Source organism: Pleurodeles waltl, chromosome 10 (assembly GCF_031143425.1).
Source record: "Pleurodeles waltl isolate 20211129_DDA chromosome 10, aPleWal1.hap1.20221129, whole genome shotgun sequence".
Taxonomy (NCBI): domain Eukaryota; kingdom Metazoa; phylum Chordata; class Amphibia; order Caudata; family Salamandridae; genus Pleurodeles; species Pleurodeles waltl.
The window spans coordinates 774,686,018-774,758,106 of NC_090449.1; the positions used below are offsets into that span (position 1 = coordinate 774,686,018).

General features: G+C 44.0%; 1 protein-coding gene across 1 annotated transcript; it reads left to right on the plus strand.

Annotated features, from left to right (window-relative positions):
• Positions 1-22,277: 22,277 nt before the first annotated feature.
• On the plus strand, positions 22,278-54,519 carry LOC138261862 (sperm microtubule associated protein 1-like). Its single transcript, XM_069211385.1, has 4 exons — positions 22,278-22,335; positions 23,150-23,423; positions 48,903-49,002; positions 53,821-54,519. The coding sequence occupies exons 2-4, from the start codon at positions 23,175-23,177 to the stop codon at positions 53,970-53,972; spliced, it is 501 nt and encodes a 166-aa protein (XP_069067486.1). The 5' UTR covers positions 22,278-22,335; positions 23,150-23,174; the 3' UTR covers positions 53,973-54,519.
• The last annotated feature ends 17,570 nt before the right edge of the window (positions 54,520-72,089 follow it).

Here is a 72,089-nt window from a genome sequence, read left to right on the forward strand (position 1 = left end):
GAGCACAAGGTTGACACTTAAGCAACTTGATATCATAGATGGAACAGCTATTACAAAAAAGGATGATCATCCCAGAATTCACCGGGGCATTCTATGATAAAACCAGCTGGTAGCAGAAAATCAAGCTTCCAAGAGGTACTTACAAGGGGTTGGACATGAAACCTTGCAGACTTCGCAAAGCTCTCAAACATTAGGCCCACCATTAGCAGCAGAAGTAGTGCTAGCAAATTATAGCAAAAAAAATCAATAAGTAGATAAATACAGGCGGCGGACTATTTCCCACCCACAGAATTACTTATTGGTCCTCTAAATCCAATAGGACAGGCAATAGAGCCAGTAAGTCCAATTATACTTACAGTGGTTGGCCTGTTATCTTCCATGAGATGTTCAGTTAAAGAAGAGACTCATTACAAGCTCCTGAAGCAAATCATAGGGCATGGACTGAGGCTGGAGCTGTAGGACTTGAGTAAGTAATTAGTTTGGTGATGGACAAGACTCCTGTATCTGAATTGCTAGCAACAACCAAATTATGTACACCACAAAAACAAACGTCAGGGGTAATGAAAATTCTGGATGAAATAAGTGAACAGACTGTAGGAGGCTGGCCTGGCTTATAGTGGGTACCTGGTGGTACTTACACCTTGTGCCAGGTCCAGTTATCCCTTATTAGTAGATTAGTAGTGTTCTAGCAGCTTAGGCTGATAGAGGTAGGTATAGCAGAGCAGCTTAGGCTGAACTAGGAGACGTGCAAAGCTCCTACTATACCACTTAGATCATATAGGTACTATATCATAAGAAAGACAATACTCAGAGGTACTAAAAATAAAGGTACTTTATTTTAGTGACAATGTGCCAAAAATATCTCAGAGGATATAGGGCCAGATGTAGGAAGCAGTTTGCGCCATGCAAAATGCTCATCACGATGTTCATTCACATTTTGCGAGTCAGTACCGACTCGCAAAATGTGAATGCGGCTCGCAAATAGGTGTCCCCTTCCTATTTGCGACTCGCATCGCAATGCTAAATTGCTTTGTGACCGCGAATGCGGTGGCAAAGCAATTCGCAGTTAAAACCAGTGTCACAGTGTCACCAGTGTCCACTCCAATGGACCACTGCCCACTCTGAAAAAATGAAACCAAATGGTTTAGTAATTTTTTTTGTATTTCAACTCGTTTTCCTTTAAGGAAAACGGGCTGCAATACAAAAAAAAAACTGCTTTATTTAAAAAGCAGTCACAGACATGGAGGTCTGCTGTCTTCAGCAGGCCACCATCCCTGTGAGTGCAGGGACTCGCTATGGGGTTGCAAAATGCGACCCACCTCATTAATATTAATGAGGTGGGTCTTTGCAACCCCATAGCGATTCGCAGACAGTGTCTGAGACACCGTTCTGCATCCGAATCGCAAATTCAGAACTTGCTACATCGGGCCCATACTCCCTTAGGAGGTAAGTAAAATACACAAGATATTCTCACAAACCAAAATCAGGTAAGTAAAACAGTCAGAAAGTAGTGCAAACACTGTAGAATACAATAGGATGCAATAGGCCTAGGGGCAACACAAAACATATACTAAGAAAGTGGAATGCGAACCATGAATAGACCCCTAGGCTAGTGTACTGTGTAGAGGGTCACTGGGAGTGTAAGAAAACACTAAGGGTGTACAGGATACCCCATCCTAAGACCATGAAAAGTAGGAGAAAAATGCTACTACTTCCCCAGAAACACATTAAACTTGTGATAGAGGACTCTGAAAAGACCACAACTGACTGCAAAGCACTGAAGACGGATTCCTGGACCTGAGGACCTGCAAAGGAAGGGGACCAAGTCCAAGAGTCACGAAAGTGTCCAGGGAGGCAGGAGCCCACTAAACCCTAGATGAAGGTGCAAAATGGCTGCCTCCGGATGGAAGAAGCTGAAGATTCTGCAATAACGAAAGGTGCTAGGAACTTCTCCTTTGTACAGAAGATGTTCAGCGGAGTAATGGAGGATGCAGAGTTGTTTCCTTGGAGAAAGACCGCAAACAAGCCTTGCTAACTACAAAGGTCATGGTTGAAGAAAAACGGTGATGCTCGGGCCCAGGAAGGACCAGGATATCGCCACTTGAGAGAGGAGACAGAAGGGGCCCTCAGCAACACAGAGAGCCCATGCACAAGAAGGCAGCACCCGCAGAAATCCTTGAACATGGGTTCACAGGGACTGAACACGGTGGTCATCTCAACACTACAAAAGAGGGTCCCACGAAGCCAGAGGTCAATTCAGCGAGTTGAGCAATGCAGGACAGAGTGCTGGGGACCTGGGCTTGACTGTGCATGAAGGATTCCTTGCAAAAGTGCACAGAAGCCATAGCAGCTGCAGTTCATGCGGTACACAGGATTACTGTCTGGAGAGGGGAGGCAAGGACTTACCTCCTCCAAATTTGGACAGTTGGACCACCTGACAGTCTTGGTCACTTGGGTCCACCACCTGTGTTCCAGGGGCCAAGCTCATCAGGATGAGAGGGGTCCCGGAGTACTGGTGATGCTGAAGTTTGGTGCCTGCTTGAGCAGGGGGAAGATTCTGTCAACCCACAGGAGATTTCTTTGTGGCTTCCAGTGCAGGATGAAGGCAGGCAGCCCCCAAAGCATGCACCACCATGAAACAGTTGAGAAAGCTGGAAGGATTATGCGCTACAATGTCACTGGTAGTCTTCTTGCTACTTTATTGCAGTTTTGCAGGCGTCCTGGAGCAGTCAGCGGTTGATCCTTGGCAGAAGTCAAAGAGAGAGGTGCAGAGGAACTCTGGTGAATTCTTGCAAGTCGTTATCTGAGGAAAAGCCCACAGGAGAGACCCTAAGTAGCCCTCAGAGGGGGATTGGCCACCTAGTGAGGTAAGCACCTATCAGGAGGGGTCTCTGACGTCACCTGCTGGCACTGGACACTCAGGGGCCTCCAGAGTGCCCTCACACCTCTGGATTCAAGATGGCAGAGGTCTGGGACACACTGAAGGAGCTCTGGGCACCACCCCTGGGGTGGTGATGGACAGGGTAGTGGTCACTCCCCTTTCCTTTGTCCAGATTCGCGCGAAAGCAGGGACTGGGGGTTCCCTGAACCGGTGTAGACTGGCTTATGCAAGGAGGGCACCATCTGTGCCCTTCAAAGCATTTCCAGAGGCTGGGGGAGGCTACTCCTCCCCAGCCCTTAACACCTATTTCCAAAGGGAGAGGGTGTAACACCCTCTCTCAGAGGAAATCCTTTGTTTTGCCTTCCTGGGACTGGGCTGCCCAGACCCCAGGAGGGCAGAACCCTGTCTGTGGGGTGGCAGCAGCGGTAGCTGCAGAGAAAACCCCAGAGAGCTGATTTGGCAGTACCTGGGGTCCATAGTGGAGCCCCAGGGATGCATGGGATTGGCACCCCAATACCAGATTTGGCATGGGGGGACAATTCCATGATCTTAATCAGAGTTACCATTGTGAAGCTACATATAGGTATTGACTCACAAAGTCCGGGGAAATTGCCCTGAACTATGTGGGGGCACTTTTGCTAGTGCAAGGGTGCCCTCACACTTAGTAGCTTTGCACCTAACCTTCACTAAGTGAGGGTTAGACATATAGGTGACTTATAAGTTACTTAAGTGCAGTGTAAAATGGGTGTGAAATAACGTGTGCGTTATTTCACTCAGGCTGCAGTGGCAGTCCTGTGTAAGATTTGTCTGAGCTCCCTATGGGTGGCAAAAGAAATGCTTCAGCCCATAGGGATCTCCTGGAACCCCAATACCCTGGGTACCTAGGTCCCATATACTAGGGAATTATAAGGGTGTTCCAGTGTGCCAATTATAATTGGTGAAAATGGTCACTATCAAAAATAAGTAATACACTGTTCCAACCATGTAAAACAGAAAGTAGTGACCGGGGTCCTAAATTCTAGGAGCAAGAGGCCTCACACACCCATAGGGTGTCATGCTTCATCATAGGCACTGCTCCTCGTCAGACCGGCGCTGCAATGTCTGACGGGCACCACCCCGTGAGGGGGGGCTCTTTGCCGGAGATCTTTTTATGTGGTGGTGCCGTGACCCCAAAGGTAATTGAAGTGTCTAGCCTATAGTGACAATTTTAAAGGCAGAGAGAGCATAAGCACTGAGGTTCTGATTAGCAGAACCTCAGTGACACAGTTAGTCACTACACAGGTACACACATTCAAGCCACAAACTATGAGCACTAGGGTCCTGGCTAGCGGTATCCCAGTGAGACAGGCAAAAACAAACTTATATACATGTAAAAATGGGGGTAACATGCCAGGCAAGATGGTACATTCCTACACAGACACATACTTGTCTAACACAGTCTTGACCCAAATAAATACTGACACCAACATTATGCATCCACTGTTTGTCAACAAGGAAACCAATGCTGATCTACCTTTGATGTCATACAGTAAACCAGAACGTACTTGATTGTACCACTCAAACAGATGCAAAGGAGCTATCTAATCAACTTGAACTAAGCAAAGAGGATGGAAAGGTGTCCTCTCGTCCTTATGGTAACAAAATGGGCCTATGTTGAGATAGAAAATGCCAGCTAATGGTGTCCCAACCTCCAGCCAACCCAGAAGAATGTTCTCTGAAATCAAAGTCTGAAATATATGAAATGGATGATAGGAACATAGTAATAATAAAAATTACCAATAGAAGCTAAATTTGAGCTAATTTCACCTATTGATCTTGAAGTAGCTACATAGATTTCCAAAGGCATAAAGACCTCGGCTACACGAGTCGTATTACAGCCTGCCTTTACCTAATGTACAGCAAGACTAAACTCACTCTGAGCATATAAAACCAATAATATTTTCATTAGAATTGATCAGTACCACACTTAATAGTCCATGTGTTACTTATGGTTTGACTTTAGGGATATCCACTATTAAATGGGCAACTTTTTCTTTACTCTCTTGCTGCAATTTGAGATTGATCCTACGGCTTGATTCCAGTCAGGCTTACATTAGGCAATTACCAGTGTTCTCTATTGGTTTCAATGCTTTAAGTACTGTAGCTACCTGTGCAGTAAATATTTATTAGTGTATGTCTTATTTGCTTCAATGCATTATAGTTTTTACTGTATGTCATATTTTTAATTGCACCAAAGGCCAGCTGTTATAGGTGTATAAGCAGCCCAATTCGTATGTCAGGAAATCTGGCTCAGTTTACATCATGTTTGACTCCGGACTGCTATGCAAAAATATTGTAGCCCAAATATTGCATGAGAAAAAGATTGTGCCCTAAATATCGTTTACAACAATATCGATCCGTTGGGCATAGATGTTGATATTTGGGTGATATTTGTGTAAAAGCCATTTAGGATACAATATTATTGTCAGAGAATCTTTAGGCAACAATATTTTGGCACTATACCACAAATGTAAACTGCCTACTGCTTCTCTGAGTTGCTGACCATTGTTTCAAATGTTCTGACCTTTGAGTCTTTAAGATATATGAAATGCAGTGGCAGAACTTCTCATATTAGTTTCATTTAGCAGGTCAAACGTACTATTTATCTCACTTTCTGACAGTTTGTATATTTAGTATTGAGCGATCATACTCAGTGATTCGTTTGTTGTGCACTAAACCAAGGGTGGTGCATTAGTCCTTGTTTGTGATCTCTTTTTTAGACCACAAAAGGTTAAGAATTGCTGGATTGATCTCAATCTTTAAAGAAGGAAAATGGTATGAGGTTGTAATAGCTTTACATTTCCTTCAATTATCCCCTCTGTCCTTCACTGACAAGCACTGATTTTTACCTGGAGCATATATGTTTTTTTCTGAGTGAAGGATATGCTTTTACAACCATTTGTATAGTGAAAATATTTTCTTACGTTTCTGTAAGACAGGTATCCCTTTATCAGCAGCAGTGCAAGCCTCTCTAATACATTGGGAAGTAGTCACTAACTGCATTTTATAGCATGTAGAGTAGTAATAGCAGTACTTAAGTAGTGAAAATGTTATTCATTAAACTTTTGCACAGGTGTCAGTCTTGCCTTTTTTGTGCAGATGTTATCGCCACATCTTCAGAGATCTCCACACATGTATTTAGTAGGAAATGTGGGAAGGGAGAGGAATAGCTGGGAAATCTGGCACGCTTATTACTAGTTGGAAGGGGTTTTGAGAGGAGCCAGGGTGGGATAAGGGACAGATGGTGAGACGTTTAGGGAGGAACATGTTCCCCTAAGCAGTATGCCCATTCTTTTTCACAAACTGCACTTTTAAATTTACTATAGATAAACAAAAGAGCCCAAACAGTAGTAAATGTACTCCAGCTCAGACCTGGAGTAAGTCCAGTACCTTTTTGATATGAAAAGTAATGATCGTGCACACTTCTGGCATAAAGTAAACACTGCAGTGACGAACACATCAAGGAATCAGCTCTCATTTGACTGAAGAAGCTTGGGCAAAGCATCTGCATGGACACTTCAACTACTGTGAGGAAGAGAATCTACAACCAAGCTTCCGATGAGGAACCTGACCCGACTCTGTCAATAACTTAACCAATAAAGAAACTAGAAGTGTGTTCCAAGCTGAACAGCCATCTCTAGATCTCTCTGCAGATCCTATTACAGTAACCATTCAGAGAATAAAAAGTCAGACAGCTAAAGGGAGATGGGAGGATGCCCCGGTCCCTAATGGAATTCCACCCATATTATTTAAATAGGATGCCTCCTACTGGTCAGAAAAATTGGGCATATATTCCAGCACATAATGGTGGAAGCCATAATCCCTGCCTCATGGAGAGGGTCTGTAATTTCACCGATACACAAGCACAGCGAAAAGAGCAGCACAAGAAATTTCCAGCTTGTGGCCTTAATTGACAATGAGGCCAAATACTTTACTGGTGCTTTATTAGAGGAATTAACATCCTGGTCCTCGGACAAGCAGATCACCCTGTTAAACCAAATTGGGTTCTGCAAACACATGAGAACTACAACCAACACCATGGTCCTTTCCCTATTAATAGATTAGTCAAAAATCACGAAACTCCCACTGTACTTCTGTTTCATAGCCTTCCATGCCGCATTTGACAACAATGATCGTGGCAAATTATGGGGAAAACTGGCTTACTGGGAGGTTTCATCTACTCTCCTGAAACTCTTGATTCTATTAAATACAGACACATGGGTGCAAGTCAAGCTGGGCAGGGGGTTGCACCTCTCAACCACTCAGGGCTTGAAGTAGGGCTGTGTCGTCACCCCTACATTGTTCAATTTGTTCTTAGCTGAGCTAACAACAAAACTGGATCACTTCAACTCTCACAACCCGAATATGGGTGGATTAGTACTCTCTAATCTCCTGAATGCAGATGATCTGGTATTTACAAGCTGAACTCCGGACGACTGCTTGACGCCACTCAATATTACTCAACAGAACACAGCCTACAGATCAACTTTGAAAAAACAAAAACAATGGCCATCAATGGCAGGAGAAGAAAAACATTTAGCTGGCACATTGTCTGCAAAAGCCTGGAAGTAATGTCTGAATATAAATATTAAGGCTCATCAAAAACAAAAAAGGCTCATTTACTCTGCAGAAAGAGGCCCTTAAGATGAAAGAGGCAGGATCCACTCTAACACCAGTGCTCCAGGTTATACAAGCAAAATTGATTCTGACAATAACCTTTGGGAGTGAACCATTTGTAATATTGTATCAAATCCACAAAGAAAAGGTGTATTTTTTTTTCTTTATTATGATAAACGGAGAACAAGTTCTGGAGATATAAACATCCCAACCTCCGCTCCATCCAACGTCCGTCCTCCCCTCGAGCTTCCTCACTCGGAACCAACGCAACTCCAAGATTCTAAGACTCCAAACCATGACTACTGATGAATATTCCAAAACATGGCTAAACATGAATATAATGAATATAACACATCTCTCTCCTATCCAAATTAACAAAAGAGAAAAAAACAAAAACAATTATACATAATGTTTTACATTTCATAACTTGATATACAGAAACACGCAATAGTCTTATCAGGTCAAAGCATAGTCTTTTAGATGAAAAGGAATTTTGATGGTTCTCTTCGATTTTCTCAACACGCCATCATCTGCAGAATGAAAGATCCTATCCTGTCGTGTTTTGAAGATTTCCAAGTCCAAAGTCTTACCATAAAACTTGACAACTCTATTTAAATTCCATATTCGGCCATCTTCAGTCTTCACTGCATTGATGAAAAGTTTCAAGACTTTCATGGGAGGTGACAATTTTTTTCCGTTACCTTTAAGAGGAGGCCTTTTGATCATGACCCAATCACCAATACTAACAACAGACTTTTTCACAGAATTCTTTCTAGCAAAAGTTTGTTTGTTCATTGAAGATTTCTCTTGTTATCTACTTTTCCAATTTACATCAATAGCATTTTTCCTTTTTCCACTCAAAAAATCATTGACCCAATTCAGCTCAAGAATAGTATTGCCTCTTCTACCACAAAATAAAGCAAAAGGCATTTGTCCAGTGGTGGAATGAGGAGTGTGTCTATACACAGCAATTATTTTTGTTACCTCTTGTTTCCAATTTAGCTGACTGTCTTTAGCCATGGTGATTGTTTTCTTAATGACACGGTTAAACCTCTCGACTAAACCATTACATTCAGGATGATATAGAGCACACAACTTATGCTTGATACCACACCCTCTAAGAAAATTCTCCATTTCTTTTGAAATAAGTTAAACACCATTATCGGTAAGAAGTGTGGAAGGAATACCTTCCTTAGTTATTAAGTTTTTGAGAAAACCTATTACCTTCTCAGTTTCTATGCCCTTGGTGAAACAGACCTCAGGCCATCTAGAATACATGTCCACAACTACAATAATGTAATCAGCTGAACTCTAACCATGTATGGGACCCAAAATGTCCAAAGCTATATCCTCCCATGGTCCCTTAGGCTTACTCCTTATTACCATAGGCTGTACTCTGGGTTTCATGGCTTTTTCACTTATAGCACACTGCACACAATCCCGAACAACCCTCTCAGCTTGAATATCCATGACGGGCCACCAGTAAGATGATCGTAATCTTTCCTTGGTTTTGAAAATGCCCATATGACTACTATGTGCATGATCAATTAACTGGTTCCTTACGCTGGATGGAGGTATTAACCTCGTACCTCTAAGTAGTAAGTCACGATCTACTGCCAATTGATCTTTCACACACCAGAATGCTCCACATCCTGCACTACCTTGAATTTTACTTCTCCATCCTGATTGTACCAACTTCATCACCTCCTGTAAAACACTGTCAGATTTAGTTTCTTCACGACACTTTTCTTCAGAAATAGTTTCATAATCTACTTCACACACTCTTTCAAACTGTTCCAAATCTCCATCAAAACTAGACTCATCCCGATCCGGTGACAGTGACACTAGTCTAGACAAACACATCGGCTGAGTAGTTGTCAGATCCGGGAACATACCTTACAACAAAATCATACTCCTGCAAAGCTATAATCCATTTGTTGATTCTGCTCGACACCGCTTCTATACCTTTAGAATTAAAAACTTCACATAAAGGTTTATGGTCAGTCTTTACCCCAAAAGATCTTCCCCACAAGAACTTCTTAAATTTTTAATAGCCCAAAATACCGCAAGAGCCTCTCTTTCTATTACTGAATACTTAGTTTCAGCTCCTTTTAAACTTCTAGAAATTAAAACAATAGTGTTCTCAGGACAACATACACCTTGTTGTAGCACCGCACCCAAGCCTTTCCCACTAGCATCAGTCATCAATATAGACTGTAAAGTAGGATCAAAATTCTTTAGCTTAGGTGCATTGGATAGGCTATTCTTTAATGTAATAAATTCATTCTCACAATCTTCACTCCATATAAATTCCTTTCCCTTTTTCAGTAAAAGTCTCAAATTGAAGCAGGAGCTAGCAAAATCTTTAACAAAATTATTGTAATATTCTGCCATTCCTAGAAATCACATAAGCTCCTCTTTGGATGTGGGAAAAGTCAACCCACAAATGGTGTCAACAAGATCTTTCTTTGGTACCAATCCGCCTCCAGTAATGGTATGACCTAAGTAGTCAATAGTGTCAACCGCAAATTTGCACTTTTCAGCCTTAATGGTTAAATCATATTCAGAAATTCTACTTAAAACCTTCCTGAGAATCTCATTGTGTTCAAAATTGTCTTTGCCATACCCTAAAATATCGTCTTGGTAAACACAGACGCCACAAATACCTCTTAATATTCGTTCCATTGCCCTCTGAAAAACAGATGCAGCAGAGATCAAACCGAAAGGTAAATGGATGAATCTATATGTTCCAAAAGGAGTAATAAATGCTGTCAAATTCCTGCAAGATTCGTCTAATTTTATCTGGTGATAGGCTGAGGTTAGATCGATCGTGGAGAAAACTTTGGCCCCAGACACCATAGCTAACAATTAAGAAATATTGGGAAGGGGATATTTGTCCACCACCACACTTTTGATAAACCTCCGGAGGTCTACACATAGCCTAATATTACCATTAGATTTTTTGGCAATGACAATGGGAGACAACCAATCGGTTCCCTCCACTTCCTCAATCACACCTTGATCTTTCAATTTCTCTAGACCGTAAATCATCCCTCACTGCAAAGGGAACATTCCAAACTTTGCTGCAGTAAGGCACAGCACCCGGAAGCAAATTGATCTTATGTGAGTACCCCTTCATACACCCAATTATACCACTGAAAACTTTTCCAAACTGTTTGCGCAATTCTTCTGAAAGATCAGTGGTAGACATTATTTCCTCATTAGAAGTCTGAAGTTGTCTTAATATAATAGGAGGAGAACTATTAGGATCAAGCATTACTCCTAGATCTTTCTGGTGCCACCAGCTTACAATACTATCCCCTTTTTAGACACATAGATTTTGCCTGAAGTGTAATGTTGGTCATATTCAATTAACCCAACAAAATATCCATGTAGGTTTATTGTCTCACCACCATACAGTAGGCACACAGGGTGATATCAGGTCGCAACAGATTGACTCTTCCTTTTAACTCAGTCTGATAAAATGTGTTAGATACTATTGAGGTCTAAGCACCCGAATCAAAAAGTACTTTTGTTTTCTTTCCTTCTACAGTAATATAATCTAGAGGCCCACTCAAACTATTATCTGAAACCTGTAGTACTATTTGGCCACACGCAAAGTCTGAATCATCATTGATACTGTTTGAATGGTCATCAATAACAATCAGTGTTTGTTTAGATTTTTTTAGATTACAAACAGACGAAAAATGTCCCTTCTTCTTACAAAATAGACAAGAACTGTTGATAGCTGGAAAAAGTTTGCTGTTTGCAAGATGACCTTCTCTGCCGCATCTATAACATTTCTTTCTGCTAGTACCAGTTGTTTCCTTGTTGGAAAACTTGTTAACTTTAGACTTACTACCTCCAACCACATTAATATCTTTTGAATCACTGCTTTTGACAACTTCGACACATTTAAGTGAGTGTTTAATCCTCTTAGCAAGTGATTTTACTTGATCAATTTGAGGATCATCTAATAACCACAATTCATCACGTACCTTATCAATATTGCAACCCAACATGAATTGGTCACAAATTCACTCCTCCGAAGTTGATCCAAACTTAAATGATGATGCTAAACATCTCAATTCTGTAATGTAATTTGCAACAGTTTCACCCTTAGCTTGTTGTCCTTTGCCAAAGTAATACCTCTTTAAGATAGTGCTAATTCAGGTAAATAATGAAGATCTAATTTTCTATTGCATATTTCATATTCATTGAGTTTAATAGCCTCACTATCAGGAAGGTCGGGATGATGATCCAAAAATGCCTTGACCCTCTGTTCCCAAACAGTGAAGCAATAAAGCAGTTCTTCTTTCATTACTCAAGGAAGTACCACACACCCTGGAGTATCTTTCGAAAACCTTCTTCCATTCTCCCCATTTGATGGGAGGTTCTCCAGGAGTGGAAAGAAAGAAAGGAGGAGATGCAACGTTCTGCATTATAATAAGTAACAAGAATAAACTAGTAACCACACATCCAATACTTGTACATATGAATTGAGAGTAAAACAGATCCCAGGTGACGGATAACACCAGTAAAAATCAAGCGGAATATCCAGGAAATAGCATATATAGCATAAGCTTAGTACATAGCAGAAATTCAAAGAGAAGATTTTGATAAGAGCAATTAACTACTACATCTGCCAGAAGTAGTAGTCCAACTTGTTTGTACAATCAGCTGATGACAGTACTAGGGTCTCTCTAGAAGAAAAGAGTTGCCAGCAGACACACGTGCTTCTAGGTAAACCAATAGCTGCAGCAGCGTTTCCCTAAAAGAAGGAAGTCATAGGGATCCTCTGAAGCGGAAGCGAAAGCAGCTGTAGAGGCAGCGAGTTGAAAGCAAATCAAGCGTTAATAAATAAAAAACAGCCGCTGTTGTATCGTTTCTCTCAGCGGTTTCTAAGACACCGAGAAACGCACGTCCTGCTGAAGAGACGCGCCTCCCGAACAAAATGACTGAATCAGCAGACCGCTGATGACAGCGCACCCGGCAGGTGAGCTTCAGCAAGGATCACAGCACGGATGAGGAGCAGCACTGAACCGTAGAAAGAAGCTGCTGCCATAGAAGAGACCGAGAGATGCACGTACTGAGGACGAAGTGCGTCTCTCGAGTAAAATCGAAAGAATCAGCTTATCAGATGATGGGAGCAGCCGCGTCTCAGCGTGAATCCCAGCACTGTCAAAAGCGTGGCAACAGTGTCTCACAGGGGACGAAACAAAGAAACTGCTGCTCACCGATGTGGTTGGTACGAAGTCCGAAGCCGTTGATTGTTTTTCCTTGAGTAAGGAAGCAGCGTCATGGAGTTCAGATGTTGTCCCACACAGCGCAGGCTAGTCCATCTCGTCGCCAGTAAAAATTTTCATCAAATCCACGAAGAAAAGGTGTCTTTTTCTTGATTTATTATGATAAACGGAGAACAAGTTCTGGAGATATAAAGATCCCAACCTCCGCTCCATCCAATGTCCGTCCTCCCCTCGAGCTTCCTCACTCGGAACCAACGCAATTCCAAGATTCTAAGACTCCAAACCATGACTACAGATGAATATTCCAAAACATGACTAAACATGAATATAACACCATTACGCCGCGGAGACTCACCAACTTTAGACAGGATTACAGTCGGATCATACAGAACAAGCTTTAGCCTCCCCATGTATACCTCCCCAGCCCAGATACGATTAGAGTTTGATCTACAGAGGCAAACCTTTGCCAGAAGAGGAGCTTATATCAAATCCTGGCATAACTTCAAGAACGCAGAACCAAATATTTTAAATACGCATTTATGGCTGGAACTGACAAATAGGAATAATTCTCCGACAAGGCATACCTTAATGAATCAGTTATTCTATTTGGTTTACGGGATTATTGGGAGTCATCAGTAAATCAAGCCTGCTTCAAAAGATGGTCAACAAAACCACCAGAATCCTATTGCCAATTGAGGACAAGGCAGCAGAGGTAGACAGAGCCCATGGCTGGAATATGCTGCATGGTTACGATACAGGAAAACCACAATCCTACTTTCACAAGGGAAATCCTAACTCAGTAAAAGAAACATTTCTGAGATACCCATTGGGAATTCTACCCTCACGCTTGCACCACCTTCCCTGGAAATGTATTCCCACTATGATCGACTGTCAGATGTGCGGAAAGGGAAAAAGAAGACATGGCACACTTGGTGTGAAGCTGCAAGGAGCTAGTGGCTGAGCAAAGAGCTATGTTACATCCGTTCTTCAATCAAAGGCATATCCAGACGTGCAGACAAGTGGTTCTGGCCTGCTTCACGCCATCGGATGCACAACTGAACTGCTGCTTTGTGAAATTCCTAACCAAGGTAGAAAAGAAACTTCTTCTTGAGCGGAGTATATGTTCTCAGCTGGGATGTCCTTTGTACATACATGTTTTCCAAATAGCACTGAATCCCATATCTCAGAACATTTTATAATATCTGGTTAATTTTATACACAGTTCCTTTAAATATTCCCTATCATTTGCGACTTTGCACTTCAAGTACTCTAGTTAGATGATCTCTGTGCACAGATGGCAGTGTGAGATTTTAAACTTGCACTTGGATGCTCTGGTCTAAATATTTACAGATGTTAGTCCGTCACTTCACACTTTATGCAATAATTTAATATATAATTCTGTCAAGCAACAAAATATTAAATGGAAATGGAAAAAAATCTGCAATTGCGACATGGTGAAATTGCTATTTGTAATATTCCCTTTTTTTTTATTTATATGCGACTGATGTGTGTTTGCAAAGGTTTTTTTAAATTAACTAAGCAATTTTAAATAAACTTGAAATTTGAAACAGAACCACACATGGCCAACCACTTGTAGTGCATCACCCCCTTTGAAAATAATGGAGGAAGAGACTTAAAATAAAACCCCATAGGAAAAAATGTTTAAATAAATTGATTTTTTACTGCATTAAAAAATAAATATATATATGCTTAAATGTAAAAAAATATAAAAAAAGGATCATTATTTTATTTTAAAATATTTTAATAACCTTTTTTAATTTAAAAATAAGTCTAACTTTATTTTTAAAAAATCATTAAACTAAGTCTATATATAACGTTTGATCATTTCTAATACACAATAAATAAATAACTCCAAACATGTTACTGTAGTTGGGGTTTTTAAAATAAATCTTAAAAGACATATTTTTTATTCAATTTAATATATTTGAATTGTTTCAATTTTTAATTTGGGATATAGGTACTAGTGCTGTAACATTTTTGCATTTTGTTATACATTCGCAACAGATCTATACCATTAACTTACATTAATATTTAGCATAAACATATTTTTATATATTTTTTAAAGTTTAATAAACTTTTTAACCTTTCCCTATACTTTACCCCAGTGACGTCTCTACCCTAGTGGCGGCGATCTCCACTTATCTGTAAAAAGTTACTTGTAGTAAATTTACACCTGCAAATTAGGCTTGGTTCTGATCTACCAAGCCTATGAAATGAAGGCCATTCTATTATGGAATGTAATGACAGTAAAGTGATGTTCAATATATATTTTTTACATTTTGCAAATTGTTTGGTTGTCCTATGAATTGTTTACTTGTTCTTTTTAATTTTATACATTTAATTGGTTTCATCAACCTAGAATAAATGGTCTTTAATATATATAAAACTAACCGGGAGCTGGCTTACATGCCTTTCCTGATCCCTGTCTCTTTCCCGCCTGGCCTCTGTAACGTTTAAGGAAGCTCTGCATCTTAACACCATTCTGTGGCATTCTAGGTGCCTGACTGGGTAGCTCTGATCTCTGTTAGTCTACTTACCACCCCCCCTCACCTCAACGGCGTATGTACCAGTGAGGGCAGCAGTACAGGAGCCGGTCTAGTGATCTCTGTCCCTATCTTCAGAGTACACAGTGGAAGCCTATTTACTGATATGCTTTCCACTCTCACCCTGTCCAGGCAATAAGAGAGCACTGGATGATGCCACCTTTAAAATTCCTCACAGACAGTACTGTGCATGCACTGAGTCCAGGTCTTAGCTGATCTTGCTGTTCTGTATCTCAACCTTCTGTGTGTTCTCCGGAGTGGCATGAATATGCACTTTTGCATGATGTTTGCTCTAGTTATGGTAGCGATCTGTACATAAAGCTGTCCAGTAAGAATTTCAAAACCATCTATACTGTGAAGAAAAAAAGGGACATTCAAGTGCCCAATACATTAAATATTTCATAGAACATAAAAGGAAGGAGTAAGCATCTTATGAACTTAAATAGTTTGTTTAGATATACAAATCACATTCTGACATAGTGCAAAATGTGGTATAAACAAAACAAATCACAACATTTATGATCCTAGTGTGATGTTCTGGATGATATATGGCACTTGTTGGAATGGAGTGTGGCTAAAGAGGAATGTGGGATGCTGCATGTGGCAAGCAGTTTGGTTTGAAGGTCAGCCAGCTGGGAGAAGGAATCCAAGGCTGCATTGCTTATTCCTTGGTGCTTTTTACCTGAGTAGATAACTCAATAAACCCACTTTCAAAAATACCTTATGTGTGCTGTGCTCTGTTTTTGACACTGGTAATGAGCGAGTCTTCAAGAGCACAAGACGATGGCAGCGTGCTGGGAATCATTATGCCTGAACAGCATCACCAGGGAAAGAATTTGTTAGAATTAGGGTATTTGGTTGGCAATCAGGTTACCCCCTGTCCAAGCAAGGACCCTCACTCTAGTCAGTGTAAAGGAGAAACACATTTAGTTAACCCCCGCTCAATCCCCTTGATAGCTTGGCACGAGCAGAAAGGCTTACCCCAGAAGCAATGTGTGAAGTATTTGTAACAACACACACAGTAATACAGTGAAACTCTACAAAATGGACATCACACAGGTTAAGAAAAATAGTAAATATTTATCTAAGTAGAACAGACCAAAACGACAAACGTCCAACATACACAAGTTAAGATATACATTTTCAAAAGAATAAGTCTTACTTCATAGAGAACAATGGAAACGTTGATTTTGCACAAAGTACCTGGCTTTCGAGTAGGATGAACAAAGCTGGGAGTTCAAGATGCCCCATAGCCCTCCTCACTAAGAACCAGTACTGAGCCCCCGATGCTTCGTCTCAAGCAGGAATTCACAGCAAAGTCCAGTCTTTGTCCCCTATCACAGGCAGAACCAGCAACTGCAGGAAAGCCCAGCAAAGCACAGTCACAGACAGAGGCAGCATTTCTCCACAGCTCTTCTCCTTGGCAGAGGTTTCTCTTGGTTCCAGAAGCAAATCTTGAAGAAATCTAAAGTCTGGGGGTTTGGGTCCACTACTTATAACCCTTTCTGCCTTTGAAGTTGCCTAACTTCAAAGACAAGTCTCTGTTGTTTACAAGATTCTGCCTTGCCCAGGCCGGGCTCCAGACTCACACCAGGGGGTTGGAGACTGCATTGTGTGAGGTCATTCACAGCCCATTCAGGGGTAAGTGACCACTCCTCCCTCCACTCTAGCCCAGATGGCTCATCAGGATATGCAGGCTACATCCCAGCTCCCTTTGTGTCATTATCTAGAGGAGATTCACTAACAGCCCAACTGTCAGTTTGCCCCAGACAGGGAATCCACAAACAGGCAGAGTCACAGAATGGTTTAAGCAAGAAAATGCCTACTTTCTAAAAGTGGCATTTTCAAACTAACAATCTAAAAAACAAATTCACTAAAAGTTGTATTTTAAAATTGTTAGTTCAGAGACCCCAAACTCCAGATTTCTATCTGCTTCCAAAGGGAAACTGCACTATATAATATTTAAAGGCAGCCCCCATGTGAACCTATGAGAGAGATGGGCCTTCCAACAGTGAAAAACGAATTTGACAGTATTTCACGGTTAGGACATGCAAAACATATCAGTATATGTCCCACCTTTAACATACACTGCACCCTGCCCATGGGGCTACCTAGGGAAAGGTTTGGGCCTGGCAAGTGGTTACACTTGCCAGGTCTAATTGGCAGGTTAAAACTGCACACACAGACACTGCAGTGGCAGGTCTGAGCCATGTTTACAGAGCTACTCATGTGGGTGGCACAACCAGTGCTGCAGGCCCACTAGTAGCATTTGATTTACAGGCCCTGGGCACCTCTAGTGCACTTTATCAGGGCCTTACTGGTAAATCAAATATGCCAATCATTGAAAAGCCAGTTACACATACAATTTACACAGGAGTACTTGCACTTTAGCAACGGTCAGAAGTGGTAAAGTGCCTAGAGTACCAAAACAACAAAAACTGAGTCCAGCACGCAGTCAAAACATGGGAAGCAGAGGCAAAAAAGACAGGGGAGACCATGCCAAGGATGTCAGTCTCACAGAATTTAACAGAAATTTAAAGTTTCCGCTTGCATGTGGACTAAGCACCAACTCATAATATTTCCAGTATAGTCGGCTTAACGATTCCTAGTCTACGACTACTTCAAAACATATCTGATGATGAGCAGGATGATGATGATGTGGGGTCAAGCGTAGCATGATCGCTTAACTCCAATACCTGTCCTTCAGTCTCACATCATGACACAGGCATGCTGGCATGACATAAGGCCAGCTTTACCTTAGCCAAGTGATGCACGTCACCTGCTTTCATCAGCCAAGCTTCCATTTTTCTGTGGCCCTGTTCATTTGCACATGCATGCTAAAGAGACGCTCTTTCTGTGACCATGTGCATGGAGATCATGTGCCATTGGTGTGTGCAGGTGGAATGTGTGCAGACACGACACCATTTTGTACAGGAACACTGAGAGCTTGAGTTGCAGCACATGAGACTAATGAGAAGTCATCACGCTTAATAAGGTGCTAGCAGGAAGCCACTGGTTCTACTACCGTTTTTTTATTTTCCATATCATGTCAGCATTCTACTTGTAAAAGTACTCTAGCTTGCAGAAAGTTTATTTTGTTGGTGACACTGAGTCAGAATAATCAAAAGTGAATACATTTATCATTTCAGTCTATTATTTTTGCAAAGACTATATGTAGGAAGTTGGCTCTGTATATACTATTTCAAAGTAAGAAATAGTGTGCACAGAGTCCAAGGGTTCCCCTTAGAGGTAAGATAGTGGCAAAAGGAGATCATTCTAATGCTCTATTTTGTGGTAGTGTGGTCGAGCAGTAGGCTTATCAGAGGGTAGTGTTAAGCATTTGTTGTACACACACAGGCAATAAATGAGGAACACACACTCAAAGCCAATTCCAGGCCAATAGGTTTTTATATAGAAAAATATATTTTTTTAGTTTATTTTAAGAACCACAGGTTCAAGATTTACAAACAATACTTTAAATAAAAGGTATTTCACTCAGGTATCTTAGGAACTTTGAATAGTCACAATAGCATGTACAGTTTTGGCAAAAATGGCAATAATCTATTTTAAAAGTGGACACTGCAAAAATCAACAGTTCCTGGGGGAGGTAAGTAAATGTTAAGTTCACAGGTAAGTAACACACTTACAGGGTTCAAAGTTGGGTCCAAGGTAGCCCACAGTTGGGGGTTCAAGGTAACCCCAAAGTTACCACACCAGCAGCTCAGGGCCGGTCAGGTGCAGTGGTCAAAGTGGTGCCCAAAACACATAGGCTTCAATGGAAATAGGGGTGCCCCGGTTCCAGTCTGCCAGCAGGTAAGTACCCGCGACTTCGGAGGGCAGACCAGGGGGTTTTGTAGGGCACCGGGGGGGACACAAGCTGGCACAGAAAGTACACCCTCAGTGGCACTGGGGCGGCCGGGTGCAGCGTGCAAACAGGCGTCGGGTTTTCAATAGGATTCAATGGGGAGACCCGGGGGTCTCATCAGCAATGCAGGCAGACATGGGGGCTCTTCTGGGTAGCCACCACCTGGGCTAGGCAGAGGGTCGCCTGGGGGTCGCTCCTGCACTCGAGTTCGGTTCCTTCAGGTCCTGGGGGCTGCGGGTGCAGTGTGGTTTCCAGGCGTCGGGTTCCTTGAAGCAGGCAGTCGCGGTCAGGGGGAGCCTCTGGATTTCCTCTGCAGGCGTCGCTGTGGGGGCTCAGGGGGTCAACTCTGGCTACTCACAGGCTCGCAGTTGCTGGGGAGTCCTCCCTGTAGAGTTAGTTTTCCGCAGGTCGAGCCGGGGGGCGTCGGGTGCAGAGTGGAAAGTCTCATGCTTCCGGCAGGAAAGGTGGGGTCTTTAAAAGTTGCTTCTTTGTTGCAAAGTTGCAGGTTTGTTGAACAGGGCTGCTGTTCTCTGGAGCTTCTTGGTCCTTTTAGATGCAGCGTATTCCTCTGAGGCTTCAGAGGTCGCTGGACCCTGGAGGATGCGTCGCTGTTGCAGTTTTTCTTGAAGTGGGGAGACAGGCCGGTAGGGCTGAGGCCAAAGCAGTTGGTGTCTCTGTCTTCTCTGCAGGGCTTCAGGTCAGCAGTCCTTCTTCATCTTCAGGTTGCAGGAATCTATCTTCCTAGGTTCAGGGGGCCCCTAAATACTCAATTTAGGGGTGTGTTTAGGTCTGGGAGGTTAGTAGCCAATGGCTACTAGCCCTGAGGGTGGCTACACCCTCTTTGTGCCTCCTCCCTGTGGGGAGAGGGGCACATCCCTAATCCTATTGGGGGAATCCTCCATCTGCAAGATGGAGGATTTCTAAAAGTCAGAGTCACCTCAGCTCAGGACACCTTGGGGCTGTCCTGACTGGGGAGTGACTCCTCCTTGTTTTTCTCATTATCTCCTCCAGCCTTGCCGCCAAAAGTGGGGGCAGTGGCCAGAGGGGCGGGCATCTCCACTAGCTGGGATGCCCTGTGGCCCTGTAACAAAGTGGGTGAGCCTTTGAGGATCACCGCCAGGTGTTACAGTTCCTGCAGGGGGAGGTAAGAAGCACCTCCACCCAGTACAGGCTTTGTTCCTGGCCACAGAGTGACAAAGGCACTCTCCCCATGTGTCCAGCAACATGCCTGGTGTGTGGCAGGCTGGCAAAACTAGTCAGCCCACACTGGAAGTCAGGTATGTTTTGAGGGGGCATCTCTAAGATGCCCTCTGTGTGTATTTTTACAATAAAGTGCACACTGGCATCAGTGTGCATTTATTGTGCTGAGAAGTTTGATACCAAACTTCACAGTTTTCAGTGTAGGCATTATGGTGCTGTGGAGTTCGTGTTTGACAGACTCCCAGACCATATACTCTTATGGCTACCCTGCACTTACAATGTCTAAGGTTTTGCTTAGACACTTTAGGGACATAGTGCTCCTGCACCTATGCACCCTGACTTAAGCCTGTAAGGCCTGCTAGAGGGGTGACTTACCTATGCCACAGGCAGTGTGAGGTTGGCATGGCACCCTGAGGGGAGTGCCATGTCGACTTAGTAATTTTCTCCCCACCACCACACACAAGCTGGCAAGCAGTGTGTCTGTGCTGAGTGAGGGGTCCCTAGGGTGGCATAAGACATGCTTCAGCCCTTAGAGACCTTCCCTGGCATCAGGGACCTTGGTACCAGGGGTACCAGTTACAAGGGACTTACCTGGGTGCCAGGGTTGTGCCAATTGTGGAGACAAAGATACAGTTTAGGGAAAGAACACTGGTGCTGGGGCCTGGTTAACAGGGTCCCAGCACACTTTCAAATCATAAGTTGGCATCAGCAAAGGCAAAAAGTCAGGGGGTAACCATGCCAAGGAGGCATTTCCTTACACTATAGTGACCAATTTACCTATTGTACTTAATTATATTAATATTCTTTAGGAATATCTATTATGGCACTGCCTCCTTTTGACAATTACTTTCTATGGATTGGGACATGAGCACAAGGTAATTTGTAGTAGCACGAAAGTGAATACAATCACGGAGAGGTGAAAATTATATTCACGAAGGCTAGAAGAGGGCAAAAAAACAGAAGGCCACCTAGCAGCATTGAGAACTTTAGCTAACGTGGCTTTGCTACATCCATGTTTTAGGAGATCACATATTAATTAAAAACAATAGTATAAACGTGCAAGAAAGGTTGTGGGTGGGGTCAGATCTGACATTAATTGCTAATATTATTACAGCCAAAGATGTAGAACAATTAAGGCACTTTGTACAGTAAATTAGAGGACAACCTCATACAAATGTTAACGTTGTTACAAAACACCTATTCCCTGAACAAAGGGTTGTTTCAAATCAAAGTGAAATGTAGTTTTATATTCCGCTAACTTGACCCGAATGAATTGGAGCGCTTTACAAGAGCACCAGTTACATTACCTAAGGACACATTCAGTTTTGATTTTTTGGCATGGGGATATTTATTGATTTACACAGAATAAAGGGATGTAGAGTCCATGTCGAGATTCAAACTAGTTCCCCAGTGCCAATGTAAGTAGGCAGCTCTGGATCCTCTCTTTCTCTTTTTTTATTTTATTGAAAAAAACAAAGATTAACTGAAAATGTCAGTTAAAACAACATTTAAAAAAAACACTGAAATTCACAAATTATAATTTACTGAGCTAGCTAGAAGTTGTGCCCCCACCATGTCGAGCAGTGTCATATATTGTGTCATTTGAGGTGTTAGCAGTGTTATTACCAGTGATGTCATTGAACATCTCATGAGTGATGCAATTTATGCGGTCATCAGCAGAGCATTGCGGGGGGAGGGGCAGGATCTAGTTTGCTCAGTAAATTGCGTAATTTTAATGTTTTTTTCCACTAAAATGTTACGTTTTAACTGACATTTTAGACAATTTGTTTTATATATCTCGATAAATCAATCAGGATTTATAAAGCAGGGCTAATCACCTGACAGGGTATCCAGACGCTTGCAGGTCACGAGTCTTTTTCGAACAGCAAGATCTCAAGGGCACTTAGGAATTCCGGAAGTGAGGTGATGGTCCGGGTCGGGGGGAGGGGGTGGGGGGGGCGGTGGGTTGGTGGAGTGTGCGGAGGCTATTCCATTTGTGAATAATGTTCTGGCAGTTTCCCAAACAATAAAGCAGAGCAAACACCATGGGAAAACAAAACAAGCATTGACCAAGCCTACAAGTTGGTAGGCAGTGAAGACATATTGGTATTGCCATTACTTCTGTTACCCCCTTAGTGAGCATTTTCCATTTTTAAAGTACAAAGGGCTCCAATTGTTACAGCTAACCTTATCTATAAAATCCACAATGTAGATCACTGCTGGCACAAACCAGCTATTACTTTGCAATGGATGTAACCTGGGTGAACTGAAAACACAGTATACACACTCCAATCATACACTTCATAAGCAAGTAAAATGCATATAGTACAGCGTTAACTTAAGGTGTTTACAGTTCAAACTGGGCCTATCCCTTTGTACAGACACATCTTAAAACGGACATGTTTATCTGTCGTCTTGCCAATTATTTATACGGTCTGATTGAAACGGCAGTCCATTCTTTGTGTGTGGGGATTAGCCTCACTTTCCAAAACACGTCATCTAATCAGATAATGGACTAATACTGCAAGGTTGTTATTTGCAACCTACCTCTCCACGCACCTCTTTCAATTCGGAAATAGGCGCAGCGTTAACAGATATGATAATTATAGCTCTTTACCTCGAGTTTTAGTGGCCATGTCAATAGCAACAGTTGTCATGATTTGTGTTGCTTGGAGCTTTTTGTGAATTATACTGGAGTGGCAGGGCGGGGCTCCAATCACTCTGTCTGTCTTTGCAGGAGTTCGGGTCTCAGCGCTAAATCAATGTTGCCTCAAAGGAAAACAAAATCAATGAGTCGATTTGCCCCTTCTCCTTCCGAGGGTGATTTGCGAGAAAAAGAAAGACGGTTTGTTTTGGACTGTGTCGCAGTGGAAAACATCGCCCGGGATTACAGTCAGTCGCTGCCTAAATTTATCTCTGTCATTCCACCGTACAACTCTCAGCGGGACCCTCATACCAGCACTTATTTCAAAACAAGACCGGTGCCTCCCTTGCTCAGAAGAACCGGCCAAGTAAGTATGGTGCAGGTTGTGCTTGTGTACTTAGGGAGTTTGGTTAGGGCGACCAAATGGCTTCATGTCACCGGGGGCACAACTTTTCAATTCCTGGACAATGCGTTTACATATCAGTACATTCTGGGAGTTATAGTCTTCATTCTTTTTAATTGAGACAATTGGACCAACACACCTTTTAATAGTGACATGTAAAAACAATGTCAGCCCATATATGTCCTATTTACGTACCATATATGCCAACATTTAAGAACAGGAAAGTGAGAGATTATGAAAAGAAATCGGGGCATTATTTTTCCTCAATGACTTCTATCAAAGCAGAGGCAATATCAGGTGGGACACAGCTAAAATAAAGCCATGTTTGTCTTTAAAAAATGTTAGTCTCCCACCTGAATCAGGTCTATTGGCATGTAAGATAATGGACCATCTGATCACTCTAAGGGGTGTATTTACAAGCCCAATAGTGCCACCAGTGCCACACTATTTGTGACGCTCCGGTGGCGATGTGCATTACCCATATTTACAAGGAGGCGCTAAGCCACATTTTGTGGCTTAATGCTGCCTTGTAAATATGCCCCCCCCCGGACAGAGGGGCATGCAATGGGTGTTGCTGTGGGCGTTCCAATGCAACGCTCATTGCTTATGACGCTGCCCCAGATTTACAAGAATCTGTAAATCTGTGGCAGTGCCAAAATCTAACACCACCTCAGGGGTGGCATTAGCATGGCATGACGAGGAGAAATGCTTTCATTTCTTCTAATTTTTGCTTTTCCTATGTTTGCTGCATTGTGCAGCACACATAGAAAGAGAAAACCTCCTTGAGTGATTGTTTATTTGCAGGAAGGGGTCCCTTCCTGCACATAAACAATGAATCCCCTCAATGCAGGCACCCTTGCATTATGGTGCAAGGATGCCGGTGTTGGTGCTAGGCAGCTAAACTTAGTGCCGGCACAAGAGGAAATGCAGTGGTGCTCCGTATTCTTGTAAATAAGGAGCATCTCCTAATGCAGAGCGGTGCTGCTGATTTTGGCGCGCCACAGCACTGTGCCACATTGTTGTAAATCTGGCCATAAGTATGTTGCTTTTGGTGCTGTTTGCTATTTTATGCCCTGAGTCAAGGTTTTTTCTTTGTTTACTGTATTTCATGCCCTGAGTCAAGGTTTTTTCTTTGCTTACTGGTACTTGTAGTACTGTTAATTTCACTATACCTTTAGGCTTACAAGAAACAGAATGCAAAGAAAAAATGTGGACTGGATAACCTTCTCCCTCACTGAACTAGGAAATTTGAAGTTGTTACATGCTGTGTCAGTCTATTTATGCCTTATTTTCACTGCTATCCAGGCACGCTGGAACAATTTTCAGAGTGGGGGTGCTGCCATCAATGATAGATCACTGAAGGCACAGGGATTGTAAAACAAATTAAGCGTTAAACAAAGAACAAGTGTAGCAAATTAATTCAGCTGGAGAGTGATAAGGGTGCAGTATGTAGGTGGTGGTTCATTTTGAAGTGCAGTGTCACTTATATACTACTAAAGCATGGTGTGGTAGCACACTGTTATGTTCATACAGCACATTTCCATTGAAATAGCCACTAAATTTGCACAAATATGCAGTTTTACTGAATAAAGATACAACACACAAACAATAATGTGTGGAAGTCAGGTTTTAGTGAATATTTCATGGCTGCATCACCAACTGTATTGATTTGTTTTAAGCATATTAAAATGTTTGGTTTTGATGATACTTCCGCATTACCAAAAATGTGCAACTGTTGATATATTCTGAAATATTTGTGCAGTTCATATACAGACATTTACATTTTGTTGTGGGTTAAGAAAAAATGATATCCTACAGCCTTCCCTTTCACACTCACGGTACCCAGCAAGATTGTGTCATAGTTCACTTTGCAAGGTCCTCTAACTTTGTAGTCAGAGAAAGAAAAGTAAACACCAGCTTCCTTTTAAAAGAATTAGCAGCAATTTTTCTGAAGACAGTCTGACATTTGACTTCTGTTTGTGAACCCACAGCAAATGTAACAAGATAAAAACCAAATTTAACACATCCTTATTTCTCATTCACCCTCTGAACTCCAGAATTATTATTTTAGGATACTACAGCACCCCTAGTTCCCAGTGCCTGTGCCAAGCTACCTAAACTGAAGAGGCAAGAATGTAAAGGAAAACTCTTGGGAGTGCAAGCCTTTACCTAAACTCAAGAGACTAAATCGTGAGGGGGAAACCTTGGAATCCTTGGAAGTACAAGGCACATACTCTGAAACACTCCCTCCCAGCCATTAATGCATAGACAAAGTATCTGATCTTGTGAAACAATTGAAAAGTGAACTATTCAGTCAATTACAGGATTAAGGAACAGAAGGCTAAATGTACGAAAGGTTTTAGCAGACGCAAATGGCAAATTGGACCATTTGCGACTGCTAAAAACCTTTTTATATGTACTAACCCTATTTTTCTAGTCTGTATCCTATTACCGACTCGCAAAATAGGGTTTGCAATTCGGTATTAGAAAGGGTCGTGTTAAGGGCGTCCCTTCCCAATAGCAATTTACAGGGGCATGTACGAATGTTTTGCAACTGGAACATGGTCACAAATCATTCATACTTTACTGACACCATGCAGGAGGTGGTGACCCATTCGCAAACCAGAAGGGGTCTCCAAGGTACTCCTTCCCCTTTGTGAATGTGGGCACCAACTCTTAAAAAATGAAAAGAACACTTTTTATTTTTAATTTTGAAATGCAAACGGTCTGCATTTAAAAAAAATGCTTTATTTAAAAAGCAATCACAGTCATGCTGGTCTGCTGACCCTAGCAGGCCACCTTCCTTGTAAGTGCAGGCCATTCCCAATGGGTCACAATTTGTGACCGTTCTCATGAATATTGATGAGGCAGGTCCTTTGCGACCCATTTGGGCATTGCAAACAGTGCATGAGACACTGTTGTACATCGTATTGTGCAAGTCGCAATTAGGAACTCGCAAAATTTTGTGATCATACTTGTGGTCCTATAATGGTATACATAGCAGTGCGCAATGCTGGCTAGCAAGATACCTGCTATGGCAAATGGATAGCAGCTTATTCCTAAGTATACTTCCACTACTAACAATCATATATTCAGAAAATAGGTACAACTGCCTCAAATCTATTGCCAGTCATAGAAAACATGTCTAATAACTGCCTTGACTGAACTAACAGTTCATCTTCTTTAGTTTGCTCAGGATATCTTCCACCAAAGTATTCAGCTGTGATTATGTTTCTTCAAAGTAGCCATGAAGCAGAATATTCGTAAAATTTCAAAACACGAAAATGAATGAATAAGTAAATAATTAAATGAGCAAATAAATAAATAAATACATGTTTCAATGAGGACTTTGACCTTGGTGTCATGAAGCAACCTATATATTTAGCAGCGTAAGAGCCGTGAGAATTTGTCTTCTACAGTGTAGGTGCTAGCGAGAGCTGAAACTCTGTTTGAATGTGTTAGTTGCCTGCTGCACTCGAAGAGTTGTATTCGGTTTTTCATTTGTGGAGAAAGTTAATTCATGGTACAACTGATCCGAACAAACGCTTTTCCTGTTGGGCCTACTTGTACTTGGCAATTGCTATTAACATTGTCATAGTGCTCTTGCTGTGGCAATTTTCATATAACAAGACCCGTTTGATGAGCACAAAGGATAGACACAGCGGCCCGTATTTATACTTTTTTAGCGCTGCATTTGCGTAATTCTTTTATGCAAAATCGGCGCAAACTTACAAAATACAATTGTATTTGCGCCAATTTTGTGTAAAAAAATGACGCAAATGCGGCGCTAAAAAGTATAAATACGGGCCAGAGTGTGTATGAAATTGTTTTAAATAGAATACTTTAAAGCTAAGGGAGTTGGGCGTTATTGGGAAGGCAGTTCTGCGTAAACCTTTGAAAGAGTATGGGTAGAGTGCCCCAGCCTACATCAACTGCAGTCTGCTCACACCCAGCTAGCAACATCCAGCATTAGGTAACCACTGGGGAAGCCACAGGTGGGGTGTGAGTACAGTGAAAGAACAACTGTACAATCCCAACCCAGACTAGTATCAAATCCAAGGAGTACAGTCTAGCTGAACAGTACTCTACCAGAGAGTGATGGCACTGCAGAAAAAATTAGGCTACCTCCTGTCAACCCGCTGAAAAATCAGTGAAGCAAAGCAAAACTTCCTGCAACTCCTCCACTGTCTCGAAGCACCTATTAAAAAGGGAATTCAAGGAAAGAGATAATGAGATAAAAGAGTGATCCAACCAATGGCAGACAGCTTCTATAGCAGGCATAGAGAGACTTTATTTCAAGAAAACAGACCTACAGCCCTACGAAAACTTTATGAACAGGAATCGTTGACGTACCTGTAGTCAATTATGTAAGCAGCCAGTAATTGATCTCTTGTAGTTTAATAGGTAAATGATGCCTACTAAGCAGATCATCAAACAGTCATGAACCTTTATATCAGCAGAGCACATGGTGTAACATGTTGGGCATAGATTTGCATTTTATGGAAGATATGCTTTTGGGTTAATGATTTTATTACAGAGATTGTTGTGTTAATTGTAGGTCTCAAGATACACACACAGTAAAGTATCAAAGTTAGAATTGTGTCTTCTTCAAACAACTCCATGTAATGTGCAAGGCATACGTTTCAAATCTATTAACTTCATTTTTGATATTGTAAGGCCTCTACCAAGTTCAACCCTGTTATCTCACAGTAGGAAAAGCACAAATCTACATAGTAGATAATTGTAGGAAGCTGGCTCTGTATATACTAAATCAATATATATGAGATATAGTGTGCTCAGAGTCCAGGGGTTCCCCAATAGGGTTGACAGAGGCAATAATAGATAATACTAATGCTCTATTTGTGGTAGTGTGGTCGAGCAGTTGGGCTTATCAGAGGGTAGTGTTAAGCATTTGTTGTACCCACACACAAGCAATAAGTGAAAACACACACTCAGGGGGTCATTCTTCCGCCGCCCGCCAGAGTTCCACCCTCCAGAATACCGCACCGCGGTCAGAAGACCGCTGCGGTTATTCTGTGTTTCCTGCTGGGATGGCGGGCGACCGCCAGAAGGCCGCCCGCCAGCCCAGCGGGAAACCCCCTTCCCACGAGGAAGCCGGCTCCGAATGGAGCCGGCGGAGTGGGAAGGTGCGACGGGTGCAGTTGCACCCGTCGCGAATTTCAGTGTCTGCAAAGCAGACACTGAAATTCTTTGTGGGGCCCTCTTACGGGGGCCCCTGCAGTGCCCATGCCATTGGCATGGGCACTGCAGGGGCCCCCAGGGGCCCCACGACACCCCATACCGCCATCCTGTTCCTGGCGGGCGAACCGCCAGGAACAGGATGGCGGTATGGGGTGTCTGAATCCCCATGGCGGTGCAGCAAGCTGCGCCGCCATGGAGGATTCATGAGGGCAGCGGAAAACCGGTGGGAGACCGCCGGTTTTCCTCTTCTGACCGCGGCCAAACCGCCGCGGTCAGAATGCCCTGCGGGGCACCGCCAGCCTGTTGGCGGTGCTCCCGCCGACCCTGGCCCCGGCGGTCCTTGACCGCCGGGGTCAGAATCACCCCCTCAATGTCTTAACTCTAGACCAATAGGTTTTTATATAGAAAAATATTCTTTCTTAATTTATTTCTAGAACCATAAGATTCATTTAGCAGGTAAGTACATTAAATGAAAGGTAGTTTACATAGTAATATTTAGAACTTTGAATGGAATCAACAATTTACATAGTTTTCCTAAAAATGGCAAAAAGCTATTTTAAAAGTTGACACTGCAATTTTCAACAGTTTCTGGGGAGGTAAGTAAAGTACAGTTTTTGAGGTAAGTAACCAACTTACGGGTTCAGTCTCCGTAGCATAGGTAGCCCACCGCTGGGGGTTCAAGATAATCCCAAACACCCAGCACCAGCAACACACCAGCACACACCAGCGCCAGCAACACAGGGCCGGTTAGGTGCAGAGGTCAAACAGGAGCCAACATAACATGGGCGCCTATGAAGACCGGGGTAACCCAGTTCCGGTCTGTTTGCAGGTGAGTAACCGTGTTGTCAGAGGGCAGACCAGGGGTGTTTAGAAGAGCACTGGAGGGGCCCCAAGTAGGAACCAAACACGCACCCTCAGCGGCAGTGTTGTGGCCGGGTCCAGGGGGCAAACAGTGCGTCGGGTTCCCAATGGAACTCAATGGGCAGAACAGGGGGTCACTTAGGCGCTGCAGGCAAGGCACAGGGGTGCTTCTTGGGCAAGCCACCGACTGGACAGGGAAGAGGGTTGCCTGCTGGTCACTTCTCCACCGGTGGTCGGTTTCTCTTGAGTCTGGGGCTGCAGGTGCAGTGCTTCTCCTGGCGTTTGATATCTTCGTCCCGGGCAGTCGTGGTCAGGGGGGTCCTTGGGATTCCCTCTGCCGGCATCGTCGTGGAGGGGTGGAGAGGTCAGGCCAGGGTGGGCACTTGGTCGGAATTGCCTGTGGATTCTCTCTGGCTGGTTGGTTCCTCTGACACGGGCCAGGGGCGTTGGGTGCAGAGTAGGTTGGACTCACGCTTCTGGAGTGAGGTGGGAGTACCTTTAAAGATGGTTTCTTTTTCTTCTTGTTGGACAGGCCCATTGTCCATGGGAGTTTTCTGGTCCTCGGTGATGCAGGCAGTCACCTGGAGGGTTTTCAGGGATAGCTGGTCCTGCAGAACGCATTGCTTCTTCTTTTGCAGCTTTCTAAAGCAGGAGACCGGCCGGTAGGGCTGGGGCCGAGTCAGTTGGTGCCTCCTGCTCTTCTCTGCTGGGTTTTCAGCTCAGCAGTCCTTCTTTTTTCTGGAGGTCATCAGGAATCTGACGAGCTGGGTTCAGGGTCATCCTTAAATACAAAATTTAGGGGTGTGTTAAGGTCAGGGGGCAGTAGCAAATGCTACTGTCCCTGAGGGTGGCTACACCCTCCTTGTGCCCACTCCTTCTAGGGAGGGCGGCACATCCCTATCTCTATTGGTCCTACTCCTCCAAAGCAAGATGGAGGATTTCTCAAGGAGGGGTCACTTCAGCTCTGGACACCTTAGGGCTGGCCCTGGCTGAGGGGGTGACTCCTCATTGTTTTTCTCATTATCCCTCTGGACTTGCCGCCAACAGTGGGGGCTTGTCCGGGGGGGGCTGGCATCTCTACTAGCTGGAGTGCCCTGGGGCACTGTAACACCAGGCTTGAGCCTCACCGCCAGGTGTTACAGTTCCTGCAGGGAGCGGTGTGAAGCACCTCCAACCAGGATAGGCTTTGTTTCTGACCACAGAGTGCACAAAGGCACTCACCCCATGTAGTCAGAAACCTGTCTGGAAGTGGCAGGCTGGCAGAGACCGGTCAGCCCTACACTACCAGGCCGGCTGGCATATAGGGGGCATCTCTAAGATGTCCTCTGTTTGCATTTTTCAATAAATCTCACACTGGCATCAGTGGGGGTTAATTGTGCTGAGAAGTTTGATACCAAAGTTCCCAGTATTCAGTGTAGCCTTTATGGAACTTTGGAGTTCATTTTCACAAACTCCCAAACCATATACTTAATATGGCCACACTGCACTTACAATTTCTAAGAATGGATTTAGACACTGTAGGGACATATTGCTCATGCAGCTATGCCCTCACCAGTGGTATTGTGCACCCTGCCTTAGGGCTTTAAGGCCTGCTAGAGAGGTGACTTACCTATGCCACAGGCAATATTTTGGGGGCATGACACCCTGAGGTGGAGGTCATGTCGACTTTGCCTTTTTCTCCTCACCAACACACACAATCTGCAATGGCAGTGTGCATGTGTTAGTTGAGGGGGTCCATTAGGGTAGCACAACACATGCTGCAGCCTTTAGGGAACCTCCCTCGTCACAGGGCCCTTGGTACCACTGGTACCATTTTCAAGGGACTTATCTGTATGCCAGGGGTGTGCCAATTGAGGAAACAATGGTACATTTTTTGTGAAAGAACACTGGTGCTGGGGCCTGGTTAGCAGGGTCCCAGCACACTCTCAGTTAAGTCAGAATCAATATCAGGCAAAAAGTGTGGGGGGGTAACTGCAACAAGGGCCATTTTCCTACAAAAATCTAGTCAGAATTCCCTACAGGTGGAGGAAAATGGAACAGTGGAAATATGGAGTAAATAATTAACGCTCAATTACAGACAGATCACTCAATGATTTAATTTGATTTGCTTTTGATATTTTGTAAGCCTTCAAGATAGCTAGGTCGTGAGAGCTCCTCTAAAAGGGATAACCCCACTAGATCTTTTGGAAACCTATAAAGGTGCTTTAAGAACACCAGCCCTCTTTCTGTGAGTAAGAGCTATTCAAGTATTCTACAGTTAAATTGAAAACTGGTCTAAGATGCTGATCTTAGATGTCAGTATAATAGTATTAACAACTGATTTCATGTAATTATATCTTATACTCATTAATACAAGTTGTCCTAATCCATTTCTCAAGTCTTCCTTTCAGCAGTCTAGTTACCGGTTGCTTAACTACCTATCCTAGACAGCACTGCATACAATATGACATCCAGCAGGCTTTGCATCAGCTCCTTGCTCATAATTGTCTGGCTTCTTTTATCTATCTCAGTTCCCTTCTCTCATTTGGATAGCTTTCCTCTTTATTTCTGTTTTCTCACACCTCTGGACCATTTCTTCTATACCCTTGTGTTTGAAATGGCTTTCTCTGAAAGTTCATCCCATACTTTTTGCCTTTTACCCTCCATGTTTTGCTGAATCCTTTTGTTGGCCTTAGGACTCTGAGCACTTTACCACTGCTGAACAGTGTTAAAGGGCATGTGCTTGTCCCTTAAACATGGTAACATTGGTGTATCCACAATTGGCATATTTAATTTACTTCTAAGTCCCGAGGACAGTGGTATACCGTATATTCAGGACCTGTAAATTAAATGCTGCTAGTGGGCTTGCGCAACTGATTGCGCCACCCACATAGCTAGCCCTTTCAACATGTCTCAGGCCTGCCACTGCAGAGCCTGTGTCTGCAGTTTCGCTGCTACCTAGACTTTTGGCAGTTAAAACCTCTTGCTAGACATGAAACTCCCCTTTTATGAAATATAAGTCACCCCTAAGGTGGGCCCTAGGTAGCCCACAGGGCAGGGTTCTATGTAAGTCAAAGTCTGGATATATATTTAAATTGTATATGTCCTGGTAGGGTAAAACACCCAAAGTTATTTTTCACTACTGTGAGGCCTAGTCCTCTCATAGGCCAGTATTGGGAATTCCTTAATATATGTTTAAGCTGTGATTCCTGATCAGAAAGGAGTAGTTACATCACGTTTCATATCATTATAATGGGAATGATAACTCCTCTTAACTTGTAAAGTTGGAGTTTACATTACTATTTTAGAAATTCCACTTTTAGAAATGGGGCATTTCTCAACTCTTACTGCTCCGTGTGCCTGACAGCCTGCCTCCAATACATTGCTGGACTGGGCTGGGTGACAGCTACACTTGTGCATTCCTTCCAGACAGCCCCAACACAGGACACCCAACTGTATCTGCTTTCATCTGCATACTGATGGGTCTTCCTGGACAGGGAGGATGGGAAGGGCGCACACTTACACTTCAAAGAGTACTGACCTGACCCCCACACAAAGGACTGATTACCCCCCCCCCCCCCCACCAATAGCCTGGCAGACAGGGCTGGCATGAAAGGGATCCTTGTGCACTTAAGAGAGTCTCTTTGAAGCCATCTCCTACATCAAAGGTACTTTTTGGCATAAGTACTGAGTCTCTGACCCCCTAAAATCAGACAGTTCTGGATCTTGAACTGAACCTCTGTCAGAAGGACTGCTGTGCTGCTTAAATGACTCAACTGGGCTTCTTTTCTGGGAGGACTGCTTTTCTGCTTTCTGCCGTGCTTCCTACTGCTCCCTGACTCTGTTGGAAGGAGAGCCATGCTCTGCCTTCCATCTAAGTGTTCTCCAAGAGCTTGTGGCTTGTCCCCTGTTTTGGAGTCTCAGGGCCAACAAAAAATCTGTAACACCATCACTGCCATGGGACTCTGACACCTGTGAGTTTGCCAGCTCAACTACGATGAACAAGTGCTCACTTCCTCACAAGATAAGCGCTCCGCCCTGGGAGGCCAAGCACAGTGCTCTGTCAACTTCTGAACCGCTCTGTGCACCCTCTGTTACAGAGCCTCACTCGAGAGCAGTGCCTCGGACTGTGCGTCAAGAGAACAGGCACATTCCTTTTTGATGAATTGCGGAGGAAATGCAGGGTGCATTAACAATATCAGCATCGCCCCAGCTGCTTTTGAGGAAGCCAGCAACCAGCACTGTGTGCCGCCACAACCCTGAACTGGGGAGCCCTGCAGTGGAGAAAGATTTCCATTGTGAAGCTTCTTTTCTGGCTGTCCGATCCATGAGACTGTCTCCAATGAGCGAGAATAGTCCTGCACGGCTGCCTGAGGAACTGTTTGTTGACAGATGGAACCCCGCGTTTCCAGTCCTCACCCTACGCTTTACTGGGTGGTCTGCCTTAGTAATTACCCCTGTCTCGATGGGTCGTTAGCATGCCTGGTACAGTAGATACCTTCAGAGCATTGTTTATTTTCTCGTTCTGATGCTCCGAGAGCCTCTTCGCTGATTCCGGACTGGGATAATTCGAATTGCACTAGAAAGTTACCGTAAAGAACCTAACAGAAGTTTAGGTGCTTCTACGCACAATGTTTTCTTGATGCATTTAATGTGATACTTTGAAACTGCATAATTTGAGAAATTCTAATTGGTGTTTTGTTGTTTTGGTCTTGTTGTGCTCAGATAAATATTCTCTATTTTGCTAAACCTGCATGGAGTCTTTTTGTGGTGTTTTCATTGTGATACTGTGTGGGTGTGTTGCACAAATACTTTACACATTGCCTCTTAAGTTAAGCCTGCCTGCTCTGTGCCAAGCTACCAGAGGCTGAGCACAAGTTAATTTAAAATTATTTTGACTAACACTGATTAGAGTGGTGGTTCCTTCCTGGCCTGGGTGCATACCACAGCCAACCAGAAGTCCCATTTCTAACTGCTTTTGGTGAGATGAGCTGTGTCCCCCCACTGCTCATAACATAGTTATTTTTCTTTTTTTCACTTTAATTTCTGGCTTAGCACTCCATGGGTGTGCATGTTTTCTCCTTCCTCTTGCTTACTCTCTTCTCTTTTCCTTGCTCTCCTAAAGTCCCCCACCCTGTCTCTCTTTCACACTCCTTCCGAGTCTCTAACACCACCACCAAAAATAATGGTATACTAAATGTTAATGTAAACTAATTTTACCTATTTGTTTTAAATGTAGAGTGAAATACAAAGCAGCTGCAGCACTATAAGCGTAACTCTGAATTAATTCATTAATTAATTTAAATATTGAAAATTATATTACAAATATTTTTCTGACAATTAAACAAAAAATAAATTGTCACGTAAGGTAAAAAAAGATATTATGCATTAATAATTATGAATAGAGATGTAAAATGGGGGCGTGATCTGGGCGGCTAAAATTGCGGGCGTCCTCATTCGATCTCCCATACCTGGCACCTGAGTTTATTACTATCCTGTTACTGGCCCTCTGTGAACTGAAGCTGCGAGAGTAGGAGTGTGGTGTTAATAATTCGGAGCACACTAAGGAACCACGCTGGTGGACCGAGGAGCCCACTGAACTACCAGCAATGGCCTGACGGCCGAGAGACAGGACTGCGCACAAGAGAGAGTCAGCTCAGGAGCATCCAGGGTTGACCATGGCCTTCCCTAGTGGGCTGAACTTTTCTCGTGGAGGTTTCCTGGGGTTCACGCTGGAGCTCGAGACCAACTGACGGGCCCTGATCTGGTGGGCCCAAATGCTGGGAGGTGTGCTGCACCGGACCTCAGCCAAATGGGCTGTGAGCTGGACCAGTGATAGATGGACTAGGCGGCGTCTCAGGGGAGACTTGGTGGTGGCTTGCCCTGGGACCCTGCAGCAAGCATGCTGTGCCTGCGTCACTGAAGGCCACAAGAGAGGGCTCAACCCTTTGAAAAAACTGAGTGAAGATACATGGACGGCTGGAGGTGGCACTTTACGAGGGCCAGCGACCAGGCCTGTGAGTTGCTGTTGAGGAAGCCTAGAGGCGTGGTGATCTAAGCAGACATCGGACATCGGCCATGCTGTTGATCATGGTGACATACTCAGCTCCCTGGAGGTGTGGTGGACCACGCACCCCTTGGGGCTCACACCCCTCCTCTGTTTTTTTGCTGCTGTGGATAGGTGATTTCCATTATTAATCTACCTGATGAGGGGGCCTCCTCTCATTTTTCTTCCCCACTGTTGTATGCCCTTCAGACTGCCTCATGAGGTCTGAGGGAATCTTCCATCCCCCTGGATTGCAGTCTTCCCGACTGCCTAGGCCAGAGTCAGAGTGTGGGGGATTTAAGGCCTAAATGGGGGCTGAGCCTGGGTCCAGCCATGGGTGCAGGGAACAAGCTCAGTCCGAATATGACAAGTTGAGGCTCTGGGGGTTGCTCCTCTCCTCTCCCATTCTGGAAGAACAGGGGTGACTGGATGAGGTTCCCTCCACCCTAACTTGACTCAGAGGCTTTCCCTTCACTCCCTTGTGTGGCACTTCCCACCCTCAAAGTTCCTGCTCCTAGCTGTCTGCTCCTGCTTCAGATCACTTACTGCAGTGGGGAGACTAGTGGAGCTTAGGACTCAGGAGCACCAACTGTATGAGCAAAGATGGGACACAACATGCCCTCCATTGCTCATGCTAAAAAAAATAGACAAGTTCATTGCATCAGTGAATGAGGCTTCGAAAGGCACTGGTGACGAGGCCCAGCCCAATGCTGTATTGAAGCTTTGAATGATAATATAATCCTGCAGGTGATTAAGGCCTCAAGGTTGGTGTTCAAGACTTAGATTGGGGAGGTGAGGATTGATGTTGCCTTTCTCTGTCAGGACCTCTGAAATATTGCAGACCGAGTCTCTGGAGCAGAAGTGCACATCTCTGATCTATAGGACAGTGCGCATGGGCTTGAAATCAAGGTGACATGCTTGCTGACCATGTCCTCGATCCTAGAGGAGTGTTTGGAGAATGCTAAAAATCAATCCAGGTAGGGCAACCTATAACTTATTGGCTTCCCAGAGGGAGGTGAGGTCACTGATCCCAAATAAAGTTTTGGATGCATGGCTTACAAAATGGGTTCCTCAACAACAAGGTTTGCTTGCTTTATTGTAGAGCACACCCATAGATTGTTGGTTGCGCGTCCTCCACCAAATGCTCCTCTTTGCCCCATGATCACCAAACTACTAAAGTGCATTGACAGTGACACCATACTACAAACTGCCAGAGGCCTAGATACAATTACATATGAATCTGCCAAAATGTAGGTCTTCTCGATTATACCAAACACATGCAGTCACAACGCAAAGGTTTTGAGGTCTTAAAGCAAAAACTGTGTACCTTAAAACTTCAATATAGTGTTGTATGACACAAAATACTTCTTCTTTAAAACCCTAAAGGCTGCCTGGGAATGGCTTACTGAACATCGGACCCCTGTGGGTAACTACAGCCTGCAGGTCTGACCCCATAGGCGGAACAATCATAAGGGGCCCTGAAAACAGCAGGGCTTAACCTAGAGAGCATCAGACTCCTCTGGCTCAGATGCGGACATAGGAACCTCTCCGAAGAGGGCAGAACTGTACCCCCTGTACACCATATCTCTATCTTCATCCCGCCACTCTAGTCTAGGAATATAATCTAGGCCAATGCTCTATTGGTGAATGGATGTTTGGTTGCACTGGTCTGCTCTCCATGACATAGCAAGACTTTCCAAAAGCGGGGACACTTAACTCTGTTTCTACATTAGTCGTCAATACTATATCCTTTCCGAGAATTACTTTAGCTGGGTGTCAGGGCTCGGCAGGCCCTGATCCAGTGCTGCTGTCGAACAGTGGGACTGTTCAAGGGTGGGGAGTCTTATTTTGGGGTTCTCAAACCCTTCTGTTCTCCTTTATTAGGGCACCAGTGCTTCTGGGGTGGAAGTGTAGGGCAAGGAGGGTCGGGATATTTGGGAAACTGATTTTAGCCTAGTCGGACTCAGTTGTTATCACCATGCAAGCATTCCTATACAGTGTAGTCCATCTAAACCACACATGACTACCCTACTATGGGGACACTCCCTCAGTCTGGCTTCCCCACTCTAAGCGCACTGTCATGTATGAGTTTAAGATATTGAAATGGAATGTAAATGGGATGAAGGACCATAAGGGCCATATTAAAAGTGGGACGGTACTTGGGGTCGCTAAATGCTACAGCCCTTTGGTTATGTTACTATAATAAACTAGATGCCCATGCTTAGCCGATACGCAAATGACAGGGTATTCCACGCCGGTTACACAAGGAGACCCGGGGGAGTAGCGATCCTCATTCACAAAACCTTCCTCTTTGTGACTTTCCAGGAGGTCATGGATCGTAAGGGCAGGTACGTGGCACTAGAGGTTATGTTGGGAGGTCAAACATACAACTTGATCAAGTGCATATGTTCACCAACATTCCCAGTCCCACCCCGGAGGTCCTAAAGGAGTACCACATTGGAGTAGAGCTCCAATGTGGTACTACACTTATAGGGGGAACATTAGATGGACTATGACCGCTCAACTGGATTTCTCAATGCTGGGGAGGGGAGCAGGTGGATGGGAGACTGAACTGGCTAAGTGGGCCTTGGGTCTGAGTCTCTGAGATGCTTGGTGTGTTTGGCACCTCTCTACTAGAGCATATCACATTGTTCTGCAGACCACAAATCTAGGTCATGCATAGGCTTGTTTCTCCTCCAGGTAACTGACTTACTTCTCATGACAGGGGCACACATCCATCCAAGGATAATTTTGGACCACTCCCCAGTGATACTCTGCATGAGATCCAAGAGGAAACAGTACCACCTCCTCTGGCGGCTTAATGCATAACATCTGGTTTAGAGGGACTGCTCATGCTTTCTGGCCCAGGAGATTCAATCATACCTTGAATTCAGTTTGGATTTGGTGGACTCTCCTAGTCTACTGTGGGCAGCAGGGAAGGCCTATATGGGAGGAGGATCATTCCTCAGGAGACGAGAGCTGGAGCAGCTTTGAGCAATCACAGAAGTGGAGACTCAGGTCCATTATCCTGGTTAGAGTGATTGTTTCATACATTGTACCTCAGTTGTGGGCTTTCATTGGAAGTGTGTGAGTAGCAGTGGTCCTCCTTTATCGACCTCACACAAGGTGACTGTCTCAATGAGATACCTGAGTGATGTCAATGAGTAGACAGGAATAGGGTTGATGACAGACGTTTCCATGATAACTTTTGACCATTTACCCACACTGGGGTTGGCTGTATGTAAGATGAGTGAGCCTCTCTTTGAGGCTTAGACCTTAGGTGTGATAATAGGGTGGAATATATACACAAGCTATAGCACTTGCCGGAGAGTGGAGAACATTACTGGTAAAACACTGTCACGCTCACAATACTTAGTACAATGTTCTGTACCATAGAAACACTGCTGACGAAGGAACATATAAACAATTACCTCTACAGTCCATGCTGCTAAGGGAAGAAAGATGAAAACAGACAAACACACAAGAACTATGCACTCTCCCCCAGTGAGTCACACTGAGCTCAGTTCTACGCTGCAGTGCTGTCCTACACAAATAATAGGTCTGATTGCATTTGACAAGGGTTTTTGCACAGATGATTGTGTCCTTGTGGGCCCAGCAAAGGTAGTAGTGCTTCAGGCTTCTGCCCTGGCAGAGAGTCTTAAGGAAAGGGGTGCATAATGGTTACTGATGATGGTGAAGTATCCTGGGCATCCTGGGCGTAGTGCAGGATGGCAGTCAAGGGGCTGAGGCAAATATCAAGGAATGGTTAGGCTGGCAACCATATGTCATGTGGTGGTCCGTACGTGAGAGTCTGGTACAGAAGAAACAATGCAGCATAACATATTGAAAAGTAACCAACCAGTCAAAAATGGCGTGGGAATGTACAGCTCTTCTGAAATTCTTTGTGTCTGAAGTTTCTTTCCGTGACATGCAGATGCCCCACAATCCATGGCTGGGAACTGTAAGAGGCTTGCTGCTATGGACCTGTTGTGACAGAACAGAGGTCCTAATTTTCATGCCACGTGTCAAATCCAGCAACAGCCTGATCAACCTTCTTTTGGTGCACCTACATAGTCATGTGAAATCAGCAAATTTCAACCTTTGTGAATTGTGTGAGCGTTTTCGGTCTTCACCCAGTGCTCTTGACACATACTAAAACTACAGACCTTTCACCCTGTGATAAGTTCCTGCTTCAAGATGTCCCAAATGTGGAATGCCCTAGAGCAGAAGATTATTGGAGACCAGAGAAGTCTACAGCCCTCCTGCAGTCACCAGGTAACATATGCTGAGGAGGGCAGCAAGGAACAGTACAGATCCAGAGCAGGAAATGCCAGCAAGACAAGCAATCCTTTGAGTAGATGGTAGTGGTGGGGGGTTAACCTTTAGTGTGAGATGTGGGAACTCAATGCACAGAGGCATGGCTTTGTGAATCTCACAAGGTTTGCATTTAAAACATTCTGCAAATGTGCTTAAAAAATTCACACTCCCCATCTCCATCTTAGTATAGGCCTGCTTGCCTCCTCCCATGAACATAGAAACCGTCTCCCAGTTTATGCCTAGAGCATAAAGCATTGCATTGCCTCCCAACACCCAGAGCAGGATTTAATTTGCACAAACAAGAAGTAATAAAAAGTATGCCCTTGTTTGCATGCTAAGCTGAGGTCAGCTTCTTAGTGGTGTGCAAAGAAAAGCCAGTAATGCAAATATTGGCACCCCCAACCCATGATCACGTCCTCTGATTCACTCACTACCACCTGGCAAATATGCCCCTCACCTTTCGGAAGCCCTCCTTTCACATACATTCATTTGTTTTAAAGAGCTTGCAAAGGCTGGCTTTACTAATCCACCCAGGTATTTCCATAAAATATAGTTCTGTTCTTTGCAGCAGGCATATTAACCATTTACGCTACTTTATGGTGAGTCAAAGCTGCCTAGACAAAACTCCCATCTCTATCCCTAGCAGAAACATTAATCACAAGAGGCATCCTGACATTTTAATTGTTTCCTGAAGGCGGGACGCACAAGGAACATTTCAGGAGGTGCTTTTAAATCTCAAGTTTCGTAAGTTATTGCTAAACACAACGCCCCCTGAGGTCAGTGCCACCCCACCCCCCAATCCAGGTCAGCACCCAATGTGGCCCCACACTCGCACCACCCTAAAGCCGGCTCTGAGGAGCTGCATGGGTGGACCCTGCTTAAGATCTATTCTGAAGTAAACCTTAAACTTAGAGATCCTCGACACCCAGCCATCATCAGCATAGATTCAAACAGTGTTCTCTGCCGTCTGGAACAGCAATGCATTTCGGGGGTCTAAGTTCAATATTGTCCTAAATTGATCACCCCCTTGACTGAGAAGGCCTGTTGAAACAAAAAATAAGGTTTTTCAGGCACCAATATTTAAGGGGGCTGAATTTCCTTAGGGTCGCGGGCTAGCTAAAATAATTGGCATCCTTAGTACATTTCTATAATTAACTCTTTGAAAGCACTCACACTGGCATTAAACAAGCAAATCAATGCACGTTAAGACTCCCTCACATCTGGTTACCTTCATTCAATAGCTGCCTTACCTATGCAAGAGCTATCTCCGTTATCATAGGCAGCATACACAACCCTGGAAGCATTATTAAAAAACAGAACCTGAAGTCAGAGGGTGAGTGATTCATTAGAAAAAGTTTTGGCCAGCTCGTGAGCTACAGGACACACAACCTTAGGTGGGCAAAATACACACAAACTGAGTCTTTGATAGAACTGCACAGCCTAGAAATAATGAAGTCCTCATCCCCCAACTATAAACTATGTTTGGCAAACTTTCATCACTTATTAAGGAAGGAAGAATGGCAATTAAAACAAGTACAAATGGGGGCCTAAGGGATTGTTTGGTCTGGAATATGTCCCTCTTTCAAAATATAATAAATGCACAAAATGGTATTGTTGTTTGGATTCTGTAATAAAGATCCTAGTGAAGTTCTGAGAATGTTATGCTTGGATTGAGTCCAGCAGTTGGAGCTGTTGCTCTGCCTGGTCTGTGTTTGGTGAACTTGTGTATTGTGTAAACAAATACATTTTTGGCAACGCACCTGGTGGCCTTGTGGTACTTCCCCACAGGTATACTGCTCCGTAGGAAGTGAATTATGCAACAACTTCCCTGTAGGTGAGGTTATGCCCCATATCACTTCAGAGGGGGCCTCGCTGGCCTTATTTCTTCAGTTTTTACTAGGTATGTCTTTATATATACAGGTCAATAGGGAAGCATCTATTATCAGATACACAAGCTCTCACCCACTGAAGTGGCATGCTTCATCATCGGACTGTGCTTCTCGCTGGGTGGGCGCCGCAATGCCCAGCGGGCCTTTGCGAGGGGGCTCCTTGGTGGAAATCTTTACCTACCCACAAAGATTGGAGGGTAGTGCCTTGCACTGAGTTAGGTAGGGAAATGGGAATGTGGTATATTACAAGGGTAAGTGGTGTTAAAAGAGGTTATGGGTCCCTGCCAACAAGAACGTCATGCCACGTACTGTTGGGTTCAACTATTGTTTTAAAACTTGCCATGAGTTTGTAATCATAATTAAAGCATCCTGTTGGAATAAGTTGACTTAAATTGAGAATCATCAGAAATGCATTTGTTAAAGAAATTTTTTGAACCATTACAAAAAATTGGAGGCTTGGTGTATTGCCAAACCCAGCGAGACTGAAGCCCTTTTTGAAGGATTATTTTTCCTTGATCCACCTAAAGCCAAGTAACGACTTGTGAGGCTCTATAGGGATCCAAATAGCAAGCTCTCAGCCTCCTCAGACAAAATGCTATTTAACAATTGGCTAAGTAGCTTTTTGAACTGAGACTTTTACAGCAAGAACTGGGAATGTAGCAGGAAGATGTGGTAGTAGATGAATTACTAGCTATCTTCATATTTCCCTTCTCCTCTCTCTATTTGTAAGATTGGAGAAAAGGGTCAATAGGGAAAAATATAAAAATAAAACAAGTTAGGCACAACAGGATGTTTAGAATGTCTCCCTTAGCCATATTTCAAAGAGTATCATATTGTATATCAAACCTTTCTTCTCATTTTTGTTGTTGTAACCAGATTAGATTATTAGTTGCTGGTGGGATGGATTGAGGTACCTAGTATCAGGTGGAACCATTAATTTGGTACACAGCTGTACCACAGGGAGCCATGTTTCTGGAAAGGCACACTGTCCCTGTTTGCACTGTGGCGCAACTTTAAATAAGTGAATCTGCCACAAACAGGGATAGTGCACACTATTATATATCATGTAGTGCCCTCAGGACAGCCGCAAGCTAACTCTCTCAAGCGGGCAGCACATTAGAGAAAACTGGACCACCTGAATGAAATAGCTGGTCAGCCTTTCTCAATGTAGGCGGCACCAAGCCTGTGCTTTCAAAGGAGACTGGTGTAGGTGAGTGACTGCACTTGCCTGAAGGGAGGTGTCTGGAGTGTGGCCCATGGGACTCTCATTACCCATTTCAGAAGACACCGTCGGGGGTGTAGGCTCACTGACTGTGTGCCTCCTCTTTTTTTATTATTGGTCATCATCACCTTAAATGGGTTGCCTGTGTTACTAACTGTACCTTCCTTAAATAAGAATCGCTCTTCACCTCATTGTTCACAAATAATTGTTTTAATAATCCATGCTCATATATACTTAGGGATGCAAAAGAAAACCCTAAGTCCACCAACATCCCGTATGAGTAGACTTGAAGGTATTGTAATCATCAGACCCATATATGGTTACGCTGGAGCCATTTGACCATCGACGCCACTGGCTATGCTTCTTTTTTTTTTTGTCTTCCTTGTCTTGCTTGCTTGTGATATACACCTGATCAATCAAAGTATTACACAGAGAGAGATTCAAATCACTCAATCTCTTGCAACTCTGGTTCCTCACTATCACCATCAAATAAAAGATGAGGGCCCCATGTACAAAGATTCATGTTAAGAAATCAGAAATGGAAACATTTAATGATTCACAATTTGCAATTTCTTATCAGGAAAATTCCAAACATGAATTCGGTAAAAGCGCACCGACTTTTATTGAATGGAGTTGTATTTTGTGTATCGACCTATGTACTAATAGTTTGGTCACAAAATACAGGATCGTAGTGGGCTGCAATGCGACCTACTGCATTAATATGTATGAGGTAGGGAGAAAATTGTGACCCACTTGAATTGGCTACATTCACAGGCATTGTGGCCTGCTGGGGTCAGCACTTAAATACAGGATTTTTTTTTTAAATGTAGCCTTTTTTTCTTAAAGGAAAAGAGGGTGAGTTAAAAAAAATAGCAAATTACATAAACCTTTTTTGGCACCAGGCAGTGGTTCCATAGACTACTGCCTGCTCTTAAAAACAAGTTGGAGAACATCCACAAAGGGGAAGTTTGTGAATGGCCTACCATTTCCTTTGAGGAGGTGGTAAAATATAATGTTGTTTGATTGGACTTTGGTAGCAAAACATTAATTCGCTGAAGGAATTGGTATCTGCAAGGCATGCCCTTAACATGTCCCCTCCAAATATCAGTTCAGTATCTACTCCCAAACCCAAATTGCAATTCACAGGCATTTGCGGCCCCTTCTGTAATACCAAAGTGCTCCTGGGGCACACAAAGTGGGAGCACATGCCCACTGCAACCAGGGCACACTTTATGTATAATGTGCCCAGCAGCAGCATAGGTAAGGGATGAAATCGGGATGGATGGTGGGGACAGGGTGGAAAGCAGTGGCACTGGGGGTTTGAAGTGTCTCTAACTTACAGAAAGTGGACATTTTCATAATGATACCAAAATTTGAGGACGAGGATGGCAGGCTTAGGAAAAAGGGATGCAATCTTTCTAGTTTATCATCACTCTTGGTTTGAGCATTGCTCCTACACAAGTTCATGAAATCTATGTGCCTGAATGTTGTCTCTATTGATCAACACAATGCACAGAATACATCTTCTCTTAGGACCTTCAGGAGTTCCAACTTTTGAGTGATTTCAGAGGCAAACAAAACCACAGGAGTGGTAATTCAAAATCTGAACTCAGACATCAAGGCTATTCAAACAGATTGCAACCCCATTTGGCTGGTGGATAATTTTAGAGTACTGACGCGACAAAAATATTTTTGACCCAGAGTTTTATTGGCCTAAAGTAGAGGGGCCTTCTATCTAGTCTAAATGCTTTTAGAAGTTAAAAAATATCCTCCAGCATATGCTTAGGTTAAGACTTTAAAATCACTTTGAAACCAGCTATCATAAAATGCACACATCAATTCTGATTTTTGGATAGTACTTGTTTTATTCCACTATCACTCCTCTTTTATTATGGTTCTTGGATTTTTCCTATTGTGATTACTGATCACAGATGGACTGATTATTTTCGATACTGTAAAATTATCCTCAATCACCAAAATCTCATGTCCTTTTAAGCGATCTAAGCTTGAACATATCAACTTAATATGTATAATGAAAATGAGCATTTCATCTCACATGAATAACTATGTTGCTGAGTGTTCCCTCCCCCCAGTGCTGACATCTTTTTTGGCTATTTGGGGTAGTTTTTGCTTATGTCCCCATAACTTTTTGTTCACAGAAGCTATCCACCCCAAATTTGTGTCTTTTTTTCCATCATCCAGGGGATTCTAAAGGTACCTAGGGTTTGTGGGGGGATTGATAAATTAGTCAAAATACAGCTAACATTCGTTTGTTTTTTTGGGAAAAAAGTGTTCCAGAAGAAAGTGTCTGTTTTTCCCTGCAAATAGCATCAACAAAGGATTTGCAGTACTAAAATTACCATCTTCCCTACTTTCAGGAACAGACAGGCTTGAATGAGAAAATTAAAATATTCAACACTGTTTGGCATTTTAATGGGACATAACCCATTTTTAAAATATTTTTTGTGCTTTCAACCCCCTTCCAGTTAGTGGTAGAAATGGGTCTGAAACCAATGATGGATCTCAGAAAGCTATACATTTCTGAAAAGAAGACAACATTCTGAATTTAGCAAGGGATATTTGTGTAGATCCTTCAAGGTTTTCCTAAAGAAAGTAACAGTTGAAATTAAAAAAATATTGTAATTGAGTTGAACAAACAGCCATTTGTAGCTATCCTTTCATCTGTAACTTCTTCTAACTATGGCAGATTTTCAAAAGCAATATATTGTTACGTCCACTGGATCCTTCTGGTTGCAGGAATATATAGGGCTTGTAGTTTCACCAAGAACCGTAGGTACCCAGAGCCAATATTTAAGCTGCACCTTGCAATGGTTTTTCATTGTGTACTAAATATACAGTAATTCATGTGGTAACATATAAGCAGTGAAAAATAGGTATCAAGAAAACCTATGTATTTCTGAAATGAGCACAAGATATGGAGTTTAGAAGCAGTGGTTATTTGCACATCTCGTATTTTGTTAATACCCATACTAGCATGTAAATTAGAGGGTATTTCTCACAATGACTTTTTTTCTTACACACTGTCTGACATTTTTCAAAGGTGCATATGCAGAGAAAGGCAATTGGTAATAACACTTGTTACACTGTTCTGTGTTCTCTTAAATCTCCCTATACAAATGGTGCTTCACTTGAGTGTGTAGGCCTAGTGCCCACAATAGGAAATGGCCCAAAACGCAACATAGACACAGCACGTTTTTCCACTAGAAGTGGACCCTTTTTTTGCAATGTGCCTAGCTCTGAATTTTGGGCTCTAGCTCAGCCAGCACCTAGGGAAACCAAGCAAACTTGTATATTTTTTCAAATATCCAGGATGGGGTAACTCCAGGATGGGGTGACTTGTGTCACTATCATCAGGTTCTGTTACCTAGAATCCCTTGCAAACTTCAAAATATGTCTAAAAAAACACATTTTCCTAAAATTTCTGTGATGCAAAGTTCTGGAAACTGTGGAGAACCACAAACCTCCTTCCACCCGGCATTTCCCCAAGTCTCCCAATAAAAATGGTACCTCACTTGTGTGGGTAGACATAGTGCCTGCGAAAGGAAACGGCCCAAAACACAACATGTATGCATCACATTTTTCCACCAAAAACTGACCTTCTTTTTCCGATGTGGGTAGCTCTAGATTTAGGACTCTAGCTCAGCCGGCACCTAAGGTAACCTAGCCAACCTGTAAAAATGTTTAAACTAGTCACCTAGGGGAATTCAGGACGGTGTGATTTGTGTGGATCCCATCAGATTTTCATACTCATAATGCCCCGTAAACCTGCCCCACCTGTGCCAATAAAATGCTGCCCTACTTGAGTGTCTGGGCCCAGTGCTGCAACAGGAATGGGTCAAACCAAAGACATTGGGAGCACTCGTGTGGAGATTCCTATTGACCTCGGTTGGATCCATTCCTTTCTCTGGCACTAGGCCCAGCCACACAAGTGGGGCAGAGGTTTTATCAGCACAGGTGGAGCAATGCAGGGTGGTAAGAATTTTGTAGGTTCCTGCAGATTATGGAAGTTTCGATCACAGAAATGTAGGGAAATGCATGACTTCAGGCAATAGTTGGAGTTTTGCAGGGCAGTGTGGGTAAAAAAGTGGTCTAGGGTTCATTTGAAGCACACCACCCTGGACTGGGTCTGGTAGGTTTTTCCAGGTAGCTGCCTACCCAAGCCCAAAAAGTGTAGCTCCTCACCATTGCAAGTGGGATGATATTGGGAGATAGGCAAGTACTGCTGGCCCATAAGTGAAATCAACACCCAAAAGAGTCAAATCTCCTTTTCCTTTTGGGGGAGAGGGGTAAGCAGGCCACGCAGCCCCCTCCCCAGGCCAATCTTGTCCCAGGGGACCCCATCCCCTGGGGACAGTCTTCTGACCTAGGTGCCCCCCAGGGCGCCCAGTGACAATGTTGAGGGCCAAGGAGGAGCCTGAAGGCCCCTGCAGTTCCGCCTGGCTCCCCACCTCCTTTGGGACCCTGCATTGCTGTCACAGAGAGAGCAGTTTCTTCTGTTTCCCTGCCTGCATCTCCATGGGCAGGAAGACAGAGGAAACCTCTGCTCGCAGCGAGGTAGAGCTGTTTGACAGCTCTCGCTCCCTGTAAGTAGACTGTTTGCTGTGATTTTGCAGCAGCTGAAAGCTGCCACCAAGCCAAAGCAAACAGCTATGTCCCAGGGGTGGGCACCTTGGGACATAGCAGGAGCTGACCCTGGGGGGTGGTGGTCCTCAGGGCCATCAGTGACTGATCCAGTCTCCAACATCAATAGTCCTGGGGAGGTGGTGGTCCCCCGGGCCTGGAGGGGTTGGGCCCCCTACCTATTTTGACATTTGTGCCCTGGGGAGGTGGCAGTCCCGGAGGTTGTGGGGGGGGCGTGCAGCCCCCGTATTACATTGGAAGATGTGTCCCGGGGAGGTGGTGGTCCTTGGGGCTGCAGGGGGGCCTTGTGGCCCCTTGCATTTACTTTATTAGCCTGGGAAGATGGCGAACACCAGGGCTACGGGGACCCTGGGCAATACCTCTGCATGTACTTTGTTATTAGTCCCGGGGAGGTGGCAGTCCCTGGGGCTGGCGGGGTCCGGCAGCTCACCACACTTACTTTGTCATGAGCCCCAGGGAGGTGGCGGTCCCTGGAGCAGCGGGTTTGGCCGAGCAACCCCCCAGCATTATATTTAGTTGAAGCCCGGGAAGGTGGTGGTCTCTGGGGCTGTGGGGGCAGGCCCCCTCCATTCAAAATATGAATACCCCAGGACCTGACCCGCCGGGGGGGGGCTGCTGCTAAAGCAAGCAATGGAGCCCACGCTTCTTTTTATTTTTTTTATGTTTGTCGGATCCACCGCAAATCAAGGCAAACATTTTTTTAATGTTTTTTTGCTTTCGGGGGTGGGGGGGATCCCTCTGGGACCCCAGCACCGGAGCTAAGGGGTCAGGGTGCCCCTACCCTGGTACCTTTTTGTTTTTTTACATCTTTTTTTATGGGACTCAGCTGAAGCTGGGTCCCAACAAGGCTGCCAACACTTCCATGGAGAAGTGTTGGCCGCTAATCAGATCTCAGCACATGATCCGGAGGGTTCTCTGATCCTTCGCTTCCCTATATAAACACATTTGGATTTTCTTTAATTTCTCAAAAACTACTGAACGGATTTACACCAAATCACAAAACGATCAGTTTCTGAACCAGGATCTGCCAAATATGGTGTAATTCCAACCAGTGATCCAATTATAGTTATATTATGCATGTGTAATAAAAAGTGTTTATGAATTCCTGCTGCTCCTGTGTGGGACATAGTTTGCAGATGATTTTTCTCATTATTAACATCTTTCATTAAATTTACTTTTTAAAACAGTATGTTTCCTGAAACATATATACATCATTATATTAACAGTATAAAAACAAAACCAACATATATATTTGCTTTTGGCAGTCAATGGGAGGAACATCAATCTATGGGAAACTTGCAGATTACTTTCAGCAAAGAGGCGCAGCTGCACTGTACTTACAAACCAGGAACAAGACAGGTGCAGGTAAATGAAATTAAAAAAACGTTCATTTATTTATGTTTTACTTGCATAAAAATACTGGCTACAGTTAACAAGCACTGGCAAAGTCAATAATTCTGGCTTGTCTGAGATGTTTATCTATGTGGTTGAATTGGCCTCATATTGTTGTATTATATATTTGGATGTGCAAACAGAAAACAGAATAGAGGGATTCATATTCATGCAGAACACATCAAGATGCAGATATACACACACAGAGACAATACCCATAAACTCACACATGCAGTCAGCTAATGTAGTAATGGGCATCCACAGGGGGATTGACATTGTTGACGTGCATGGATGAGGGCATTGATGACTGTGTGTCTGTATAGTAGGGGTGGGTGGTGAACCTCGCTCTGCTAACGGAGTTTGCAGCGTTTTTCCCACTCCACACTCCACTTAGAGTGCGGAGTTCCGAAACACGGAGCGGAGCAGAGGTTGTTTTGTCGTTCGCACTTGCCAACGTTACGTTGGCGAGTAGGAACAAGGAAAATCACCACCTCCCAGTGAGATTTATCAACGCGGGCGGTCGCGGGTTGTCGCGACAGCCGCATTCAGAAATTTCCATTTGCGTTGAGGAAGTTGCAGCTCGAGCAGAAAATCTACTCCACCAGCAGAAAAGAAGCAGTGCCTTCTTGTGCTGCGCGTGGTGCCGTTTCCGCTGATTTTTCAATATGGGCAAACACCTGGCACTGAAAATTAGCACAAATGGCATGACCTAACGCACTCTGCCACTTGCAGAACTCTGTGTAGCGTGGCGGAGCTTTTTGGTTACTTTGCAGAGTTATGCATAGCAGAATTCTGCAAACTCCACCCAGGCCTACTGTATAGAAGGATGAGTAGGTGACTGGATGCTTGTGGGTTCATATAGTGGTAGATAGATGGGTGTGATTGCATAGGTGAATGGATGTAAGTGGGGTGGACAAATGAAGGGTTACAGGAATGTTCATTGTGGGTGCACAGGTATGTGATTGGGTGAAAGTGGATGATGAACACTTGGGGATGGGTCAATAGATACTTATTGGTGGGTAGGTGCAATTTCACCCTTAGTGCATCATCAGCAAGAGTGTGAATACACTTTTAGGTGGAAAACACATTTAGGAGCAAAAATCACAATCTGGTGCAGAAACAAATGCAGGATGAAAATCACTCTTGGTGCCATATCAGCAGAAGTGTGGTATTCAATCTAGGTGTAAATTCACTCAGTTCATAGAGTCGAGGCATGTTGGAGTAAGATGTTAAAATACGTGTAAAAGTGCATCCGTTTGGCTTCACTCTTGGTTGGCAACATACAGAAGTGCAAAATCACTTTTACTCATTACCAGCATGATTAGGAAACATGTTCAGGAACACATAATGCACTTATGTGCAAAATCACTTATAGGTGCAGAATACTATAATTGCAAGGTAAATAAATCGGATTGCATTATCACATTCAGGAGCAAAATCAAATTTAGGTGCAAAATCACATGTAGGTACAAAATCGGTATTGGTATGCATTCATTTTCATAGGAGGAATCACATCATACAACCTGCCAGTCTTACCGCCAAGAGTGGTGTGTGTCATGTCATACTTTAGACTTTTCTAGGTGATAAGAGCATAGGGAACCATCATTCTAACCCAAGTGTTTGAACTTGCAAAGTGCCGCAAGGGACTCACATGTCAGCTATTCTCTTTAAAGTCTAGGTAAGTCCCCACATCTGTCTGAGCTGGACAATCTTACACTGAGCGCACACAACTTTATTTAGATGTCTTTTACTCAAACCATGAGCATGAAGAATTGCATAACAACCACACTAAGGAGGAAAAGTATTTGCAAAGCCAATAGTTTTAGCCTTTAATATCCTGCCTTACAGTTATCAGCTTTACCAATGCTTGACTTCGGCAATCTTTATGATTACAATTCTAAGTCATGTAATTATTTACCATTCTAAGATGTCTGACACATTTGGAACCAACAAGAGGGTCATGTTGGATGGTAAATAATAATGAAAGGTGACAAATACCTTAAAATATTGTGGGTGGCTGCATGCAGATGCACAAGCAGCAACCTTGGAGTGGCTTTTGTTATACTTCATGGCAAAATTCCTTTTGAGATGGATGCTTGTGCCTGCATATGCATGTGGACACACAGACAGACAGTTGGCAATGCTGTAGCTACGGTTGCATTCGCACAAGCTGCCACTTTTCAACAGTTTTAGTCTGAACATGCAAAGACGTACATCTTTGAATAGTGTGCCAAATACTTTTTGATGAATAAATAATGGAAAACCCCATTTCAAGATGGTGGCCATTTACAGTTCCTGCAAAGCATGGGCACAATCCAAGCGGCAGTGAGGGCACAATAGCACAGCTGTGGAGCTGCAGGGTGCTTGGGAAAATAAAACAAATGTTTCAAAGCTAAAAACAAAATTGTATTCAGAAATAAAACGCATGTTGTTTCATCAACCCAGGAGCTGAAGGGGGCTTAGTTTTGTAGAGGAAGCGCATGTTGCCCATAGAAAAAATGCTGTCACTTAGAGAGGAGCCAATGGCTGAAGAGGGCTTACCTAAAGCCCCATGCTGTATACTGTAGTGGACAGAAGCAAAGTATGAATCACACAGTAAGCGACCAACGAAAAGTTTACTGACAAAAATCTCGTATATGAATGTGTATTATCCATTATTTTGAAAAAAACACAATAGATAACAGTGCCTCAAATATCATCCCTAAAACACTCCGGTTCATAAATCTATCATGGAAATTACTATAATGATCATTTTAGACTGTAAAATACAAGGAATAAATCATGGCTTTCTAGCACACACCCAACTATCCTTTGAGAAACAAGTACCATTCTAGCATAAATTAAGGGGCATATTTATCATGGTATCATGCAGCACAGCAAGACACCTTGCTGCACTGCGCTGCTTGATGGAGAAAGGGCAGGAATGTGCCATACTTAACAGTGTATGGAGCATTCCTGGCTTTTCCCAGTGCTGGCACAGAATGTGATGCCTAGTGACAACACAGGCACCCTTGTACCACAGTACAAGAGTGTCTGCATTGTAAGCAGGATTGTTTTGTGCAGGAAGGGACACCTTTGTGCACAAAAAACAGTCCTGAGTGTCATATTCCTCTTTCTATGGGTGCTGCAGAATGCAGCACATATAGAAAAGGACATGACAAGAAGAAATAAAGATATTTCTCCTCCTTACGCCTCAATTGGGGAGGCGTAGGTTTTTGACGCTTTCCCAGGTCTACCAGTAATGGTAAATCTGGGAATGCACCAAAATCCATGGGTGGATGCATGGGAACCTCCATGCTCCATCCTTAGAATGCCTCCCAGGGCAGGGTAACACATCACAGCGATTTGCGCTGCATTGCTTTACTCTAGATTCATCAAGCCAGTCAAGGTGGCCTTGCCTGGCTTGATAAATCTGCCTTTAGAGCTGCGTCACAATTGCACCACTTTGCATGGTGCAAGAGCGACAAAACTCCTTTGATAAATATGGCCCCTAGAGTTTTAGGTCCTCATTACACAAGAATAAAATAGCTTGCGCTTATACATAGCTTAGTTGTGATGTGGCAGCTCTTACAGTAGGGAAAACACTGATTGGAGAATTCTGCACCCATCGCTAACAGAAAGTGGCCAGGGAGTAGGGTAAGAATTGCTTTGGGTCCCATCCTTTCATCCACCATCTTCAAATTCCAGTCCTCCCTCACAAAGCTTTGAGAGGAATGGTCAACAGTGCCCAGTTTATAACTAACCTCTGACTTGTCTTATTCAGGCAGTGTTTGTGGTGGGAGGGGGCACACACTGCGCCGCTCCTCTGCAGCAGGCTGCAGGCACAGGCTCCCGGCCCACCCTGCGGCCAATCCTTATACTGCTCAGAGCAGCGTTATGAGTGTCTGGGAGCATCCAGCCAGGGTGCTCCCAGGCAGCCTGGAAGCCTGTGAGTGCTCTCTCCAGCCCGGCAACACAGTGCTGGACTGGAGAGAGCACAGTGTGCACGTGTGTTTGGCCGCCACAAGACAACCGACTAAACATACATGCACAATGACCTTACTGCTCGTCACAACCAGTGGCCCTGTTACTTTTACTACAAAACAATAATAAAGATAGTTTGCTGTTGGCGGGGGGGGTGACGCACCTGTGAGTAGAAGATCCGGCCTCTGCCGCTAGCTGTACTGTACCAGCAGGGTGTGGACTTGCACCTAGCATTTCAGGTGGTGGGATGCAGGAGGGAGGGCGAGTGTAAGGAGGCGGGAAGCTGTAGCAGGGCAGGGCATGGCATGGTATGGTATGGCCAGAGTGGGGAGCATTGTCATCTCCCTCGAGGTGTTGCAATGGTTAGGAGTGAGGGGACTGTGCTTCTGCTCGCACCACTTACTATCCTACGGGAACTAGCTGATTTTCTGGGTTTCAGTCTGCACGTAGTAAAACCAGGCCCAGTGTTAGAGGATTCAAAATTATCGGTTTTCGTGTAAGGAAACACCGGGCCATTTAGAGTATGTCCCCTGAAGACAGTGCTCCATCTGACTCAAAGTCAGGCGTTAAGTCTTCATGGCTATTGTTCAAACGTATGACTTTCCAGGTGGGAGAAGCACAAATTACAAACTTTTTGGAATGATAACAAGACACGCATGCTCATTTAGTGGCATGGAAACAGAACAAACAAGTATTGTTTAAAACAAGGTCAATAAACAAAGTGCACACTGCGGGCTGGCTTAATAGCACGAAACTCCTAGGTTGCAACTGCTAGACCAATATGAATATTGCACATCGCTTAAACTACCTCTGTTTCTTTGTTGTCAGGTCACTCCTCAGAAAATTTAAAGGGACACAGTTTTGTATCTATGAAACCTATCTTCGGGTACAATGGTAGCTATGGATACAGGAGGAACGTACCAACTCTACGCAGTATGCCCTCATCTTTCGGAGTCGTAACCAAGTTGCCGATTCATTGACGCATTGATGGTTTTGCTGCCCCACCTGCTCAAAGTAAATTCCCTATTAATCATGTAACGTGTCTACAAATCGTGTCATAAAAGCAATGCATAATGTAAATACGATATCGAGTGAACTGCTTGTATACTGTAGCTTAAACAAATCTTTCCTGTACCAAATGATGATAGAAATGTGTGGCTTGTGCAATGTTGGGGGTGAAAGTGTGTAAACTGTACCAAATGTTAACAATTTTTCACCAGTTGTGGGAAATTGTACACCTCTGTAGTGCACTTGTGCATTGAGCCACCATCGAAAATATTGTTTCGCCCTGGTAAATTAGAATGAATGTTCTTTTTGCACTAACTAACCAAGGCAAGCATCAATGTAAATTTGAGGTGTGGCAAAAAAACTTTAACCGGCTCAAACTTCTAATACACTACATTTATATGTTTTTAAGCAGAGCAATGAGGTATTTCTCATGTTTTAAAACAATCAGCAGAAACAGAATAACATGCAAAGTTTTAAACCACCAGCATAGAGGCCCATGCATTTAATAATAAATGTGATATATAAAAATATGAGTGTACCTGATTTTTTAACAATCTTGAGCAACATATCTCATCGAAATAAAAACAGCTTTGATGATTGACTGATCGAATAAAGCATGTGTCAAACCAAAAACAGAACATTTTCACAATGGAACATAATTACACAAAACAATCCTCGAGCACCTGATCAATCCATTAACATTTCACTAACCTTACCAATTAGATTTACTGCTCAAAAAATACTGAATGAATTCTGTCAAGTTTACTTGCATATTACTTACTTTTGAATACTTACTTTTGAATACTTTTCTTTCAAATTTGGCTTTTCTGACCAATTTTCATCAAACTATTTTGATACAAACTTCTGGTTTCAAAATACTTTACCCTTAAAAATAATGACCCATTTTCTGAATTCATTAGCTGTTGCTGATATATAGGAAAAGGAAATCTGAACTTTCGTCTTTGAACTGCAAAGGAAGTAGAGATCAAACCATTAGTCGGCACATGGAGCTCTATAACTAACAGTGGCGGCCCGTCGGGAGGGGCCACGCCCCCCCACCTTTTGCCCCTCATGAAGAGTGTCTGTCAGGCTGAACAAAGGTCAGCCTGACAGACACTCTCCATGTTCAGCTCAGGCAGCCAGGAGCAGACATGCGTGATTTGCGCACACTCCTGGATGCCTGAGCTGAACTTTGCGGGCTGAGGAGGTCCCAGCTCCTATGGGCGTGGCCTCCTCGGCCCAGCAAAGGTGCCTCGAGGCCCTCCTCTGGGTAACGAGGAAAGCATCACCAATTGACACTCTCCCTGGGCGCTTCAGGTTTAAGCCCTGAAGTGCCCATGGCGAGTGTCAATCAGTGACACTTCGTCACAGAGTGGGGTGGGGTCAGCAGTCTCAATGACCCCATCCCACTCTGTGACGATGCTGGGACTGCTGCCTTCCGTCATGGGCAGCAGTCCCAACCCTCCTGGGACCTGCAGGATGAAGGTAAGTGTGTGTATGTGTGCGATCTTTTAAAATGAATGTTTGGTGCGTGCGTGCATGTTTGAATGGTATGAGTGTTTGTTAATGGATGTGCGTGTGTGCGTGTCTGTGTGTGAAAGAATGAGTGTGTGTGTATCCCACCTGCCCCACTCCCTCCTAAAGCTGCCTGCCGCCACTGATCAATAACAATGTAGAACATGTCAATATTTTCCTGATACGCTTCAGCACAGCAAATAGAAACTCCACCCAAAAGGGTGTGAGTACTAGACTGAGCAGTGGCCTCTGTTACTGGAGGGGGGTTGTTTTGGAAGGTGTCCCACTGTGGCCTGAAGATGAGCCAGTCTTTCATTAAGCCCCTCCAGTGCAGGGGCAGAAGGTTCAGAGGACTATTCAACTGATAAGCAGTATCCTCAGCAATAGGCTTTCTACTGACTTAGGTACTCTCAGAAGAGACAAGAGCACTCCCAAAAGAACTCTAATCTGCCCTCATCTCATCAGGGTGACTGAAAGTTCTGTCCAGTGCGGAAATGTCTTTACTTTTCATTTTAGACAGTATACAATCATCTTGCCTCTTAGAAATGCAAAAAAAAGCACCTTGAGACCCTTCCGGGTGAGTAGCGCGCTTAATACATTTTGATTGATTGATTGATTGAACCACAGCCAATAAGGACCTGGTTCACATACTTTTCCGTGGATTAGGGTGAACCTGGCAAAACCGTCCTAGAGCCAGGCTGCGTCCTATCATATCACTATAGGTAGATGGGTCTTGTGGTCCCATTCACTGTGTGCATGAATTTGTTGAACCTCTCATCCAGGAAAGGGATATCAGTGAAGAGCATACATAATGGCAATGAAGCTGTGAGTTAGGATGTGATGGCGCAGTGATTCAGGTCAAACCTGGTAAAATAAACTCTGTGTCTCATAGAGTGAAACCATGATCATCCAAATCATGAATGTACAGTCCCCAAGGGCAGACATGGCCACAAAATCTATGCTAATCGTATAGATAAAGCAAAAAAATATATAGACAACGGGACAAACATTTTCGTCACACACTCAAAAAAAAGCCTAAGTCTATCAACATTTTTTAAATATATATTTTATTGATTTTCATATGAAGTTACAAAAACATTTCATAACTCTGAATTGGATGGCATGCCCTCACTCTATGAAAGAAGAAGAACTTATCTGCCCATCATCTGGGAAAATTATGGGAAATTCTGGATGTGTATTATGTAAATGCTTTGGTGTTAAGTAGGTGATGTGAATGTAATTAAACTATTTGTGATGCAAGATAATAAGATACAAAGTCAGGTGCAGTTAAACCCACCTGAATAGGCAAATATAGAGGCATATTTAAGAAAAACTGGTGCTGCAGACAGTGCAGCACCACTTTTCCTGCCCCCCTTAACGTGCCCCTAAAGCCACCATGTGTGTGCTGTATTAGGGGACTAGCGTCAGAATTTTTTACGCTAGTCTGGCACTTTGCAGGATTAGTGTCACAAAATTCGGACGCTAATCCTGCAAAGCACCCAGAGTCCCATTGTAACCAAATGAAGCCTCCTTTTTAATGCCTGTTTTGAGTAGGCAATAAAAGTGTTGAAAAAAATGGCAGGAATCTCTTAGATGTCCTTGCACCATTTCTTTGCCCCCCCCCCCTTAACAGGGGAACGCCCCCTTTGCATACATTATGCCTGGCGTGGGCATAATGTAGCGCAAAGGGTTACAAAGTGGCACAATGCATGCATTATGCCACTTTGTCAATATGGAGCAGAGGTTTTGGCCTTCTAACGCCACATTAGCATAAATAAAAATGCTAATGTGACAATGAAATGGTGCTAGGGGCTCTTAAATATGCCCCATAGTTTCTGTAGTGACATTCTACTGCTATCTACTTTCCAGTTCGATCAGCAATGTGTTAAGTTCACACAAAAAAATCGAAGTATCACTAAGGCATTTATAAAAGCGCATAACATCTGAAGGAAGAACTCCAATTTGGAGAAGGCAACCTTGCCCATAGTGAATAATGGAAGATGTTTCCAAAAAGCAACCAATGGCGTGCAATCTCAGTAGCCTTGGTAAGATTTCCAGTAACAACCTACTCAGTCTGTCTATATATTTCTATCCCCAATCAGTGGAAGGCATTGACTTCCCATTAAAATCCCAGTTTTTGGGCAGAAGACATCTGAGACTCCCAACCTCGATTTAAAGGAATAGATAGGATTTACTTTTGTTTTCACGGAGACCAGGCGCAAAACTGAAGCTGTTCAAAGATGTCAAGAATATGGAAGAGCCTCCTAATTTTTGAGGAGGTGCTTCCTCCCGGATAAATAAACTCTAATTCGGATACAGTGCAGCTAGAACTGATAGCACTCTTGTCGCCTCTACCTTCCCCTGTATTTTACAGTCTAACTTAATCATCAACAAAGGTCGATAAGACAAACTGTCTAATAGATTTTGATTTGCCATTGGCAAAACCAGAAGCATAGCTCCCCGGTGGTGGGAGTTAAACTGCACTTCGCCTTTGCAGTTAAATACATGTCCAGTAAATATCAGTGAATGTTTTACCAAGTGTTCATGAACGCTCCAATAACATTCCTCTTGTAGGCCACTGCTGAGGGGGGCTTTTCTGGGGCCATTTCAGAATTCTCCTGTTTGATGTCAGCTAACATCAGTGGGCTGTCCAAGACCTCTTTCCGCACACAGGGCCAGATTTAAGAAAAAGTGGCGCAGATCGGTGCTGCGCCGAAATTGGCAGCACCGCGCTGCATCACTTTAGAAACGCAGGGATGCGCCGTATTTAAGGGAATACGGCACACGCCTGTGTTTCCCCCTGCACTGGTGCTAAACCTAGCTGCAGCACCAACGCAGGCATCCTTGCACAATCACTAATGGTGCTTTGGCACTTCTGTGTGTGCTGCACAATGGTGTACACACAGAAGTGCCCAAGCGTCATTTTCAAATGATTGTTTATGTGCAGAAAGGGACACCTTCCCACACATAAATAATCATTTCTGACATTTTGCTCTTTCTATGCATGGTGCAGAATACAGCACGCATAGAAAAAGCAACAAACAAAGTATTCCTCCTCGTTGCGCCCTGCTAACGCCACCCCTGGGGGTGACGTTAGATTGTGGAACTACCTCAGTTTAACGAAATTTCATAAATCTGAGACAGCGTCAAAATGCAATGGATGTTGCTGTGGCACGCCCACAGCAACACCCGTTGCACCCCCCTTCCACACACAGTGCTGCGTGGGAAGGGGCCGTATTTACAAGGTGGCGTTAAGCCAGAAAAAGTGGCTTAACGCCACCTTCTAAACACGGCGCAGTGCTTAGCGCCACAGGAGCATCACAAAAGTGATGCTCCTGTGGTGATAGGGGCCAATAAATAAAGCCCACAGTTTAGTGTATTCAGTGCAAGAGTTTGGACATAACTGCACATAAGTTTCCCCTTAGAATGAGCGGATAAAGTTGTGTGTATTACTGTGTGAAAGCCATGTTAATGTGAGTTTGTGCACGTAATACCTGTTTGTGAAGTCCTCAAATTGCTGTTACTGTGGTATGTGGTTTGTGTGTCTGGGCTAACCAAGTGAGTATTGTTCCCTCCTTTTTGCACTCCCAATGCTGCCTGGCCATGCGTTACTTGTAATTTAAAAAGCAGCCTTGTAGATTCATATCCTGTTTTTAATACTACACACAAAGAAGGTTGATTAACGGACACCACTTCTAGGGATCGCAGCTCGCTCTCCAAAGTGTTTAACTTTTTATTTAGTATCACGCAGACCCATGTCAATGTTTAATGCAAATGACTCTTATGTACATTTTGCTGTTTACCATTCAATCAGTGTGTCCCCTGTGAATTATGAATTCGCTTCAAAATAATATATCTGATAGAGACTTCTAGTTGCAGATTCCTTAACTTAGAATTACCCAGGGAAGGTCTCAAGGGTGCGACCGGTGCCGGTGCAGATCCGCGAGCGGATCTGAAGGGGACCCCGGTAGCCAGAGCCGAAGCTGCTGGTGTGGAACCCGAAGGCCCCTCAACTGAACCCCTTGGGCCCGAAGGCACTGTATCGGGGTCGGTCCGCCCAAAGATGAGGTGCATGGCCTCATAGAGCTCTTTAAGTTGGGTGGGGGTTGCTCCGGCAAACTCAGGGAAGCGTGTCGCGGACCCAGACGTAGGCTCAGAGGATGGAGGTCTTGAGCGTCAACGCTCTTCCCGAGTCACATCAGCTGAATGATGGGGGGAAGTCAGAGAGCGATGGGACCTCTTAAACTTCTTCTTCTTCTTAGCTGCACCTGAAGATTTAGAAGAAGACGAGTGGTGATAGCTCCACGAACGGTCTCAAGACCTTCTTCCCAATCAAGACCGGGACTTACGTGGAGTCGAGTGCGGGGCCGCCATGAGCTTGAGGCTCCCTCAAGGCCTTCAGGAGCATGGCCCGGCACTCGGACCATGACTTCGGATCGTGGTCACGCTCGAGACACCACAGAAAAACCCAATGTGGATCTGTGACCGACATCGTAAGGTGACAGTACTCGCACGGCTTGAAATCGGTCTTCGGGGACATATTCGATGCACCAAATAACTCACAAAAACTCAACAAAATGGTCGAAGTCAGTCAAAAAGAGACCAGGGTAGCTCTTCTCCAGATCAGCGTGTGGCAGGGAAAGAAGAGAACTGACGTCACTGCGCAAAGGCAGTGTCTATATACTACTCCTGATGTGATCACGGCGACTACGACGCCAACGACGCTAGTGGAGTCGACCGACGTCACCTACCAACATGCAAGGGTATTGCTCGAAGAAAAATCTCCGGATCCAGTCTGACGCCTGAGGGAAATTCGAAGGTAAGGAATCTGCAACTAGAATATGTCTCTACCAGATATTTCGTTAAGTAAGTAACTTGTACGTTATCCCATCTCCCCTCTTACAGTGCCAGTATACGCTGCATTATTGAGAGTGATTCAATAGGGATGCATGTGTGTGTTCTACCCGAGTGCAATAAGGCCAATAGAGTGTTATGATTAGAGACAGTTCTGGGCCGGTATTTGACCTGGGGGTAAATCCTCTCAATTGCAGAGTGACAAATCCATGTCTATGTGAGCATAAACATTATGTGTCAGCAATTATTATGAGTATTTCCGATTAGAATATGATTTCTCAATATTTCAGTGAAACTCCATCCATGCACCAATTTTTTTTTGTTTTCCTTGCTGGAGCTCCTCTGTGTCTCCATTATGCAATAGAGATCACCCCAGATAACAATGGAGTAAGTGATGTGGCACATAGAAGAAACAGTATTAGTCCAGGAATGTAGTTTACAGTGTATTTGGTATAAGAACACAGAACTGATCCTTGGACCCTGTTTACAGAACCTGGGTCAAACGACATTAGAACACATACACTTTTCCTTTTCTGAGCAAGTGTATTTGAATAAATACATCTTGTTATCTGTACTTCTAATGATTAATTCCTTCCACACCATAAATGCAAATAAGGGACAATATATTGTACCAAAATACATGTATTTTTATTTTCACAATAATAACATGGATCATACACAAAAGTGCAGATGATGCAGTGCAACATGTTATAATAAGTGTGTGAAAACATATAGACATGTACAAAAAAGTCCCTCAGAATGTTCTTTCCATTTCTTGACACTCTAATAGAAATTTATGCCGAAGAAGTATGAAAAAGTTCATAGATTACACCTCTGAGATTATGTTAACGTTTTGACCTTGTATAATGAAACAGTGGGTCTCATCAGGATACAGACATTTGTCTAGTGGTCTTTATTAAAGTAAAGAACACCCATAATCTATTCAGTACTGACCTTATACTGTTGTAACATTACCAGAGTGAGAACATACCGTCAACCATGGTAAAAGACATTCTGCTCACAGAATTTCCTTCTGGTAATATTTGTACTTCCATCATATTGAAGGTATAAAGACATATACAACACTCCAGTAAGTCCAATTACAATCTAACTCTCACTTAAATAAGAAACTTATCTACATCCAATTAGACTTTTGCAGAGCCCATTCCAGTGCAAATTAGTGGGAAATTGATCACAACGTGTGGGTGAAAGTAAGTGAGTTAAATGCTAGTTGGATGCCACCTCACTAAAAGACCAGGTCAGCATGTGGACACATATAATCAAGTTCGAGCCACTCAGCCACCAGTCTAAATGTTGCCGATCTCTGTGTTGATACAGTGTGTGAGAAATGGGTTTGTTAGTTGAGGGGGTGAAACCCTACTCAACCAACAGCCACAATCTTTGTAAGGGTGAACCTCAAAGGTCACTACATTTACCTGTCCTTAACACTCTGGTAACTTAGTATTGAGGCAGTCACGCTTAACTTTTTAACTTAAAGGCAAAGTGTAAAGTATTTATGCAGCGCTTAAAGTGAAAACACAATACAAGAAAAATCCCACATTAGTTTAGAAAAACAGGTTAAGTTTGAATAAATTATTTGCCACCAAAATGACAAAAATACAATCTGGAGAACCATAGCTATGCAATTTCAAAGATTTAATGTAAGTGTAGGGCCTAAAATCACAAAGCACCACTCGTGGTCATCTGGTTGTGAAAGTAAAACGTTCAGGACAACCCTAATGGATCGTGGTCTGTAGTGTCTACAGGTCCAGGAGTGTACTGAAGAATGGGTCTGAGGGTCCTAGTTTTATACATGGTGCCATCTTTGAAGTAGGAGAAACGTCTGGAGTTTTCTCTCAACAGAAATGTCTGGAATGTACTGCCTCCCTGCCCTCCTCATAGGATGTCTGAAGTAACAATGGCCTAGTGTGAAGTTCTTTGTGTGTGTGTTGAGTCAGTGTCTTTGCAGTAGAAGTGGGGCTGTGTGCAGCTTCACTACCCCATCCTGCTTGGATAGCCCATCCTGACCACACTGAGTCCCTCTATTCTGTGGCTTTCTGGGAGGAATACACAAAGGCCAACTGCCAACTATACCTAGTCATGTGATCCAGGAACAGGCTGCGGGCACCAAATGGATAGGACAAGAAACTTACATTTTCAAAAAGTGTCATTTTCAGAATTGGCACTTAAAATTTGACTTTAACATTAAAAGGGATTTTAAATTACACTTCTTTAGACACCAAGAATGACATGTCTACCTGCTCCCAAATAAAAGTTATCACTTATTGAATGTAGTAAGGTAACCCAATGTTTTCTTATTCCTCACAGTAGTGAAAAACACATTTGTGCATTTTTCACTACCAGGACATGTAAAACTTAAAAGTATGTGTCTAACCTTTTAAAAACATTGCACCCTGCCTTATAGGTGACATATATGTAATAGAAAGGCAGCTTTAGGCCTAGCAAGGGGTTTATTTTCATATAGAAAAAGAGGGGTTGGAGATAGGATGTTTAATGCGGTCCCATACACATCATTCCCTGAGAAACAATTTATAAGCAATTACAGTGGGCTGTTCCGCTTATTCACCATAAAGCTAAATCGACTCCTGGATGTAGTGTCATCTATTTATCAAATGGAATCCCTTTTGAAGCATGCAATAGCCCTTATCAACCTAGATGGCATGCTCCATCATCGGACTAGCTCCTCATGTAGTGGGTGCGTGCCATTATACCCAGCAGGCTCCCAAGAACTAGCACTCTTTTGCAGAGTTCTTTTCTTACCCCCTCCCCTGTTATTTGCCAGAGCTCAGGTCAGTGCTCTATTTGGGTAGTGTTAGAAATGGGGTCTTTGGTTGACAGTCAGGTTACCCCTTGTTCAAGCAAGGACCCTCACTCTAGTCAGGGTAAAAGAGAATCACCCTCAGCTAACCCCTGCTTACCCCCTTGGTAGCTTGGCAGAGCAGTAGGCTTAACTTCAGAGTGCTAGGTGTAAAGTATTTGTACCAACACACACGGGAACTCAATGAAAACACTATAAAATGACACAACACCAGTTTAGAAAAATAGGAAATATTTATCTAAACAAAACAAGACCAAAACGATAAAAATCCAACATGCACAAGTCAAGTTATTAATTTTTTAGAGATTAAACAAAAAAATAGCGCTTAGAAACAAAAATGCTTCGATGAGATGTTAACACGGCGTCGTGACGGAGTCGTTCTCAACAAGCCGACACCAGCGGCACCGGACACGGAGTCGTGTAGACCCCCAAGTACAGTACCTTTGGTGAAGAGTGAAAACAAGCCGATGCGCGAAGTCGGGAATCGCGGCGTCTGTGCGAAACGTTGAATCTGTGCACTTCGAGCGGCATCGGTCATGACGTGGTGCGGCGACTTCCAAGGAGTCGCGGACTTCAGCGGGGCTGCTGCGGCATCGGGCCTGCGAAGAGCGTCACGTTCCAGCGAAGGTCACGGCGTCGGGTGCAGGCAGTGTTACCGGATTCAGCAGCAGCGTCGGTCCGGAGTTGTCCGAAGTCGATTTCCTCGGATTTCCACCAGCTTTTCTTTCAAGGGCCCAGGGACTGGATAGGGCACCATGGCTGTCTTGGGATGTCAATTCCTACCCTTTCAAAGGGAGTACTGACTACAGGTAAAGGTTGGAGGGGAGCTTTGCATTTCCCCCCACTCTTGCCACTTGCCTGACAAGTCTGACAAGACCTACAATAAGCAGCTGACTGCTTGTGCATCAAGGGCCAGTAAAAGTGGGAGACAAGCCTCTTATATGTCTTGTCCTGCCCTAGATGTCCTGCCAAAGGCACATCATGAGCCAAACCCAGTAGGAAGGCCCTGAAGCACTGGGGTACCGCCAGCATACGAGCTGACCCAGGCTCAGGAACCTTAGGCTCACTATACAGGAGGCCATCCTCCCAATATATCAGGTGAGTACCTGGCGCCTCGCCAGCCGCCTGGGCTGCAGCCTACTGCCCCTCAAGAGTAGGGCACTCCTTCTGCGCTGTGCAGAATGCTTCCCTGGTGGGTCCCCCTTCCTGCTGCCACTGTGACAGCTCAGGGACCTCCCCCAGTTCAGCCACCTGCTCCCCTGTAGGTTCCGGGGCGTCACCCTCAGGCTCCGCCTCCTCCCGGACCGTGGGAACTTCGGGGGCCGGTTTCCCGCGCCCCCGCCCTTCCTCTTCTTGGCAGTCCCCTGGGCCACTGTTTCAGGCTCCAGGGGCTCTTGACTACCCTGATTGGCTGCAATAGACCGGGTGGATACGCATACCCACCCAGGCAGACCCAACATCTCCAAGTGAGACCTGTATTCCACCTCTTTCCAAGGGGAATCCTCCAGGTCGTTACCTAGCAAACAATCAACAGGCATGGTTGGACTCACAGCTACTTTCCAGGAACCTGAGACCCCCCCCATTCAAAGGGAACCTGCGCCACTCTGCAGAGGCGCTCAGAGTTGTCTACCGCAACTACTTGGTGAAGTACCCGGGGATCAATCTGCTCTTCAGACACCAGGTGACTCCTCACTGTAGTTACACTGGCTCCTGTGTCTCTCAGAGCCTCCACCCTCTGTCCATTGATGGTCACCCATTGCCTGTACTTCTTAGTGTTATCAGGCACTAGGTTTCTCTGGACCATCTCACTGTCCCCTAGTGAGACAAGGGTCATTTCTGCTGGTTCCCACCCACCTGAAACCAACTCCTCCCCAAGCGCTAAACTGGCCAAACCCTGGGACGGTGCACCAGTGGGTGCCGGTGTACTTTTGGGGCATTTGGGGTCCCCCCTCACATGACCCACCTGGTCCCATGCATAGCACTTACGTGAGGGACCACCTGCCACTGGCTTCCCTTTGGACAACCATGGCTTCTTTTCACTGGGGGGTTGGGAATCCTTACCCTGGGAATCAGTTTGGGGCCCTTTAGAGAACTCCCCCTGTTTGCCCTTACCCCCCCCTTTCTTCTGAGAGGGACCCTGCCCACCCTTGGCGTGGTCTCCCCCATACCTCTTTTGGACCCTGGTGCTCTCCCAGCGGTCCGCTTCCTGCGTAAGCTTCCTGGGGTCAGTCAGCTTGCTGTCAATGAGGTGCTGGTGCAGCTCTGGAAAACATAAACTGTACAAGTGCTCCCAAGCAATTAAATTGTAAAGCCCCTCATACGTGTTTACCTTTCTGCCCTTCACCCAACCATCTAGTGACCTCTAAAAAGAATCAACACATTCCAACCATGTTTGGGATTCCTTTCTCTTGTAGGATCTAAACTTCTCCTTGTACTGCTCAGGGGTGAGACCATACCTGGTGAGTAAGGCCTCCTTCATGACAGGGTAGGTGAGATCCTGAGCATCCCCTAAGGCTGTCAGTGTGTCCCTCCCCTCTGCCTCAAAATGCTTCCACAGGGCTGCCCCCCAATGAGCTTCAGGGACCAGGTTCATGTGGAGAGCTGACTCATAACCCTTGAACCACAAGTAGATATCATCCTCCCTCTTATAATCCCTCACAAGGTCTTTTGGGATGTGTACCCTTCTCTCAGGCTGCACTGTAGGATTGCTGCCACCATCTCTACTGGACTGGCTTCTATGATCCATCTCTCTCAAGCTAAGCTCATGAGCCATTGCTAACTTCCTCTCCTCAAGGGCTAGCCTCCTCTGCTCCAATTGGTACTCCCTTTCTGCCTGTCTGTCCTGTAACTCCTCAGGTGTCAGACCCTTGGATGAGACACTGCTACCTGCCCTGGAGACCTTCTCTCTGGACATAACAGGCCCACCCACAATACCATTGTGTACTGAACCCTCTTCCTCATCCTCCTCATCTCCCTCATCCTCTGTGTGCCCTTCAGTGCTCTTGGCTGTCACCCAGGCCCTCAGCGCCTTTTGCAGCTCCTCCTTCCTGGATGAGCTCTTAATGGGACAGTCAAAACTTTTACAGAACTGCTTCAACTGAGCTTTGGTATAACTCTCCAATTTCTCAAGGTCAAAGTCAGCTCCAACTGATGCATCTCCAAGTAGAGACATGATGAAAGGTTAAAAAGAGTGCAAAGTTCTAAATGCAGAAAACAAGTTCCAAAATAAAGTTCCAGAAAAGTCAATCACAGGATCAGCGAAAAAAGAAACTGAATGCAGAGCAAAAACAGTCCAAATAGAAAAAAAACAAAAATCACAAGACTAGTAGTATGTGGTCACATAGTGGTCTGAACTCAAACAGTAGTGTACACTTAATTACTGTATGTCAAGTACAAATACAAGTCCAAATCCCAACCGCTGATCACCAATGTTAGAAATGGGGTCTTTGGTTGACAGTCAGGTTACCCCTTGTTCAAGCAAGGACCCTCACTCTAGTCAGGGTAAAAGAGAATCACCCTCAGCTAACCCCTGCTTACCTCCTTGGTAGCTTGGCAGAGCAGTAGGCTTAACTTCAGAGTGCTAGGTGCAAAGTATTTGTACCAACACACACGGTAACTCAATTAAAACACTATAAAATGACACAACACCAGTTTAGAAAAATAGGAAATATTTATCTAAACAAAACAAGACCAAAACGATAAAAATCCGACATGCACAAGTCAAGTTATTAATTTGTTAGAAATTAAACTAAAAAATAGCGCTTAGAAACAAAAATGCTTCGATGAGATGTTAACACGGCGTCGTGGCGGAGTCGTTCTCAACAAGCCGACACCAGCGGCGCCGGACACGGAGTCGTGTAGACCCCCAAGTACAGTACCTTTGGTGAAGAGTGAAAACAAGCCGATGCGCGAAGTCGGGAATCGCGGCGTCTGTGCGAAACGTTGAATCCGTGCACTTCGAGCGGCGTTGGTCACGACGTGGTGCGGCGACTTCCACGGAGTCGCGGACTTCAGCAGGGCTGCTGCGGCGTCGGGTCTGCGAAGAGCGTCGCGTTCCAGAGAAGGTCACGACGTCGGGTGCAGGCGGTGTTACCGGATTCAGCAGCGGCGTCAGTCCGGAGTCGTCCGAAGTCGATTTCCTCGGATTTCCACCAGCTTTTCTTTCAAGGGCCCAGGGACTGGATAGGGCACCACTTGTCAGAGCAGGAGTCTCTCCAGAGACTCCAGGTGCTGGCAGAGAGAAGTCTTTGCTGTCCCTGAGACTTCAAACAACAGGAGGCAAGCTCTAACTCAAGCCCTTGGAGATTTCTTCACAAGATGGAAGGCACACAAAGTCCAGTCTTTGCCCTCTTACTCTGGCAGAAGCAGCACTGCAGGAAAGCTCCACAAAGCACAGTCACAGGCAGGGCAGCACTCCTTCCTCAGCTATCAGCTCTTCTCCAGGCAGAGGTTCCTCTTGGTTCCAGAAGTGTTTCTAAAGTCTGTAGATTTGGGTGCCCTTCTTATACCCATTTTAGTCTTTGAAGTCACCTTTCTTCAAAGGGGACTCACACCTTCTTGCGAAATCCTGCCTTGCCCAGGCAAGGCCTCAGACACACACCAGGGGGTTGGAGTCGGCATTGTCAGAGGCAGGCACAGTCCTTTCAGATGAGAGTGACCACTCCATCCCTCCCTCCTAGCAGAGATGGCCAATCAGGAAATGCAGGTTACACCCCAGCTCCCTTTGTGTCACTGTCTGGTGTGTGGTGAAAAACAACCCAACTGTCAAACTGACCCAGACAGGGAATCCACAAACACGGCAGTCACAGAATGGTTTAAGCAAGAAAATACTCACTTTCTAAAAGTGGCATTTTCAAACGCACAATCTTAAAATCAACTTTACTAAAAGATGTATTTTTAAATTGTGAGTTCAGGGACCCCAAACTCCACATGTCCATCTACTCTCTAGGGGAATCTAGACTTTAATCGTATTTAAAGGTAGCCCCCATGTTATCCTATGAGAGAGACAGGCCTTGCAACAGTGAAAAACGAAGTTGGCAGTATTTCACTGTCAGGAAATATAAACCACATTACTATATGTCCTACCTTATCCATACACTGCACCCTGCCCTTGGGGCTACCTAGGGCCTACCTTAGGGGTGCCTTACATGTAAGAAAAGGGAAGGTTTAGGCCTGGCAAGTGGGTACACTTGCCAAGTCGAATTTACAGTGTAAAAATACACACACAGACACTGCAGTGGCAGGTCTGAGACATGATTACAGGGTTACTTGTGTGGGTGGCACAACCAGTGCTGCAGGCCCACTAGTAACATTTGATTTACAGGCCCTGGGCACCTCTAGTGCACTTTACTAGGGACTTAACAGTAAAACAAAAGATGCTAATCATGGAGAACAAATTACGTACATATTTTAAACAGGAGCACTTGCACTTTAGCACTGGTTAGGAGTGGTAAAGTGCCCAGAGTAACAAAAACAGTAAAATCAGAGTCCAGCACACATCAACAACCTGGGGAACAGAGGCAAAAAGTTAAGGGAGACCACGCCAAGGATGAAAAGTCTAACAGGTAGTTTTAAGAGAAAAGGGTAAATTGTGTGAAGGTGTAATTAAAATTGATTATGAATACTCTTTTAACTGTTTATTCCTGGCGAGGATCTGTGCCAAGATTAAAAACAGAACTGAACAAATCAAGCATAAATATGAGCCCTTGGTTTTACAATGCGGGTCAATATGTTTCATGCCCATTTACGCCCCAAAAGGTCTAGGCATTTTATCAGTTTATCTATTTAGTTAGGTTTTGTTAAAAATAGAAAATCTTATGTAATGTTAAAAAAAATAATAGTGAAAATGTTAATAATGCTCCTCGACCTGTAAGGAAAGAAAAAGAGAAAAAAGGAAACATAAAATATTTGATATCAATAATGTTGTGTTTCCTTAATTTCTATGTAATACTCATGTAATCAGGCCATTGCATGCAACATATGTGTTGAAGGTCCACAATGGCGTGTTCACAGGTGGAAACAGTGTTTTACACACATGCTTGAGAAATGAATAAATACTTTAACTAATACCAGTTTGGTCTGTAAAGAGTATACCTTAGAGGGAACTCATAGTTGTGACTCCTCAAATAACTGTGTAGGAGAATGCAGGTAATAAACCAACATCCGAAAGGAAATCTATGTCAGCCTTGCAAGGCACAATTGTCCAACAGAGACCTAGTTGAGTAGGGATGGATACCTGATCCACGAGTTGGTTCGGCTTTATGGTAAATTAGAAGAACAGCACACTATAATTGCTTGTAGATTGCTTACAGAAGGGATTATTTTGCCAGCTCGAAAATGAAGTTTAAGACTACACACAGGCTGCAATGACAGACCTTAAACATGTTTAAAGGGGCTACTTAAGTGGCGCTGCAGGTCCAATATCTGCATTTAATTTAGAGGCCCTGGGTACATGTAGTACCACTTTCCTAGTGACTTACAAGTAAATTAAATGTTCCAATTGGATGTAAGTAAACTCACCATGTTTGGAGGAGATAACACAAGCACTTTACACTGGTTAGAAATGGTAAAGCGCACAGAGTCCTAAAGCTAACAAAAACAGATTCAGCAAAACAGGAGGGGTGAGGGCAAAAGGTTTGGGGGACTACCACCCAAGGGTGTTAAGTCCAACACTGTGTATCTTCACAAACACACAATTGGGATGAGGGAGAAGAGTGTTACATGGGGGCCAAGTGGCATTTAACTTATTTACACTCACCCGGACTTAGTGATCAAGGGCCTGATATAGAACTCGGCAGATGGGTTGCTCCATCACAACGGTTACGGATATCCTGCCCGACAAAATCTAAATCCCATTATATGCTATGAGATTTAGATTTTGGAGGACGGGATATCTGTGACCGTTGTGATGGAGTAACCCCTCCACCGAATTCTAAATCAAGCCCTAATTCCCCACTAATTTCCACTTGTTTTGGCTCCGCAAAAGTCTAATTGGATATAGATAGTTTTTTATTTAAGTGAGAGTTAGATTGCAATTTGACTTCTGAATTGTTGTTTATGTTATTATAGCTTCAATATAGTGGAAGTGCATGCATTCCCAGAAGTAAATACTGCAAGCAGAATGTTTTTCACCATGGCCGAAGGCATAGTTTCACTCTAACTGGTAATGTTACAAGAGTGTAAGATCAGAATTGAATAGATTAAGGGGTTCATTTTCTGTATTACAGATCACTAGACAGGAAGCTTTGCCCTGATGAGAACTGCTGTTTCATTCTACATGGTAAAAGCGTCTACATAACTGCAGGGGTATCATATACAAACTTTTTATGGCATTAAGGAGCAGATTTAAGAACCACTTGCGCCACTTTAGCACTTTAGTGCAGTTTTAGCACAATTTTTTTTACGCTAAGGTGGCCTTTTCCCTGCACCACATTTACAAAGTGCTGCAATGCATGCATTGCACCACTTTGTAACCCTTTGCACCACATTATGCATGTGCAGTGTATGATGTATGCAAAGGGGGCGTACTGGGGCAAGGATGCCCGCCAAAACAGCGTAATGATATCTACAAGATTTAATTGTGTCATTTTTGCCATCAATTTTAACGTCTGCTGAAAGCAGGCATTAAAAGGACACACCCATTGTAATCAATAGGCCTCCTTGCACTTTGCTCTACTTGTAAAAATGTTTGAAGCTACAGGAGCAAAGCTCCACAATAACTTCAAAAATGTTGACGCTATTGTGCCCAATACTGCCATGGTGCACCGTATCATAAATACGGCACACACATGGTGGCGTTGGGGGGGGGAGGTTGCAAGAAAAGTGGCACTGCATTCGATGCAGCGCCACTTTTCTTAAATTTGGCCCACAGATTCATACATTTCTATTGGACTGGGCATCAAGAAATAGAGATAACATCCTGAGGGTTCGTTTTTGTATATATGTATATATTTTCATTCACTTATCACCATATTGCACTGTGCTGTCTGCGCTAACCATGAATGATTCATGTTATTATGCTCAAATAATATTTCATGTATTTTGGTAAAAAGAAGAGTGGCCCTTACACGCATTTATGGTGTAGAAGGAATTAATCATGCAAAGTACGGATGACAAGACTAGGATTTATTTCAATACACTTATTGAGAGAAGGTACCCACGGCACTATTGTATGTATTCTAGTGCATTGTATTTGAATTATGAAGGCTTACTATGTGTATCGAGTTACTGCTTAGTTTTGCCTTCTATCAAAGAGTATTTTATGCCACCTCTGAAATTGTGTTACTTTTATAACTTAAGGTGGAATACAAAGTAGAATGCAGTTGGTCTTTCCATCTGCTTTGCATGTGTTGAATCTCAGTTTTGTTGAGTGGTATCTCTTGGCATAATTTATATTTTTCCTTCTGAGATAAATGCCTATACTATAGATTTTGTTCCTATGTCCCATATCACCGATGCTTCAAATCAGGAACTTATATTAATTTCCTTAAACCATCTCAATATAATACTTTGCCCAGCCTTGACATTTCCACGCCTGACATGTTCCCACCAAGGCCTAAATGTGAACCTCGCAGCATGTTCAGCCTGTGATTTATATTGAGTGCCATAATTCCCTCAAATGACTCGCAATTGCTAATAATGGTAAAGATATTCAGCGGATCTTGTGACCCATATACAAACCACCATGACATGCAATTCCATCCCAGGGCTAAATTAGAACTTGTCTGTAGCCCATACATTCTATAAGACAAAACACAGCGACAGTAGGTCCAGAAAAGAACTAAACAAAAGGTGCATGGCAGCCCCATTTGTGGACATAATGGCATACAGTGTCTACTGGGCCCCAAACTCGTGGTGGATGAGGCTGCTTGCGTCTGGTGTC

Coding starts and splice junctions, on each gene's coding strand:
- LOC138261862 (XM_069211385.1), top strand. CDS start 23,175: ATGTTGCCTCAAAGGAAAACAAAATCAATGAGTCGATTTGCCCCTTCT. Junction 23,424..48,902: donor TGCTCAGAAGAACCGGCCAA/GTAAGTATGGTG, acceptor TGCTTTTGGCAG/TCAATGGGAGGAACATCAAT. Junction 49,003..53,820: donor CAGGAACAAGACAGGTGCAG/GTAAATGAAATT, acceptor CTTTGTTGTCAG/GTCACTCCTCAGAAAATTTA.